This window comes from Vanellus vanellus, assembly GCF_965231255.1.
Source record: "Vanellus vanellus genome assembly, chromosome: 3".
NCBI classification, from domain to species: Eukaryota; Metazoa; Chordata; class Aves; order Charadriiformes; family Charadriidae; genus Vanellus; species Vanellus vanellus.
The window spans coordinates 110481874-110553962 of NC_138907.1; positions in this window are offsets into that span (position 1 = coordinate 110481874).

Here is a 72089-nt window from a genome sequence, read left to right on the forward strand (position 1 = left end):
TCAGGCCTGAGATAACAATATTCTAATTTTGTTGCCGGCCATTTAAGCAAAATTCTCTAGGCCCTACTCCGCATTCCTAATGGTTTTCCTCTCTCTCTTTGTCTAAGAGTCTGCAAAGTCCCTCACCAGAGCACAGGACTTCTCTTTTGGTCCCTGCAAACCTGCATGGGGCAGCCGAGAACTCCAATGAGTGTGAGTGTGTGAACGTGAAAGACTACAGAAAACACTTTTACTTCAATATTGAATTAAGCACTGCAAGAGAAACAGAGTTTATAATTAACTTGAAGTGGATTGTTCATTTTCATCTTGAATTCAAATATATTTCCATGAGCAGGGCAGCTGCAAGCTCAGGTCCACAGAGAATATCAAATTCAAATATTTTAAATGGAAGAGATGCGTTACATAGCATGAAGGGAGTGATTGTCATAAGGGAAGTTGTATGGCCTTCTGGTTAAAACTGGACTTATTCTGGGAGCTGCAATGAACTTTGAGCCCTGCCACAGAAGTTTGGTGCGACCTTGCCTGCGTCACCCCGTCTCCCTGTTCACCAGTTCATCATCTGCGACTCGAACACCTCCCTCACCCTTTTTACCATAGCAGCTTTTTAGAAAAGAGCCGTAGTCCTATAAGCGTTATTGGTCTTTGGTTGTTTTTGGTTGTTTTTTTTTTTTTCAAACTGAGACAAGAATAAACAACAATTTTTACTTTTATTTTTAAAATAAAGATTTCCCCCTCATGCACCTTTTTTTTCCTTTTTCTTTTGTATGTAACTACAGGGTGAGTGGGATGGCTCCTCTTTAATTGGACTTTGTAGAACTGCGTGTTTTACCCAATAAAATTTGTGAGGGAAGGGAAGGGGAAAAGAGATTGAAACTGTAGTTTAAATATTTTTGTTTATGCATTTAAGCAGCAGTTCAGCATGTTGAAATTGGGGGGGGGAGGGGTTGCCAATAGCATAAAAGAAAGAAAAAGAGAAAGATTGTGTGGATTAGTTTGGATAGTGATTTGAAGATACAAAATACATTAGGAAATACTTGTAGAATCTAAAATTGTTGGTTTATGTATTATCTAGGCTACTTGCAGGAGCGTTAACCTTCCTAAAGGTGAAGGGAGCCATGATGTCACTTTGAATACGACACAAGGATGAGGGAAAATGTCGAAATCCTTCTTAGCGGTTGGTTCAGCAACCTCTCTGCCGCAACGCCTCACAGCACAACTGAAGTGGAATAAACGCACCTTGGATAGCTTTCACTGGTTCCTCTGGCTGCATGCTACAGTAAAGCCAAAATTTGGGCTTCTGAGGCATATTCAGGATCCCAAGGGACCTTCAAACGCCCATAGAAAAATCCTGCTGCGGCTGCAATATTAGCGACTGCAATAAATCCACTTCCAGTGTATTTATGTGTGATGAATTTACACCTTTGTCATGTAAATAGACTGCATTCATTTGAAATGTCACCTGAGCGGGATGCACTAGTCCCAGGTAAAGCATACCTCACTGTTGGTGAGCTGCCCAATCCCATCTGTTAAAAAACAGAAAGAAAGAAAAAGAAAAGAAAAGAAAAGAAAAGAAAAGAAAAGAAAAGAAAAGAAAAGAAAAGAAAAGAAAAGAAAAGAAAAGAAAAGAAAAGAAAAGAAAAGAAAAGAAAAGAAAAGAAAAGAAAAGAAAAGAAAAGAAAAGAAAAGAAAAGAAAAGAAAAGAAAAGAAAAGAAAAGAAAAGAAAAGAAAAGAAAAGAAAAGAAAAGAAAACCACCACACCATCTTTCAGTGGCCTCTTTGGAGATCCGCAGAAGCATGTGGTGAACTTTAGATGTGAGCTTGAGTTTCCAGCATGTGTTTAAAGTTTAGGGCTTTGTCCAGCTGAAGCTGATGTTGAGTCAGGAAGATGAAACCTGGCCTTGAGTAAGCAAGTCAGGTTATGTTCCAGCATGATGTCAGGAGGGATAGAGTTAAAATCTGCATGTGAAAGAAGCCAGCAACCAAGCACAAGCTACACCCTAATGGTGTCAGGTCAGCATTTTGGATTTCAAGTTAAGATGTGGTTTCCCACACCCAGCACTGCCAAGCACCGCTGTTTTTATGGGAAAAACCGAGCCAGACGTCTTTCCTAGACTATTATAGAACTTGAAAAATATGTTTGCTAAATATATATATATGCGTATATATATAGAACTCTAAATATATAACCAAATCCCTAACTATATATATATATCATATGCAAACATATAGAGAGAGATATATATCTCTCTCTACAAGAAGTGGTAAACAACCTTGTGGTGCCCTGAGTCGGCATCTAATTTATCAGTGAGGAAAGATTCCTAAAGCAGGGAACCACCAGAAATGAACCTGAGGTTTCTGAAAGCATGTGTTTCTAAACACTGTTATCAGGTGGTAGAAAGCATCTAGAAATTACCTCATTCAGCATCTTGCATTTAACCAAGAGTTCAGAAGTTTCTGTCCGTAGCAGTCCAAGGAACTGGCCCTTCTTGAAAAACAAGCAACCACTTACAGTTGTGCAATCAAACACAACAAACAACTCAAAACATAATAATAGTATTTAAGTCCAAGTTCTACTGCGTTTTGCACTCCACGTAACCTTAAAATGGTCTTGTGGTTGAAGCAGCGGAGCGTAGCTCGGGGGGATGCAACATATTTCCTGCGTGACTTGGAGCAGCCAGGTATCCCTCTGCACCCTGCGTCTGAATAACGGGGGGGGCAGCGATGGTCTTCCACGTAATCTGTCTCGGTAGGGACTCTCTTTTCCTATTGTAGCGAGCAGTATAATGGGGCCTTCATCGTAATGAGGGACTCCTAACCCTCTTGTAACATACTGAGACCCTCTGTTCTAAAAATGGATCTTCCCTCTCGCAGGAAGTCATCTGACACTTTGCAATTGCTTTCTGAATTCTGAGCGGGGACGAGAAGTCAAAGAGCATAGATTTCTCACCAACCAAATATTCTTTAAGTTTCAGTTTAGAAAAGTCAAATAATATATTTGCAACCAAAATCATTGCATATTCTGAAATAATATTCCGAATCTTCTTCCTGTCAGTCTAAATAGATACTCTGAAGCAGAGAAAGGTCATTCTGAGTCAAGGTTTTTTTAAAAAAAAACAGTAAGGCAAAAAGCTTCCTTGTGAAATTTTGTTATGAAATATTTGCAAGATTTTATTTTGACTCTCCTCATCAGAAAATATAAACTTTTTTTGCCCACACATACATTTTTCTCCAGGGGAAAAAACATGGAAGTGTTCTAATGGGAAAAATGTTCACAAGCTTATTCAGAGCAATTCTAATACAGCAAAACTGTAGTTCCATAAAGTATAAGATGACGTACAGCAAGGCTCTCAAAGTGTAATGACAGTTTGGCAGTTTTAGAAAACTGAATAGCATTCTAGTAAGTACACCAAAATGTTTCTCTTTTGTTCGACTTCATATGACCTCCTGGAGTGTGATTTATTTATAACCTGTAAGAATATTTTTATTAGCTTTCTTCTCTATTATTGCCTATTGATACCCGAAGCAGCTGAATGCCAGTAATGCGCACCCTCTTGGCTAGCACAGAAGGGCTCCTGGAAATCGTGTTACTAAGAGAAAGCTTGCACATGGAACTGGGTCTTGATCGCTGAAGCCAGAGCTCCATCCACCTCACCTAGCTTTATCTTCTAAAAGTGATATGTCTAGACTAAATTACTTACTGGGGCTCCCTCTATAATTAATGAGCAGACACAGGTACTTACAAAGGGGTATTTGTCCCATCCAAAGACATATGTCAAAGGCAGCTGGGATAAACTATGCTCTAGTGATGCTGGTCTCCTTTGACCACAAAGCATGAAATTAGATGTCTAATTTCCACATGGTTAAAATTAGGGGAGATAAAAGTCCTCTTTGGTCCCCCAGTCTGTGTAAACACAAAACGTAAACCTTGAGGGAAGGAAAGTAAGAAGAGGCTATGCACTGCAGCGTTCCTGTGGGATGTTTCCCCTGTGACACATTTGTACCTATAGTGTCTGCGTTTTCTGCGCTCGTTACATCAGTACATTGAGGGTCTGTTGAAGGGATTGTGCACTGGGAGACCTGAAAGAGGTGCAAGTTGTTTCTACTGGGAAGGCAAATAATGATTTTCTGTGCACCACGCTATGACTATCCTATATGACTTCTACCATTCAAAAACTCTGTCCTTCAATGTATTTCTCCCACTCAGATAGCAGCTGACAGCATTTTTGCTCCCTACCTAGTGGTTTGATGGATTCTCCGAAAATGGACCCATGGCAGTACACTGGCAGTTTTGCAAGATCCACATATTCTGTCTGCATTCATTATAAACAGCTGGAGTGAAACACTTCCAATAAACTTGGGTTTTAATATAGCGGTGGTAAAGAATCACAGAAGAAGTGATTTTCTCTTAATGTTGAACAACTTATGTTCTTCCTACTTAGGAAAAGAGTATTCTTTATAGCCACTAATTAAGGCTTTCCAAATTAACTTGGGAGTCAGCCACACAAATCCCATTGCTTTCAACATTTTTAAAAAAAGAGTGTTTCAGGAAAGATCTCATATTTGTTACTCTCTTACCCGTTCCTCCTGGTCTCCAGTGTGAGCAATCACTTAGGGGGTTCACTTCATCAGATTCTACTTCAATTATAAATGGAGTTACTGCTAATTTCTTTCTGCTCATGCTCACAATGAATCAAATTCTCCAGGCAGATCTTTACTGTGGCTTTTTCTCAATCCATTTTCAGATTGACAGAGAAAATCTCCCAAGACCTTAGTCTTAACTCTGTTTTGTGGTAACAAAAACTGCTAGTCAACAGTGCTTCTTGTCAAGAGGAGAAACAATTCTTTCATTAGTTTTGATATGTCACCTTTAAGTTTTAGCTGAATGTCCATTTGCTCCTGTAACAAGCAGAAGTAAAAAGGCTCTCTCCCTGTGTTTACTCCTATTTTTCTTTTTCATTTTTATAGTGCTGTTCAAAACACTATTATCTGAGTGCTTTCCATGTCCAACATTAAAAATAATAGAGTACCTAGAGGATTTCTGTAGTTTCTCTCTTTTCAGGGTGAAATCTGTATTTTGAATAAACTTTCAGAATTTTTATTTTCTTAAGTTTTCTTAAACTGTGGTAGAATTTGAATTTGGGTGAAAGAAAACACTTTACATATTTTCTGTTATACTACAGACAAATAAAAAAAATAGAGAAAAATATGTTATGAATTTTAGGTAAAACAAAGTTACAAGGGTTTAAAATCAGAACATTATGATTACTCTTCTTCATTTTTAACTAGATACCTTTCCTTTTCTATATACCATTTTCTCAAGCCTTGACTGCCTGGTGTCATATGCAAAACTTTTTAACACTGAAAAATGTCGTCTACCTGGACTTGTGCAAAGCGTTGGACACTATCTCACATGATATCCTGTTCTCTTAATTAGAGAGACATGGATTTGACAAATGGACCACTCGCTGGATAAAGAACTGGCTGGACAGTCGCAGTCAAAGAGTTGCAGTCAATGACTCGATGTCCAAGTGGAGAGCAGTGACGAGTGGTGTTCCTCAGGGGTCGGTACTGGGACCTGTGCTGTTCAACATCTTTGTTGGCAACATGGACAGTGGGGTCGAGTGCACCCTCAGCAAGTTTGCCGATGACACCAAGCTCTTTGGCGAGGTAGACACGCTGGAGGGGAGGGATGCCATCCAGAGGGGCTTGGACAGGCTGGAGAGCTGGGCCCAAGCCAACCTCATGCAGTTCAACAAAGCCAAGTGCAAGGTCTTACATCTGGGTCGGGGCAATCCCAATCACAAATACAGGCTCGGCGGGGAATGGCTGGAGAGCAGCCCTGAGGAGAAGGACCTGGGGGTGCTGATTGACGAGAAGCTCAACATGAGCCAGCAGTGTGCGATCGCAGCCCAGAAGGCCAAACATATCCTGGGCTGCATCAGAAGTGTGGCCAGCAGGTCAAAGGAGGTGATTCTGCCCATCTACTCCACTCTTGTGAGACCCCACCTGGAGTACTGCATCCAGCTCTGGAGTCCCCAACATAAGAAGGACATGGACCTGCTGGAGCGTGTCCAGAGGAGAGCCACGAGGATGATCCGAGGGCTGGAGCACCTCTCCTATGAGGAGAGGCTGAGCAAGTTGGGGCTGTTCAGTCTGGAGAAGAGAAGGCTCTGGGGAGATCTTATTGTGGCCTTCCAGTGCCTAAAGGGGGCCTACAGGAGAGCTGGGGAAGGACTTTTTACTAGGGCATGTAGCGATAGGATGAGGGGGAATGGCTTTAAACTGGAAGAGAGTAGATTTAGATTAGATATCAGGAAGAAATTTTTCACTCTGAGGGTGGTGAGGCACTGGAACAGGTTGCACAGGGAAGTTGTGGATGTCCCCATTCCTGGAGGTGTTCAAGGCCAGATTGGATGGGGCTTTGAGCAACCTGGTCTAGTGGGAGCTGTCTCTGCCTATGGCAGGGCAGTTGGAACTCGATGATCTTCAAGGTCCCTTCCAACCTAAACCATTCTATGATTCTATATCTTGTCCAGGTTTCTACATACCATTATACCTGTTCCAACTACTTCAATTCAAATTTTTGATGTTTTACCTATTTGCTAGCCCAAGATGCACCACAAGGAGTAGAAGAAAAAGACAGAAAGAAGGAAAAGGGTTTCACTTCTCCCCATCCCACCCCATCTCTGTGCCTCAGCATCTTCCTCAGGTTTCTCTCTCCTGTTCCTTCCAATATAATGCTCAAGCTGTAAAATCTCCCAGGGACTTCCTCCGTCCATACTCTTCTGTTCCCCTTAAAATATTCCATGCCTGATCTTTGATTAGGGCTTCTTCATCCTCTGCTGTAATAATTACTACTGCTAAAATGGGTCCTGCAGGGCTTCTTTGCAGTGATTGCTACCTCTTTGCAATAAATAGAGTGGAAAGGTGTTTAAACCACTGGTTTCTTACTGTCTTTCTTATGTGGCTGAGAAATTAGCGCAAAAGAGTTTAGATTTTCTTCAGCAATGGGATATTTGGGACAGGTTGAAGAGTGAAGGCAGATTATTTTTACTGACAGAGTGAAACTATAAAGATAAATTAATGGAAAACACAACTAATAAAATGGTGAATATATGAATGAAAGATGACAAATTAAATAAAAGAGAATAATAATAAAGTAGTGACATATACAGCACTGAAAGAGACTGTGCTTGGTAGCCAAAGGACAAGAAATAAATCTCAGGAAGCAGACTAATACTCCAGTGTAAGGAACTGTACTGGTTTACTGGCTGAGGACCTGGACCTCTGGCATCCACAACAAATGATGACTCAGGAACTTGGCTTGCACAAGGGGAAGGTTATATGGAAGACAAGGAGAACGATTCATCGAAGTGACACACTATCTAATGAAAGAGCTACACAAATGCCTGCTTGTCAGTGGATAATTCCTGCAAACCTCCAAGGGCAGAATTTAGCCTCCTGGAATCCATTTTCTCCTGGAATTTGCACAGCAGTGCATGGGGAGTCTGCTCACATGAGTGCCTGATGGTACGTTGGTGTCTCAGATGCTAATATGATTGCTGTTTAATAGGCATCAATCCTTTCTTTGAGATTAATTGAGCGGATATAAGGATATATAGCTGATATCTTCCTGGGGAGCTGGCCAGTTGGCTACATTTACATCATTTCAGTGTTCCCTCCTCTAGTTTATGAGTTGACTTCATGAGAAATAATATATAAGTAGATTGATTTTCCTCAAAAAACAAACACAGCATCCATGACTTAATTTAACACAGCAGCCACTCTCAGGCCAACTTGTTTCTACAGTACCCCCAGTGCCAGTTTGGCCAGATGCTGTAGCAGGAGAAGCAGAGGCAGTGAGGGATCTAACTGGAAGCAAAGCTTTTCTCCTTCAGAACTCTCAGAGAAACATCTGCAATGTTTTAGAGATAACATGTAGCTTGCTCTTGACGCTGGCTATTCTAACAGGACCCTGAAAGTCTCTTTTGCAGCTGCAGTTAGTAAACGAATTGTCCAGTCTTTGGCTCAAGCCTATTGCCGTGCACTTCCCAGGCTCCTGCAAGGGCAGTACATGAGGGCACGGGAAAAACGAGATGGGAAATACTGCTGCTGTCCTGGCCCCCACCCACCGCAGCCCCGCTGCCAGCTTGGACACCATCCTCTTTCCTCTTGAAATGGTTATTCCACTGCCAGGAACAGGTATTATTACTGTTTTTCAGGTATCTACACCTCTGGCTTTTCAGTCTGTGAAATCTTTGGTTTGGAGGTGGCCTTTTCTTACTGTTATTATTAATAGAAAGGCAGTTGCAGGAGGGAAAAACAACTTGCAGCAACTCAGAGGTACCCTCTATAACCTAGAGAAGCCAGTTCAAAAAGCATGTGTACGTTGGCACTGATGTCCAACACATATTGCAAGGGCAGATGGGAAAAACCAACTTTGACTCCGCGCTGACATGCTGCAGAATGTTGGAAGGCTGTTTTCATAAACGGGAGGCTTCAAGCAGTAGCAACATCCACCTCCTTTCTCCATTTCCCTTGATTTTTTCCCAGACATCTGGCCATCGAAGCACATCTCATGAAATGGTAGATGTTTATATTCCTAAACATTTTGGAATACCAAAGTCTAATGACAGAGTAGCAATTAAATTGGCATGCGTACTGCTTGCAGCAGCAAGCTGCTTCTAATGGGGAGGCAAATTTATTAGGTCAGAGGTAAAATTAAGATTCTCTTTATATTGTTAAGGATTAAAAACTACTGTGCTAAGATAAAATAAGCTTATAAGTTGGTTGCTAGAAGGATGAAATCAATCATCCAAAAGTCAAAAATTCACAACTGGGGTTTTATTGCAGGCAGTTTGATTCATAGAGAAAAAAAAAAAAAAAACTATCAAGTTCACAAAAAAAAACCCAGAATTTGTTATCCTTATTTACAGTACTATACGTCTATGTCCCTTTTTAGTTATTTTGGCTATAGTGGCTCCCTAAAATAAGATGACAAATGAAAATGCTCTAGTTGTATCAGCAAACTTCTTCACAAAGTTGTAAAAGGTGATTTGTTTGCTTAAGGTGTTTTCCGTATGTCTTTTAAATTTTGGTAATATTTCTCTGGAAAAAGTTGAAGCTTAAAAGCCTTTCTCATTCTAAAATAAGGATTTCCACGTGGAGTTTATCAATGTAATTAAATTGGCATCATTTCCACTTACATGGAAAAGTGGTCAAACGTGCTTATTTTTCCATGTAAGCGAGTCTTTAAGATCCAGGACTTCTTGCAAATCTTTTCAGAGGAAATGGCTCCATCTGAAACAAGAAATTTTGCAGATGACTTTCACCATAGCCACCAACTCAGCTACTTGTGCTTGCAAAAATTCGGTCTGTAGCTATAATGAGGATTAATTGAATTATGTGGGGTAAGATTCATCTCAATTATCCCTTATCATTTAAAAGTTAGGTGTCTAGCCCAGCTAGTTGTTTAAGTGCTCTCTGCAGCCAAAGGAGAAAGATGGGCACTATTCCAGGTGGTGACTCATCCTGCTGTTCTGGCACACCTGTTTTAGGATGGGCTGAAACATCCTTTGGATTTGCATCTCTCCTCCAAGTACAGACAGAAACTGTCTGGTATACACCCGAGTTTAAAGTGAATAAACGTGAGTAGGAAAACTGCTACCTTAGATCTAAGTTTAGATAACTGGGCAAGTGCATCCTCCTGGCCACCACAAACTATATCTATAATATATAATGCACAAAAAAATTTTTGCAATAAGTATGTTCCCATAAATACAGTTGACTCAAAGTTTGTTGTTTTTCAAAACAAACAAAAAAAACCCTGAAGATATTCTGCATAAACACATTTTCCCATATTTTAGGTATTTAGATCTTCAAAGCACTGTTTTCTTTTCAGATTCTATAGGATTAAACTCTCAAAGGACAATGGACTTCCTGAAGCTTATCTTTGATTTTTCCATCTTTGAGCTACAACAGAGAAAAAAAAAAAACAAAACCAAAAACAACATCACACAAGACAGAAATTCTCCTTGGATATTTGTTCTACACTTTCAGAAATCTCGTCTTTGCCATGATCTATGCCATTCCACGTATTTGCAAGTGGTATGGAAAAGACAGCATATAGGGGTATAACTATATAAACTTACTTGGAATGGTCAAAAATAAAGCTGATTATAAACAGTTGCAGATGAATAATAACAAAACAGTTAACAAAACAAAACAAACAACAAAACAACAGTTGGTTAAATAACAAAATAGCAGATGAATACATGTATGTACTCAGGAGAAGGGAATAGCCCTCCTTGTAGAAATACAACGGCTGCAAATTAGCCTAGGACAGGGATGCACAAATCTCTGAAAGCATTGACTCGGTACTCAGCTGTGGCCAAAAAGGCAAATACAAACTTGGCCGTTTAAAGAAAGAGAAAACAGAAAACATCATTCTACTGCCTTATGCACTCTTTTGCCTAGGTCCGACACACCGTGTTGTCTCTCCAGTCATTCTCTTTTTCTGAAAGGATATTGGAGCAGTTGGAAAAGCAACAGAGATGACCAAAAGTATGCAGTGATTTCTATATGAGAAAAGGCTAGAAGGTGTAGGGAAAAGGTGGCTGGGAGACATATTATAGCTAAATAAAATTCTGACCTTAGGACGAATCTGACTGGTGAGCAGTGGGTACAAGAAACTAAGCGGCTCCCAGGTGGCAGTTTGAAAACAAAGGAAAGAAAAGCAAATGCACTGAGTTATGGAACTCACTGTGGCATGATGTCGCAGGGTTCAAAAGTACAAACAGAGGGGAAGAAGGCAAGAAAATGTCACAGAAGATAGATCTTTCATGGACTTCTTAAAGGTCTAAATATAGCTTCTAGCTCAAAAATTCCTGGACACGCAGATTCTCAAAATTTAATTTACTAAGAATTAGTCTACAGCTCCTCTTTTTTTAATACTCTTTCTTTTGTACTTCTGTATAGAGCATATTGGGCTGACTGGACCTTTCCCTGACCTATGTTGCAGTTCTTAATGGCTCACACATTCTCACAGGGTGTCTGAACACAAACCTCTTTCTGCAGGTCAATAGACACAGCTGATTTATATGATTACAGACCCAGTGAAACAACTAGCTTTAGATCATATTGAAAAGGAATACACAGAATTTTGAGTGTTTTTTTGGATTTCAAAACCAAAGGTTTGCAAGCAGTATCTGACGACTTCAGAAAAGGTCCACAGCAGTGATATTCTTTCCCTGGTGGCATTCCTAACCATGCAAGGAGGACACCAGAGAAGATCCAAGGCAAAAGGAGTGCCTGTTTTACAGATATGTCTTCCATAAAAAACGTCGGCTTATCATACACCGTCTCTTTCTCATACTGAAGAAGTCATTAACCTCATTTCTTAGTTTTTCAGCTTAAATGTCATGCACTATACCGCATTTGTAGCTTTTAGAAGCTTCATCTGGCATTCTTGGGCAAGATCTGTAGACACCACATGGGGGAATATAACTTTCAGCGCTTATATTTTTTATCTCCTGTCAGAAGTGATTATACTGAGTCAATCAAGCACAAACACAAGTACACACTCTCAGTGTCCCCAAAGCTGACACATTTTTAACTCAAGCCATTTCATCCTAAAGAGTAGCTATAGGGCATTGCTACTACCTGTTGTATCATTAATTCTTGAGTAGGAACTATTTCAATTCTGGGTCTGATGTGGGAGCTATATCCAGAGTATCTTCTCATTTTTTAATGCAAATGACCTCATGTTACTTATTGCTATTGATTTTTATCAGGGATAGTCCTAACAAGTAGGACCTGTGCAGCCCTAGAGGAAAGTCAGTCCATCCTTAAGGTAAAAAATATATTTGAATTTCAATGTTAACAAAACCAAATCAAATTTTATGGAAAGGATTTTTTTATGGAAGCAGCATGTGATCTGTCCGGCAAGCCTGCCTCCAAACATGCACTATGGACTTTTGTCAGGTTTATACTCAGTTTGAATTCTTTGGTATATTCAGCAAGAGTATTATACAAAAACAGTGCTCTTCTCATGGGTTCAAAATCTTCAGGGCAAAGTTGCACTATATCCAGAGCTGCATTTTACGAAAGCTGCATCATACCAAAAAAAGTCAAACAGAATTATATACTGGTATTTCATTTAAATGTTAAGAAGTCCTTTAGGCTAACTATATAAACACAGGGCTCCATTCATGTAGTTTTCATCTGTATGGACCACTCAAATATAGGCATCTCCCTTCTAATATAGAGGATGTATATGACAAATATGTTCTGGTTTTATGTCATCGAGTTATGGACTTCTGAAAAAGTCCCATATTACCACATTGTACATCTATGCATGTAATACAGGAAGTACACACACACATATATCAGTAATGGCATATGTGTGCATAAAAATGTCTATAACTACCCATATACAGTGATCCCAGGAATATACATGACTTCTTAAAAGATGTGAAAGAACGAAAGAAAGAAAGAAAGAAAGGAAGAAAGAAAGAAAGGAAGGAAGAAAGAAAGAGTAACAATTTCTGTAATGAGTTTTCTTTTCAAAGATTTATAAATTTTTCTAGCTCACAATAAGTTAGGAATAACAATAAGGGATATAGATAAGGATTCAGTTCTGCAGCTTGGAAATAGTTGGATAAAAAATGAAAGATGAGATTTATACTGCAGAGTCTAGAATGAGACAGGAAAAAAACTTTCCTCCAGCCTTACTTTTCAGAGGTAGATTTTCTGAGGGGGAAAAGAGGCACATGGTGAGAAAGTTTCCTCTCCCTCTGCTAGTGGAGGCCCATCTGGTGCCTCGTGGTGTGGCCACAGCCGAGAAAATGACTCTCCACCCAGACTGAGGCCATGTCTGTGAGGTATTCTCTACAGTGGACCCTCCTTAAGCCATCAACGTTCAAAGTACCTGCAGATCATTGGCTTGGTTCTTGTAAATGCTTAAGAAGTGCAGCCATACCTTTTATGACATCTGGTAGGCAAGCAGCCCTTCCTCCTTTGTGGCTGAGGCTGTAGCTTAAGACAATCTTGTACGCTTGCACGTGGTAATTTTGCTTCCATTGGTAGTCAGTTTATTCCACTTCCACTATGTACTTCCCTTAGATTAATTATGCAAGTAAGGATATAATCCTTCTGTATTACATATATATCTCCTCCAACAATAAATAATTTCTATTTCTATTTAATGGGTCAAAATCCCACAAGAACCCTTGTGAGTCTATGGATCTATATATCCATGTCTATCTCTACATCTATTTATCTCCACGTACAATAGTGCACATGCATATATATATGTATTCTTTCTATATATGGGCATACATATACGTGAGTGCATACAAATAAGCGTATTCACATTGAGTTCCAGATGTCTTGTGTGATTGCAGTGTATAAAAATAATAGGTGAACCTGCTCTGGCAGGGGTGTTGGACTAGATGATCTCCAGAGGTCCCTTCCAACCCTGACCATTCTGTGATTCAGTGATCATTTTTCAAAATCTCATACTGGGGTCGTCTCAAAATGAAATTTCCTTCCCACCCTAAAAGAAGACTGTTGTATTATGGTCAAGGCTATTTATTATGCAGTACTTCAGCTCAAGACTTGCTTATTCAGGAAAAGATTGACAAGTTCATCAAAATGAACATCCTTCATTCAAACTTTTCTAAAAAGTCAATCCACAATAAAATTTCAGCCTAGGAAATTAAATTAAATTAATTAACAATGTTTAAAACATATTGGTGGCTGGAATAAATGTAACCACAGTACCTACTCCAGCTTTAACTATAATTATTATTTATACAGGCTGTTTGTAAAACATCAAAGCATTTTCTGGAGATACAGGCTAAAGGTACTCTTGAAATGCCACCAAGTCTGTGGTGAACATAGCACCTGCTGTAAGAGCACACTGTGTAGCGCTACATGGGGATTTGTGTGCTTGTGTTTGTGGAGGATGTGTACGTATGTACATATGTACACACACACACATATGTACAATTTGGTTTAGTTATTAATATTACGTTCACATTTTCTATATGTGTGCAGCATAATTAGAATTGAAAGCCCCAATTACACTGCAGTGAAAGCCTGCTTATTAATTGACAATAGGCCTCAGCTAAGTAGCAACAAAAGAAGCGCTTTGTTTGGCAACCTTTGTTTAAAAGGTCCTTTGAAAACTCTTTAAGAATACTATGAATAGAGGTTGAACAAACCTTTAATCCTCTTCAGGTCACATATGTGTTGAAGTGAATAATAGTGTGAGGTCTTTTTCACCTTTTGAGTACTTTTAAGCCAGTAACCTAACTTGAAGTGAGATAAAGGCCTAAGAAAGCTTGAGAAAGTCTAACTTGTACATTTCTGGCTTATCTATTCTGTTGCAATAAGCCTAAAGATACATCTCATAGCAGGGAGATGTGTAAATACTCAATATTTTAATTCCATTCATAATTTTCTCGGTCCCTGCCAGTTATTTCCCTTTTATTCACTTCAAATGCATTTAGAACCTTAGAACATTTTTTTTTTTTCATTTAATGCTCCTGTTCTTTTGTGAGTATCAGTGTGAAAATCTTTCCTTCGTGCTACAGTCCCTTTTTCCTATTCAACACTAGACTGCACACGATAATTAAACCTTGGGGGCTTGGAGATTTTGGACTAAAGCTTAAAGAAATGCAGTAGTGAGGCCTCTTCTCCCTCGATCTTCCACCACTTGCTGTGGGGATTTTCTTTAGTTACACATGGCTTCACAGGTAAACAAGCTTGAAAAAAAAAAAAAAAAATCACAAGCAGGAATTGAATTAACACCTTAGCGTTGCTTATAATGAACCAGTTTGCTTAATTAGATGATTGAAAAAAATATGTTCTAAAACATGACAGGGCATAGACTGAAGTCTCTATTCAGGCAAATGCCCATAGAGTTACAGTGGGGCGTTTGCAATAGGAACCGCGTCCCAGCCAAGACTAAAATGGCAATGTGAAAATGCTGAGTTTCAGCCCAGATTAAGGAGGCTTTTTTTATCAAACATGAAAAAAATTATAGGGTCTTGCTTACACTTTTGTTTATGAATGAGCTCTTTAAGAATCTCCGCTACTTTGAAAATAAGCTTGTGAGCACATTTCCTGAGATATAGGCCTGTAAACACTGAGCAACGCATTTGCCTCCGAACTAGGTGAAAAACCCCACAAATAAACTCAATGACCAAAGGACAGAGAGGCGCTAGAGGTAGCACCCCAGCCAAGGGCCAGGCCACCGTGAGAGCTCCCCTGGCACCCCAGTAGGCTCTAGCCAGGCTGCCAGGGCAGGGGGGAGCCGCCCCAGGGTGCTCCCAGCACAGCCACTGGTCAGGTCCTGCTGGAAGGGCTGGAGAAAACTGGGATGGGTAAGGGGTTTGAGACTCCTCGGAGGAGGTAGAGATGGTGAAGAAGCAAGGATATGATGGGGTTTGAAAGCAGCCTCCAATACTTGGGTTGCTCAAGGCTCAAGTCATTTCTAAATGAAAGCGATCACGCGCAAATGCCTTGTCTTCTTCCTGGGATCCTCCCTCAGCCTTCCTGCTGGTCCCAGCCACATGGAGGCTTTTCAGACCAGAGAGAAAGGGCAACGTCCAAAAAAACAATCCTGTCTGACACAAATACTTGCAAGTCTTCTTGCCTTTTCTTTTTTTGCACTGTGTACGAAGACATACCATAATATGAAGGGCTTTTTAAGCACGCACGAGGCTGCACAGCTAACTACTGCTAACATCAATCATAAATTGTTTACTTTCTCAACACTGAAATCAATATAGCAGTAAAACACCAGCTGCTTCCAAAGACAAATGCATTGTTTAAATCAGAGCAAAATATTTACAAATAGGTTTCAATATTCAGGGTCTGAATTTTGCAGCATGTGTGCAAAATGTTTCTGTGCAGATCTATCAGCTGCGCATGCACTTGATCACTTATGCCAAGCAATCTGGGAAGCAAGTAATTGGCATTTCGCTGAGCTACTGCTCTGATCAGCTATAATCATTTCTGGAGCTCCATAAGAAAATCCTGCATATTTTTAGCTTCCCGGTAAAAGCAGTGTTTTGCATATATTACTTCAAAATTTCTTTTTCTTTTTCTGTTTCAGTACCCACCGCTTTACGGGGGGCCCGCATTCTTCTGCAGATGCTTATCTCTTAAGGTGTTTGTGTATACCACTGCCTGCCATCCTCTCTGTAGACCCAACCACCAGAACCATAAATTATTATCTCCAGTAAACGTAGAAGTTGTCTGCGGCCTTATCTGTGAACATTTAGTTTTAAAAGGGACAGTTGCTTAGCCGGGCTCTTCTCTTAAGGAAATTAACTTTTTATCTCAGAGACAGCTAATTTAGCTCTCACCACCTTTGCTTCCACTCCCAAGTACCTTCTTATCTTGGGTAATCAGGATGCAGGGATTCCCAGTCTATCCCTCTTTATAGCTCTCTTTCAGCCGTGTTCCTGTTTGAACTTCATACCCCTGGATAAAAGGGCTCGCACACCAGCTCAGGAAGCAGTTTTAAGTATGAGGTAAATATGCAAGTTACTTAACAGCCCATATATGAACTCAATTACATCCTTCATCTCTTAAGATATGAATAAAAAAGTTGGGCTTTGATCTTGAATTAAGCAATCCCTGCTTATAAATCAATGTACCATGGGATTTTATTAGTAGCGATAATTAGTGGTTAACATTGCAGTGAATACAAGGTTGGGAAGCTTTAAAAACCAGTGCCAGGTTGGGACGTATTTCTCACATATATTATCTGAATTACACAGAGGAAGCCTGGATTTTTAATCGGGGAGGTACAGTGGGGATATGCAAAAGCTATTTCATTAAATAGAATACATGAAAGTATTTAAAAAATAAAAGCGTACACCTGGGTCTTTTTTCATGACTTCATCCCTTTATTTTAGTTTAATTTAAAAAATAAATTTAAAATAAAAGGTATAGTGGTTGTGTACTAAAATCTTAAGGCATATGTGTACATTTAAAAAGAAATACAAGTAGGCATCAGAAGTTATTTTTACTGTAAACACTCTTCGTATGTTCCCATGTAGAATGTAATGTCTGCATAACAACTTCTCGAATGTCCAAATTCCCTCCTATTCTCATAGTGTGGAACAGATGTTGTCCTGCTTTTTATTACTTTAATTTATGAATCATACTTAGGCTGAATTATGAAATTAAAGTGATAGAAAATGTTACTTATGCTTGGATTCTACTTCTGTATCTTTAAAACATTTTCCCACTTTTTTGGAGTAATCATCTGGGTTATTTTCCCCTTAGTTGCAAGGTCAGATTTCCCACTTGTACGTTTAAATGCAGTCGATCTAAAAAAGTTCACATGTACAAAGAGCCAACTTTGAGCAAGAACTGTGCATCCTTACAGAAACTTGAGATCCATAAATTCAACCACGCTGGAGAGAGCTTTTTGTTTAAAACATTGAGCTAAACAAAATGCAATTAAGGCTAACAGGACAAAAAGCATCCCTCTTGAGATTCATAAATACACTCATGGGAGACTGCAAGTAAAGAGAAAAGACCAATATAATTCTAATTGTGTCTTGTCTAAGCCGACCATTTAAGCAGACAACTTTTCCCAAAATGAATTAGTTGGTCCAGTTCATGCTTTTTTTTCCCCATTCCTTAACCAAGTGAAGTAAATGGGAATTTTCTATAAGTGAATCAAGGCATTGGGTGCAGAACTTTTACTCTGCTTTGATGACAAATTGTGATCTGGGTTCTAACTGTATTAAGAAATACTTCAGCCTCTATATAAATCTCATAAAGTCATGGCAGTGCTTTAGGAGAGCACTGCTTCTTGCTTTACTTAAGCAAGATTAGAGAAATCTGAAAGATGCTAGCACAGTACGTGTACAAAACTATGGACATTATTACCGAAGTCATGTCCTTTGCAGATCTGCCTTCGCCTCTTTTCACGCTCTTAAATTTTTACATGTGAAATCCTCTGGGAAGTTCACACACTTTGCTATTTATTTCTTTGCTTAGTTGCCACTTAAATTATTTCACTTCAGCACATTACATCATATGTTATTTGATTCTTAAAAAGTGCTTTAATCATAACCCTAATAATCTCACATCCATCCAAACTAAATATATTCTGATTTTTAAATATATTAGTGCCACCGTGGGCCATAATAATGGTTCTTAGCAGTGAAATAACCCGAGAGGGGAACTTGACAGGAATAGAAATGTGGTTCCCTCAGGCTCAGATGGGAAGACGGAAGGGATCAACTATGAACTGGGCACGTGCTCTTGGGTGAGAGCCAGCATGCCTGCTGGAGAGCAGTTCCACCTGAGTAGCACTGTCCGGGCGTTTCCACTGAAGTGCTCTTTGGTCAGGAGAGGCCAAGTCAACAACACCCCAACTCACCATTTCCAGCTTTCACTGGCTGAGGTTCTGGCTCAAGGATGCAGTTCTCCAAAATACTGCTTTCCTGGAATGGGTTGATTTCTCTATGAAAAAGTAATGTAAAATTTCTTGGCTTCATCCAATATAGACTGGGAATAAACCATGTTTTGTACAAATGTTTCTTACCTCACTCCGCTCAGTAGCCCATATGAACCAGGTAGAGTAAGACATTAAGCTGGGGCACAAGAAACCCAGAATTACTCTCAGCTTTATCTCCAAGTTCTTATGCATATTTATGAGATTCACTTATTTTATCACCCCCTGCCTCTGTAGAGTAGAGGTGATGCTTATTGCTTCATGGGCTGCTGCGGCAATAAGATTCTGCAACGAATTTGAGATGCTCAGATGAAATAATATGAGCCAAGGATTTACCCTGGTAGATAAAGATTACAGAACTGACCACTCTTGATGGTAACCAAAAATAAATATTCCAGTCTGTTTCTCAGGATACATCTCCTGAGATTTGGGAGTGATCTATGGGTATAGAAGGCCATACGCCTTCTCATATGTCAGTGGAGCCTTACTCTCTTACATGGGCCATATGATACTTTCCAAATTGATCCATCCATATTCCTGACACTCCTCTCCACATCATAGTTCAGTTAAGATGTTAGGCAAGAAGATGTTTCACAAATTTCTGGATTTTTGTGCCAGGTAGATTAACGAATTTATGACTACAAATATTTGTGTCTTTGATCTGTACATGCCCAAATTACCATAATATGTAGAAACTCATTTACTATGCTTACTGGGAAAATATGAGGCTCTTCCTAAACAGAAGAACCTGCTTGAAAATCAGGGACACAACTGGAATATAATTCTTATTTTAACTGAAATACTGTCACACTTGCAACTGCGTAACTGTACTCATTACTTTGGGTTTCATGAGTATAGATCTGATATGACTTTAGTTTTAGGTTTGTGAAAACCGCAGCAAAATTTTTCCACCTACCTCCTGGATTTCTAAACTCATTTTCACCCCTGCAATAATGTATTATATCCTCAGGTTATATAGCACAAGAGAAGTCCAAGAATTGAATCATAACTCTGCATCTTCAGGGTTCCCAAATTTATGTTTCCTTTTCCTTTCTCCTCACTTTCTCCATTTAAGCCTCCTCTCCCATTTCCTGATGGCTCAGCATTTCCATTACACATTTATTAGGAAAATAAGTATCACTAGGAGAAATTTAGAGAGGAATGGAGATTCTTTTATTTCATCTGAATATAGTCAGTCTCTCACTTAACTCCAGCCATGATCTGCCAAGCTAACTATCATTTACCTAATTCAATCTGCAATGGGCTGGTGAGGTGTGAGGGTTGGGATCCAGACACGTGTTTCCCCACACTTATCAGACCATTACAACACGCAGGCGGATGGATTACAGAATACCCCAACTATTTTCAAAAAAAAATCAGGTCTTCTCTTGTACTGCTCTTTTGGCTTCTGCTTCAGGCAAATGAACTACTTTGAATGTTAAACTGCTTTTACTGCAGAAACACACATCACACATGGTGACCAACCAACACCAACAAAGTCTGCAGACGGAGGCAGGTTTGAGGAAACCTTGTTGACAGGGGACAACATGCAGGAATCCTGCCCGTCTGTGTAAAACATTGACTGCACATTTCATCATTCTCATTCAAGTCCCCATACAAGGCTTAATTCTCAAAATACCATCAGCATTTAGTTCCAATTGACTCACCTTCTGTAAAGGAAAGCCAAATCTTACATTTTATGCTAAAAGGCTCTAATCTCCCTAAAGAGGCAATGCATGTCTTCTGCAGACCTGATCACTCACCTGAGTTCCTGTGTACATGCAATTCCTACAGAAGCTGATGGTTGACCCAGAAACCCGGAGCTGGTACAAGGAAATCTGTGCTGTAACACATACACCCACACCCCCAACAAGTGTGTGCTACCAAAGTAACTCCTGCTGCACTTCTATTTCTCCTACCCTATCCTTCATCCCTCCCTGTCTGTAATTTTTGCTGAAGTAATTTGCTCACCAACACACAGTGAGGAAAATTGTCTCTGATCTCTCAAACCCACATATGTTCAATAAAACATGCGCAGGCACACCCAGTCACACACATGTGAAAAAGACAGGAGAAGCTCCGGCTGCAGACCCTTGCATTTCCAGGAAGGACATCAAAGTTAAGAGAAGCCTCTTTGATTTGGTAGGAGCATTCTTGGGAGGAAAAAAGGCAGAGGACAGGATCTGTCCTAGGAGGACTGGCCTCCAAAGGCTGAGCGCTTCTGAATGAGTCAGAATGAGAAAAAGGGTCAGATGAGGAGAGAGAAATACATTGTCAGAGATCTTCAAATATACAAAAGGTGAACTGACCACTGAAAAATCCATCAGCCTCTTCAGTTCTACATAGGCCCAGACTGCCTGAAACACAGCTTGCATATTCTCCTGGCATTTACACCAATTTACCATGAGTGATGGACATTTTGGCAGATGGGAGAGGGAAAGAATATTTCAAACTGTGATGCCATTTGGGACATATTTCACATCTGAGATACAAAGTACCTTGTTCAAAATACATTTTCCCGATTACCTTTAATCATTTCTTTTGCAGACTTTTCGTCCTCTCTGTTTAGTTTTTTGGGGGGTTGGTATTTTTTAATATGAAAAGAAAGGAACAGCAGCACTTCTGGGAAGAGCGGAGCAGAGATTTTAGGCTTAGATGAATACTCAGATTACAGGAGCACTTATTTCCACTGCTTATTATTTCCTCTGCGTACCACCATTTCCTCTCTAAGAACACAGCAAAATGTTCATTATTAGAGAAAAGGTTTTCATGGTCAGCACATCTCCACATGGGCTTGTGGGGCTACATCTTTTGTGGGTTTTAAGTTAGCTTTAATTTATACACACATTTGGCTTTGCTTCCTCAGCAAATGTATCTGAAATCCACATGCAGATCAGTGTAATTGTAAACTCTTTGCAATATGTCTGCATGTCTCTCCCTTTATATATGTAGTCATATGTATGTTCATGGACATACTGTCCACATCTTCTCTCAGAGAACATTATTCATGGCAGTACTTCATAATGAACCAAGAACTCTTCTGGTAAGCACAGGTGTACTCCCATTGGCAGTGAAAGGTTGCAAAACACGTACAGTGCTTCAATTTTCATAAGAATATGGTATGTTTTCAAGTTCTGAAAGGATCAAACCTTTCCTATTGCAGATAAAATTGAAAAGAAAAATCAGTTCAAAATGTATTCAAAGACCCTATTCTCCACTCCGGAGTGTAATTCCTTCAAATTCAGTAGACATGCAGTCTCTTGTATATGTGACAATCTGTTCCCTGTTCTGGATAGTATTTTATGCCACTGGTGCTTTGCAAGTCAAGTAATATACTTACACTACAAATAATTCCACTCTATGTAGTGAGTAGCACAGCTAATATCATAAATGATGGAAAAGGCGTAAAGAAATTGCCATGTTCTGGAACTGGGATTTTAATTAATTACAAAGCTTAGGTGGCTATGTAACACGTGTGCCCCTTTTGCATGTGTGCAGTTTTGTGGTTTAGTATTACAGGACTCAGTCACAGTAAATGAAAAAGTTGCATGTTCCCCATAGTAATGCACAAAAATAGTCTAAAATGGGAATCAGTGATAAGAAGTGATTACCTTTCATCACGTGTCCTTTTTCATTTTTAGTTTTCCACAATTGTCGTAGCTTATGCGAACAGTTTATTTCAATATCCCATACAGACAGTGTAACAGAAGGCTCACTTCTGCCATTTTTGCGTTGGAGAAAGTAATTTTCATTGATTTATTTTATTTACAACAGCATAAATTAAATAACCTTTAAAAGCTGGCAAAAGAGAAAACTGAAGATTTTCCTCCAATGTTCAGACTCATTTAGATTTCACCCAACCTTATCAAAGTGTTTTCTAGACTTACTTGAAAAATGGCAAGAAAAGCGAGAGGGCATTTATAGTAAGACAATTAATACATATTAACCATCTGCCTATGAAATCCCAAGGGAGAGGTCGTGCGAGACAGCAAGACGAGGTGAACAATAAGCCCCTTCATTAATGGTCGACTTATGTACTCCTGCAGGCCACAGTGTGAATGTGACGGCTCGGCAACCTGATTTCTGTTACCCCATACATAACAATCACAGAAAAATACACGGACCTACTTTCTGATAGTGCACGTTACTGATGGCTGGATGGCTGAAACTTAGTGATAGCAGCCAGGGTCAGATTTAGGAGTACCGTTGTGTTAGGCTTTGGATAACCTTCTAGTAAAAGTGTTGTCCCCCTACCAAAAGAAAATGTGTTAGAAGATTGATTAATTGTATTTTAATACAATGATGCAATGATCAGGTAAAAGTAATCTGTTAATGGCTTCAGATGGGCTGTTAGCACAATGTCTGAGCACAGTTTGGCTATCAGATTTGCTCTTAGATCCCTGTGATGGTTTACATAAACATTTCAGACACTTATCTTAGCTCATTTCATCTACAAATCGAGATAGGAACTTCAGTGTAATCATCTGGAAATTGCTGGCAGCTGTTTAGTCCGTGATGGCATTATTTGAACTGAGTTATCACTGGTCTCAGGCTTCATCTTAGTCATCGAGTACACAGGTCTAACATCACAAAACCCATGAAATAAGTCATCTTCTTTGGCAAAGAGGTCACATACTCAGAGGAGGTTTGAACTTCTCTCCTCTCAGGGTTGACTGTCACACAACTTAGTAAAACGGCAGGTCTGTCTCCCCACCGCTGGGGAGGTGTATAGGAATGATATCCTCATGCACAATTCGTTAAGTAGGATGTTTTCCAATTCAGTAGATACGTTTTGGTTTGGAAAGAAGTTATAATCTGACAAGACCAAAATCAACAATGACCACTGGAAGACAAAGCCGCTTTCCACGCTCCCTGACTCATGTGGACCTGGTGGGTCACAAATTTAGTTTCTGCCTATTCTGTAAGGAGAAGACATGACTGAAGCACAGTGGCTGCATCTTGCTAGTTCAGCAAGAGTGGATAACAATGGCAGTTAAGAAATTGTGGCATGGATTTCAGGTCAGGCTAGTAAAGCAAGCACACACTTAACTATCCAGGGTGTCCCAACGAAGCAGTAATTGTGCTGACCCGCCTTCTCTGCTGTGGCTCAGTCTGCTGGTGAAAGACCAGCCTAGGTCTGCCTGCCCCTGCTCTCTGTAGACCTTTGGCTATGGCGAAGAAGCACATTTAGTGGATAATTTCCTGCTGTACAGGAAGGAATTTACTTACAGTGTGGAGATACCTACGTGCTACTCATCTAAATCTAAAATAGCCACTCAAGGCTCATCTAATCATCGATGGAAAGAAACAGGCAACCCTGAAGGGTGATCACCATCATCTCCACAATAGGTGAGATGAATCACCCTTCAATTTATTGACTATAAGGACAACATAGCTGATTGGCACAAGTGTCTTCAGGTATTTAAAGCTGCTGCATAAATTTTACTGCTGGTGTGCCTTAAACCTCATTTCCCCGTCCCCCAGTTCTATTTGCAGTTACTGGTTGTAATTTATATAGCATTTTGAAGCCTATGGTACACTTTCTCGTATTCAGTTTGGCAAGAATAATATGGAAATTTCTTGAGTTAGAAAACAGCACTAGTCAACAGTTCAGTGATAGGGCAATTACACAAATAAACAGTCCTGCCTTCAGTCTCTAATGCAATCTTCTGTTTAGAGATATGCTAACGCCTCTGAATCAGTTTGTCCTGTTCTTCTATTAATAAACTTATCAGTAATATATCCACTAACTGATTTAGTTGGTATGCAGGATCTTAATTATGCAATGAGCCATGGCGGGACTGTGTTACAGTGAGATAATACACACCCCTGATGTGGTGTGAAACACCAAGTGGAACTAAGTAACCTCAAAAGCCTGAAAAGTATGTTGAGTTACAATATTGCATTGTGTGATCTTGGGCAGGGCATTGAAACAAGAAGAAAAAAAAAACTTTAAAGGAAATATTTAAAATTACAAAATCTATGTAAATAAGTTACTGAGTTGTTTTGTGGCTAACTCATGAGCTGTAATAACAGCTGTGTTCTGCTCAAAACTTTTTAGACATTGCGTTTCTTAGTGGTAATTTCAATGAATGAAAGGGGATTGAAGCATCATAAACTTCACTGATACTGGCTTGGAATATCAACTGTCCTTCCTTCCAGGTGAAAGATGTTTTTCTGTAGCTTCATCGCCCTTAATGAGATGCACAGCACATCATTCATACATTAAATGAAAAACAAACAAATCCCTAAATCTCAAAACCTCATGCAAAGTCTCTCCCCTCCCCTCCTCTCCCACAGGAAAGAAGAAAGGTAAGGAAAAAGCACATGCAAAAAAACCTGTTCTAGACATGGAACACAGATGATGAGAACAGAACTGGATCGAGTTGAATAACATTGAATCGAATCAAAACAAAGTGACCTCTGCATCCGAATGAGAACTAAACCTTTGGAACTGCTTCTTGTACTCCTGAGGCAATATGCTGATTTTATATATGAGCATCAAAGTACTTTTCAAAAAATAAATGATTTTTGCAAGGTCCCTTTGATTTATTATTTCTTCCATTTTACTTGTAATGGGCAGAGCCTGCAGAAACTCAACGTCACAGAGGAAGCCTGACATAGTGCCAGAGACTCTGGCTCCTAGACCTGGGAGGATAAGCTACAGGATCATTTAAACTCCTACTGTGCTGTTAGCAGAAAGCTTATTTCACTTTTTGCATTTTTTTTTTCTCTAATTTAATAGCTAGAGGTCACATGTTTAAACAAGTTCCTAATAGCTTCTGTTCTATCCATTTGCTATAAACTTCCCCATTCAAGTAGTTGCAGAAGTTAATGCCAGCTTTCCTACAAAATCTCCTACCTCTAGGGAGTAGGCATTATTATATCCTTAGTGGAAATGTGAAGATGCTGAGCAACTCTGACAAGGAATCCTGAAAGGTAACAGTTAGGGGAAAGAGAAATCTATTTTGACTTTTGTTGTCCAATTAACATTTTCATTTATTCTGCCATGATGTGCAGAATGCAGGAGTAGACCCCAAAAGAAACCGCTGATGTTCAGCATCGCGCTCAGCAAGGAAGGGGCAGCAAAGGGATGCCTTCCCGCTGAAGAAGAGGCTGACCCTTTGACCTTAGCTGTTCCCACTCACATACAGATATAGAAATGTAAGCTACTCAGCATGATGCCAGTTAATTTAAATTACCTAACATCCCAAAGGGCAGCTCCCTGCTGAGGAGCCTTTTCTTTTCTTTTTTTTTTTGACCTTCTAATACAGAGTAACTTTTCACAAGGATAAGTCAGATGGTCAGCTTGGGAAGTATTCAGTCTCTGTGGCCTTTGGAGGTTCGTGCAAAAGGTCACCTCAGACTACATTCTGCTGAATAAGGGGTTGGAAAATTGCTAAATTATACCGAATGGCCAGATCCTTAGTCCCCGTAAAATGATGTAGCTGCACCAATGTAGCCGTTTCACTCCTCCAACTGGGTTAAGCAATAAAAACTACATAACAGATTTCCCTTTTCATGACTGCAATTTATTTAATTACTCTTCATCTAAGCAACTAAGGAACTGTCAGCCCACTGAAGTTGTACCAGTTGCCCGGTGTGACAGCACTGAATCCGGCCCTTTGGGTCACAGGGTGGAGCAGGACCTTTGGGGCCCTGGGAGGTGCATCCCGCTGGGCTGCCCACCAGCACCACAGCGTCTTCTCTGCTCTGTGACCCCTCCATGGCAAACTGCTGCCTGGCAGATTAAAGGGCCTCAAAACCCAGGAACACACTGCAAGTGTAGAAATTATGGTCACCATTACAAGAAATATTAGATGGGAAAAGTTACAGAGGTTGCGTGCTCAGGGACGACCTGACAGATCTGTTTGAATGGTATATAAATAATGAAAGCAATACAAACTAAAGAGCTTGTGACAAGTTATATTTGCCCATGGGATTTTTTCCTAGGTTTCATTGTGTCTACAATGTGAGAAATAATAATGCTTTCCTCGTGTAGTTAAAAGTAAATTGATCAATTAGCAAATCAAACATCCCATGTGCACTGGAGACCTTCGTTTAGGTTTCTAGATCCTCTCAGCTCTGGGCTTTACACCTCTTTTCTTTATTTTTGCTGTTTACTGGCACTTCTGTTTATGCCCTGCTTCCACTGAACCTGCATGCCAGACACTGAGCAGATCAGCTTTGCCTGAAGAGCTGACCTCCATTTCTTGGTTCTCAGCAACCTGTGGGTCTCCCTGCTTGACATTAATTTGCTGAAACATGATGGCTTATTCTTTGTAAGTCATTTGTCTAGCTTCAAACTCTAAGCTGGTGTTGTTGGAGGGCTTTTCAAAGTGGGTCATCCCCCCCCAAGGACCTCCTTTGCTGCTGCTGGGTGCCTCGGTCAGCCCTGGCGCAGCCTGAGCCCTGGGGAAGCTGCCTGACACCTCCTACAAGTTGCTTTTCTCCCACTGAATTCTCCAAGGGAGCCAGTGTTCATTTCAGCTGATGTACAGAGAAGGACTTAACTTGTTTTTCTAAAGTTTATCTGGTTTAAAACATTATTTTCTTTGTCTAAGAAAAGGTCTCTCTCCTTTTCAGTTAAATTGCGCAACAGTCCTATATTGTCTTAGTGGGGCCTCCAGAAGGTGTTAGTTAGCATTTGGATTTCCTGAACAAACAAATGCCGAGGGGCTTCACTCAGACAACAACACTATCTCTTTTCTTAAGGATCCATGCAGTGATTTCCACTTACTGGGCTGGTGGGAACCTAAAGTAAGAGTTATGTATGTACAATGTATAAAACGTATATAAATTTCTGCTTGAAAGAGACCTTTCTTCCAGTATCATATTATGCCTGTGAACAAATCTGCTAAAATCATATTCTGATTACTCAGATGAACACATTTTTTCCTGGCAATTATATCTTAAATCATAACTATCTACTTTTGGACTTAGTAAAGAAGATATGCAGTCAGTAGCAAGGTGAAAAAGGGGGAGTTCATAAGAAGACCATGAGCTCTGGGCCAGTATACCCCATTTCAAATTCTGTGTAAGAATGTGCCAGAAAATTCTCCTTCTGTCACTTGTAAAGAATTTATAGGGCTCAGAAGCAAATAAAGCATGTGTTTTTACCTCTGCTCATGACCTCCTATCAACTGATATTTATCAGTCCAGTCATGTCCATCCTCACCCCCTTGTCCTCCCACACTGTATCCCATATGGAGGCTTTCAAAAGCTTCTTGCCTTGAAAGGACCAGGCACAGCTGACGAGGAAAGGTTGGCCCTGGGGCATTCACAGGAGAAACTGAAGAGCCATGCCTCATAACGATATGGATTTCATATGAATTATCAGTATACTCTGAATATATCTGCTGCTAAAGGTCTTCCCTCTGAGAAGGGACTTCTGGTCTCCCAACCATGGGAGGTCTGCGCTGGCTCTGCCCTTGGCTGTCCCCATTGAGACTGGACCAACTGTGTTTCCACCACGTCACTTGACCCAGACCGCTTCTGGTTGCCATTTGGCACCCATCTGTTTCCTCAGTTCAAAGTGCTTGAAGTAAGGTGAAGACTGCGTTACAGCCCCCAGGGCAATAATCTATGTAACCACAGCCAGTCTCTTCTCAGAAGGAATGAGCTGGTTTCATCCTAAATATAGCTCAAGAGAAGCATGAATCAATAGACATGGAGCACGGATGGTCAGCGGACCAGTACCCATGGGGAAAAAACACAAGGAAGGAAATTATTTGCCCCTGGTATTCATACCTGTGCATTTCCTCTGCTCAAAGAGCCTCTATTTGATCAGCCCCAGGTGGCCCAGCAGTTTGCAGTAAGAATTATTTATTGAGGTTCAGCTGGGGATGGGCAGAAGTAAAAACATTAAATTACTCCAGCATGAACAAAAGAAGTAGGTAGCTGTGGTCAGGGATTACAGCAACTCCCACACACTGTGGGTCTGCACAGAGGGGGCCCTCTAACACCCACTCACCAGTGGGTTACACCACCTTGCTACAGCAATTTACATCCTATATCAGAGCCCTAAGTTGGCTCTGAAGTAGAGTTAAAGTTGAGTTCAAAGCAACCCAGCTGCTTCCAGGAGCTGCTGTGCATGGGGCAGGACTGGCAGGGGAAATAGTGATTTCTCTTTGAAGTCCTGCTGCTAGATGGATGTTGATTGTCTCATGTTACTGTAAGCATCAAGTAACTTAAAAGCGAGCTCTCAGTTTACTCAGCAGAGGACAACAGGCAACGGAAAAATATTTGTCAAGGATGCTAATGACTTCTGTGTAAGGGCCACATGTCTAGAAAGCAAAAGAACTGCAAATAAAATTGATTTCTAGAAATCATTTTCCAAGAAAACAGTGAGATTCACTGACACTGGGTACCAATCAGATTATTGGCGAGACAAACAACACAATACCTACGCGAATTAATTTCTCACTAAGTGGAATATAAACCATTTGGGGTTTAGGTTCCATGGACACAATTTTTAATCTGGTATGTATATATACATATTTATATATTTATACTTTTATACATTTATATATTTATACTTTTATGTATTATATAGACAGTATGTTATACAAATTATATATTATTACTTTACTAGGGTACCCCTGAAAATGTAATAAATTAATAGAGAGAAAAGATTTGACAAGCACCAGGCATGGGCTTTTAACCAGATTTCCTCATATTTTCCTCTTGATCATTGGAGTGCAGCAATACATTGCAGCAAACAACCCAGGGTATACTCTAGAGTGAATAGTTTGGGACCTAAGTTCTGCAGTTCAGCTATGGCCCTAGCAATTTCAGAAAACCTCATCACTCCATGAACTATTTTGTGATATGTTTGACAGCTGGGAAATAAGAGAGATTGTGCAAGGAAGTCTGAGGTTGATCACATGATTGATAAGATTCTTATCTGCTTTCGCTTCTGAGACTGGATGGTACCACTTGCCCATAAATTAGCTTCACTTTATCAACATGCGTCACTCTAATATGGTTCAAAAACTTTACTGGAGGTTCAGTTCTCTTATCTCTGTCTCTGAGGCTTCTGAGACTGGCCAGAAGTACACACCGTAGTGTGGTAAGATATGCAGTATAGAATCACAGAATCATTTAGGTTGGAAAAGACCTTTAAGATCATCGAGTCCAACCATAAACCCAACACTGCCAAGTCCACCACTAGGCCATGTCCCTAAGTGCTACTTCTACCCGTCTTTTAAATACCTCCAGGGACGGTGACTCAAGCACTTCCCTGGGCAGCCTGTTTCAGTGCTTGATGTATGTAAAGGTATATAATTTATTACATATTATGAGTGTGCCTGCAACTACAATTACACCATACAAACAACTTTGCTCATAATATGCACCAGCCTTTGTAAGTAGCCTGAAAATATGTTTAACTTGATATCATGGTGTATGACATTCATTGTAAGGGTCTTTGCTTTCACAAATGTCATTTGCTGGCAAAGCTCGTCTATGCATCCTGATTATATATTGGTCATACAAAATATTTGACAAGAAATAGCCTTTTTTTCCTCTCAGTCTTGCTAAAGAGGAGAACTGTTAGCATATACACTGAGTTTATAGAAGCAATGACAAAAATTTGATTTCTCTGGAAAGATCTGTCTCTAATGTCATCACTTTAAACAAAAAGTGAGTCTCTCTGTATGCCATCCTTTCACACTGCAAACCTAACTATTTATTGTACTCCACCTTTTATATCTTGCTAAGCAAATCCTCTGCTGCAGAAAGGTCCCAAAGAAATCAATAGATACCTGCAAATCAATACTCTTCTTGAACAGAAAGAGATTACTCCAAAATTTTATATAAATAGAAAATCATACTGAATATCTGAACTATCCTTAGAGGATTTTTTTGATTACCACTCTATAGCATTCTACACATGCATTTGGCAGTGGTATAATGTAGTTGCATAGTATTATGAAATAAGGGTACTATAAGGATCAGTATAAAACAGAATTGAACTAAATCAGAAAACAAAGTTTTACATGAGGGACCAGCTGTATGTAATTTGGGCTTGCAAAAAAAAAATTATCATCAGTAAAGAATAATTCTGAATTAGAAACACAATCGTAATTACAAAGGTCAGCAAAAAATTAAACCTTGTTGTAGCAATACATTTTTTCATTCTAAATCAAGGACTGGCAGTTTGGATGTAAAATCATGTGCATAAACACCAGGAGGTTACTTTTCTCTTTAAAATAGACTATTTTTGTTGCAAAATAGTGTGCTTAATTGAATTATACTGGTAATTTACTTGACTGCAGAGGGATGCTTTTTCTCTTGTTTTAAGTGCTTTGAGACTAGTGATGATATCTACTGAGTGAATTTAGCCATGGTGCTTTCCGTATCTTGAAATACAAAGTTTCTGAGGTAACCCATGATCTTTATTAATTCTGATCCTTATCATGCTGGATAGAAACTCTTCCCAGTATATTTGAACTTCCCAAGGACATACACTTACTATCCATGGAAAATCTCAGGCTTTCATCTAGAAAAATTCCATCCCCATGTGATATTTAAGCGGCTAGCTGCTGGAGGCTTACAGCATTGTTTCTCTCTAATAAGCAAGCATTCATCAGCCAAAGGTGCAGTTTGTCTTCTGAGAATGATGTAGGAGCAAATATAGCCCCAAATGATGACTCATTCCACTGGAACGGCCTCTGAAGACTGCTATGAAGAAATACACTTAATATTGCTATAGAACAGCTTAAATCTAATTGAAAGAGTTTTCACTACCTTTCATTGAAGTTCCACTATTTTTTTTACAGATGCAGGTGGCTGAAATAACAGTATTTTCCAAATCTAAAGTATTGACTCAGATCTTCACCTCAGGCAGGAAAAAAAGTATTTGTACTTCCCTGGGATTTTAAACTATCCGGCAGGAGAAATGGATGTGTATGTGTAAATATGTGCATGCAAGAGAGAAAAAATCAAGCTGCAAAACTCAGCTCAGGAATAGCCTGCAGAGGAGTCACCAAGATATCCTGATTATTTACAACATTGCCCCCAAGAAGGACCCTGAGTCTTTGGAGGGTTCTGGCCGAAAACAGGTTTGATACCATTGGCAAGGAAATGGCCTCTAGTTGTCTGAAACTGTACGTTTTTGGAGAAAACAAGACCACGTACATTTTTGTTGAGAGAGTAATGTCAACGTTTTCCTCCAACTTGAATAACCTGCAAGACCCTCAAACTTCTGGCCAACTACTCAGGCCACCAATGGAAACAGCTTTGCGCGGGGTTTCCCTCTTCATTTGCATGCCCTGGGCACGCGTATCTGCTCTGTGTGTGTGTTGAACACACACTGACCTGCCGGACACTTGTGGTTGGAACACGGTGGTAACTGAATGTTGGTCTTGACACTTTTCACCGTGTAACTGCTTGTCTAATAATGTTACCTAAAATCTCATTTGAGGAATTTTGAAAAGCAAAGCACAGAATGCTTCAAATAGTACCACAGATAGGGGTTTTCTTTAAATCTGGGCACAGCAGTGATGATTTTTGTTCATTTTTTATGGAGTTTGGTATTAATATTTATATGCGATTATGACAGTAATAGCCTCTAATGAGGTGTCTGTAACAGCAATAACAACAACTACTGTTACTACTACCATTTAAAAAAAAAAACTTTTTCAGCATTTCCCCTTGTGCTCTATGCTTGAATGAAGATTAAGACAGATGAATGATAAATCAAATCTGCAATTTACACAGGGAAATAAGGAATTACAGAGGAATATCACGTATATCACGGAATCACGGAGTTTCAGAGTTGGAAGGGACCTCTAGAGATCATCTAGTCCAACTCCCCTGCCAAAGCAGGATTGCCCAGAGCACATTACTCAGGACTGCATCCAGGCGGGTCTTGAAAATCTCCAGAGAAGGGGACTCCACAACCTCCCTGGGCAGCCTGTGCCAGTGCTCTGGCACCCTCACCGTAAAGAAGTGTTTCTGTGTATTTGAACGAACTTCCTGTGTTCTACACTTGTGCCCATTACCCCTCGTCCTGCCTCTGGGAACCATTGAAAAGAGCCTGGCTCCATCCTCCTTCAACCCACCCTTTAGATACTTGTATGCCATAATAAAGTCTCCCCTCAGCCTTCTCTTCTCCAGGCTAAAGAGTCCCAGCTCTCTCAGCCTTTCCTCATAAGGGAGATGCTCCAATCCCGCAGTCATCTTAGTTGTCCTTTGCTGGACTCGCTCCAGCAGTTCTCTGTCCCTCTTGAACTGGGGAGCCCAAAACTGGACACAGTATTCCAGTTGTGCCCTCACCAGTGCAGAGTAGAGGGGGAGAATGACCTCCCTTGACCTACTGGCCACACTCTTCCCTATGCAGCCCAGGATTCCATTGGCCTTTTTGGCAACAAGGGCACATTGCTGGGCCATGGATAATTTACTGTCTACCACGATCCCCAGATCCTTCTCCTCAGAGCTACTTCCCAGCAGGTCCGCCCCTAACCTATACTGGTGCTTTACATTCTTCCTCCCCAGGTGCAGGACCTTGGACTTGCTTTTGTTGAACCTCATTAGGTTCTTCTCTGCCCAGCTCTCCAGCCTGTCCAGGTCACGCTGGATGGCAGCACGGCCCTCTGGGGTGTCAGCCACCCCACCCAGTTTGGGATCATCAGCAAACTTGCTGAGGACACACTCTGTCCCCTCATCTAGGTCATTAATGAATATATTAAACAAGATTGGACCAAGTATTGACCCCTGGGGGACACCACTGGTTACAGACCTCCAACTAGACTCTGTGCCGCTGATCACAACCCTCTGAGTTCTGTTACGCAGCCAACTCTCAATCCACCTCGCTGTCACCTCATCTAGCCCATGCTTCCTCAGCTTCCTAATGCGGATGTCATGGGAGACAGTATCAAAAGCCTTGCTAAAGTCAAGGTAGATGACATCTATGACTCTCCCCAATATATGTGATATATATAAAAACATACACATACACACAAGCATATACACACACATGTACTAACATACATATAATCTCAATAGTTCTTCACAAATCAAAAGTCATTGAAGATGAGTCTTTGCTGACTTCAGGTGATTTCAGCTGAAGCTGTTAAACTCTGCTGGACACCCACCTCCACTCCCAGGGAGCAACGCATAGGAACCACTGCCCATGTTTCCTGAGCACTGGCCATAGGATTGGCTACATCCCATAAGGTCAAGGTACCCAACAGTGAGGTCTTGCCCACCTGGAATGATTAAAAATTACTTACCTAAATCCAGGCTGAACTCCCCTGACAGCCAGCTAAGACAGGCAGATATCCCTGCACGTTCACTAACCCCACCTATCTGAGGTACCTACTTAAGTGTAAGATGAATCATTCTTTTCTGATATTTATTTCCATTTCTTTCTCAGGTGAGCTGATGAAATATCTAATTTTTAGAAATCTAGTCCCTGAATCAGAACTGAGACCCGGTATGAGGTGCCTAGATGCCCCACGTACTGCTTCGAGGCAGCCCGGTGTGGGGTCCCAGCCCTGGGTGCCTCAGGGGCTGCCAGCAGTCAATCTGTCTGGCAAAAAGACTATTTCTGTTTTATTACAGTAGGCAGTCATTAGAAAAAAAACTACAAAACCAGGCCCAGATGTATGCACTGAAAATGAGGAATCCCACTCTTCCCTTGGGTAGCGCTCGAGATCATTATGGCTGGACTCTAACCGTGGCCTTATAAAAAGGAAATACCCTTTTGTCACTGTCCTCTGCCAGCACGACTCTTGTCATTCAGCTGGAAAGGACAATGAAGTGCAATTTATAGAAGATCCTGTGACACAGAAGAAATGCAATACTCAGCAGAAGATGAACCTAAAGGGTTGACTTCAGTTCAACACATTTATTGAGAGAACTTATGTTTCCAAACACATTTTTAATGGAATTTCCATTTTGTGACAACAATGAATAAAATAATGAAAATATCACATAGAAGCAATTCCCATGGGAGGGAACTTTCAGTTTTTAGCAGCTCTCATTTCTACAGCGTATCTATCCTATGAAGATCTGGGCTAATCTAGGCATTTCCCCAAAGCTTGGAAGATTCATAAGATTTACAGCAATATTCTTCGTAAGAGATATTTTTTTGTCAGAATCCATACTCTTTTAAATAATGTGCCATCCGACTGTCCAGCTTCTAGTAGTCACTCAATCTTAGTAAAAAAAAAACCACATAGTTTTTATTTGGATTACGATTCCATAGTTCCACAATACATGATGACATCTTAAAAACATGGTTGGAAAGGAAACTCTGGAAGCTATACTCTGTATTACATACGCTATCCTCATTTAATTCTATAACCTTTTCAATTGTCCTTAAAATCTTGTGGAAAGACGAGTTCGTTTCAAGCAAGGACAGCCCTATTTTCTTTTTATAAAGCAAGGTCTAGAGTCCAGTCATATTAATTTTGAATGCCAGCTTGGTATAAAGCTTACAAGTTCTCACAGGTTATTCAGCATTCCAGGAAACTGATCCAGGCCCAAATTGGAAACACATTATGTAACTGTATCTGGCAAGAGAAGAAATTAGATTTATTGATTAGGGGTTTTTATCAAACAATACCTCACACGGAAGTGTGAAGCTGTCTATGGGGCATGCCTGATTGCAATCACGGACCATTACAAAGGAATAAACTGGCTTAAGAACATTAAAGCATTTACAGCATATACTGAGCAGCGTTAAAATAAAGGATGTCATAAATTGTGTGCTGCAGCGCTTTTCAAACAGCCAGTCACCTCTGCTGTGAACCTTACTGTATTTTAATTGTCTGAACTGTGCTGTTATCACGGTCTCCTTCTTTAAGAGCAAACTCAAGTTTAGCCCGAGGTTATTGGAATGTTCGATAATTTTTTAACACGCTTAGCATTGCCTCAGCTTAGATAACCTACAGTCTGCCTGACCAGAAAATTCTAAAAAAACCTGCACGTTTGTCTAATGAGGGGTTTTCAGCAGCCATTCTGTGCTGAAACTTGCTTTCCATTAGCACACAAAGCGGGAACGGACCCTGGCTAATTACTGCTCAGCTGCTGTTTATGAAACCCACTTTACTGGATTTTGTTGAATAAGTCGTTCAGAAGCATACACCTTCTCCTCCTTTCATCCCATTGCCATTCAGTCAGGTGGCAGCCATGCTGTTGGATTGCACGTATGCCTATTCCCAGCTCCAGGTGGAAATTTTTATTTTCTTAGGCAATTTTATTCCTCTAGTGCATTCAGGCATTTCTGTATGAAAGATCTCAGCAATACTCCAAAAGCATTAACATGTTAAAAAAAGGTGTAAAAAATGGCTATTTATACAAACACCTACAAGCAGGAGAACGATGATTGTCCCTCTTCAGTAAAAAAAGGTCAGCTGGCAATGAGTCCCCCTCTGCCGCAACTCAAGGCTGAGCCCAGTGCCTACGGGCAGCTCTAACCGTACTTCAGCCAGTTCGGGTTTTGACAGTTATAAATCCGATTTATCAGAGATGTCAGGTTCTTGGAGGAGTTCACCAGCGCCACAGCCACCACAGTTAGGGAAAAATGAGCTTGAGTGTGCCTGGCCATGGTGCAGTCACACCTCCCCTGCGGACACAGCCTGGCTTCAAGCACCCTAATGGTCTGCAGCACATGAGCTTGCACGAGCTCATGATTTTATGGAACATATACTGCTCTCAGTTGCCTTGGAGTATTTATGCCACAATTGATTCAATACTGTTGTGTTGTGTTGCAGTTTGTAAGCTCTCCTTGGGTGTGTTGCCCGGCTGCGCCAAGAAAGACAACTTTCCAGCCTTATAATGCTTTCCTCTCAATGAGGTTTTGGGTTAAACATTGTAGCTGGCATTTCAAAAGCACTTACTTTTACTGCCTCAAGATTCCAGTGTGCACGTTGTAAGATATACACCGTTTACCACTATTTACAGGTAACTGGATTGTTTCTATTGATAGGAGACCTAAGCAAATAATAATACAAGAATATAAAGAAATATTTTTATATATCACTATATAATAATTATATTCACAGTAAAAATAAAAAAATTATACTCATTAATAATAACAATAGTACATTTCTTCAAGAAGGCATGTCTGACATCTATATTTTAAAACCCAGTGTACTGCATTAGGAAGTTGAGTAGTCATTTGTTTATTCATGGGATGAAGGCTTAGAAAACACCACAGCTGTTAAAAAGGAGTAACAATCTATTCAGTTACTGAAAAATAAATACAATGCAAACAAAATGCAGATGAATATTTGCATCTAATTAAAACTATCAGCTGAAATTATACAGATGCATTAGTGTAAATCTGGAATAATTCTGTGTATACTTTGGTAGAGGCAGAATGCAGAATTGCTGTAGTTTCCATGAAAGCTTCTATGCCACTACTGGTCTTTACTTTTATAAGGAAAAAAATTAATATGATTGTATGCTCTTGACTGAGTACCAAAACTAAAATTGTTGAAATGAGTTATGAGATTTCATTTTGGAGCCAAGAGATTAAACACGGTTACTTATCAGTCACCCAGCAGCTTATTTAGTTTGTCACTCATCTGCACTGAACTCAGTAGTCCAAAATCAATATACTGCAGCTGCAGAATAAATACAATATATGCCCTTGGAAAAGGAAAGCATGGGGTATGTAAAATGATGGGTATGATGATCAAAGTAAAAATGAACAATAGATTTTTATTTTCTTCTTTCCCATCCAGATTCTAATAGAGAGGAGTTAGCACTGTAAAATGGAAAGTGTTTTCACCTACAGATGTCCATTCTTCATTTCTCTTACTACTTCTGCAAATATAAAAAATAGATGATGGAAACTCTTGGTTTTCTAAGAAAACTGTTCTTAGTTCTGTCCCAGTAGGGATATTGTATGAGTGCATACACTTCTGCACATATTTTATTACTTCCTTACACGCACATATGTACAGACAGGCATATACCCACAGAGACACATTCTCTATGTACATTGAAAATGAAAGAAAAAAAAAAAGTATAGGTATAAATTAAATTTCTGTACGCTTATTTGACTGATAAAAATACCAATTCTTCATAGCGAGCTTTTGTTAGATGAAATAAAAGTTTAATTAAATGAAAGTATGCAAAGAAGTACTCATATCCAAAATGCCTTATGAAGATTATCTAATTAATCCCTACAACTTCTCCAGGTCCCTTTGTAATTTTTCTCTATTAAGATGCTATTTACTCCCACTTCTAGCTAATTAATGTGGATGCAAAATAAGAACAGACCAGTCCCTCTGGCCACAGCACATCTACCTGCTACAACTCATTTTTCTGCAATCTATCATCATTCTTTATTTATAGACCTGAGGTGGTTTTAAATCCACAAGACTTTGGGTCGTTTTATGAAAGGTATTTAGATAACTAAAGATGCAGATAGGTGAGACTTTGAAAAGACCTTTGTCTGAGGTCACAACCTGCTTTATAAATACATAAAAATGCAACATGTGAAGACAGTCTCTGTTCCAAAGAGCTCTAAGTCTCAGCTGACAAAATCTTATCACCTACTGTTTTTTTACAATTTAACATGTTTTTGCCTGTTGTGTGTTCCTGTCACATATTTGCAGAACCATCTCTTCTTTCTCTCACCTCCCTTTGCCAATGTAAGTTCATCCAGATAACTGCCTGCCCTTCTGCTTTCTGTGCTAGTCTTTAACATCTGAACACTCTCAAGTGACTGTCCTGCTATGATGCCAGATCAATTAAATTCTTGCAAAGCTTCATGGCGATGCTCTGTCCTGTACAATTACCTATGTGCAAACCTTTTCTTTTCCTCCTCTACAGTAATGTGCAATAAGGAATCATTGCACATTACAAAGACTACTAAAATAAAAAAGAAGGAATGCTGTATAGTCAGCATAAAAAGTGTTGGTCAAGAAGAGAATAATTGAAAACGGCCAATGAAAAAGCTGTAAAAAAAGCTGTGCCTGTATCTACACTGACTTTTACAACTGTCATGGTCACGCAGACCCATCCTTTTGCACCTACATGATAGCCTACAATATGAGCGAAAGCCAACTCTACCACAAAACTTATATCTCTGGTGAAATTCCGAAGCACAAACATTCTAGGAAACTGCCTATGGAGCTGCTTTTTACTCCAATGATAGAAAAACAGTTCCACCTTAATTCTCAGACATAAAAAAAAAATACTGAAAGACCAGACCTTTTCCAAGGGACAGCCAAACATGTGAATCAAACTTAAAAGCAAGAAATAACAAAAGCATACTGAAGTTCTCCATGCTAGATTGCTGTGGGAAGACAGGGTTTTGCAGAAGAGAGGAGGTTAAAACCCCAAATCATGTTAAAAAATAACTCCTGGAGCTCCATCCGGCTTTTTCTCCCACCATTACTTCTCCCTGCTTGCCCCTGCTCCCCAGCCATAGCTTGTTTCCATTGGAGTGATTTCTCTGCAGCTCACACCACAGAGATGTCTCCTTCAAAGAGGTTGCAGAGAGGCCATCACACAAAAATGAGTGTAGTTTCAGGCTTCATTAACCTTTTGTGGATTTACTACTGATGGCCTGGTAGGCACTCTGCTTACTAGCCCACTTCATTTATCAAATGCTATACTGGCTAACACAATGAAATATGTCACCAGGTGCACCTCTTTCAGAAAAATTCACCCTAGGATAGAAGAATGAATAAAAGGTAGAACAGATGTGAGTGATTCAGTAATCTTAGGAAAATATTTTATGGGAATTTTGATTCCTAAGAAAAGAAAGCTTTTTTCAGCTTTATGGGACCCTTCTGCTTCTTTCTTCCTACTCTAGAAAGACGGTAGTGTCCAAACCAACAGATGTTCTTCCCCTCTACTCTGCTCTAGTGAGACCTCACCTGGAGTACTGCGTCCAGCTCTGGAGCCCCCAACATAGGAATGATAGATGTTGGATAAAGTCCAGAGGAGGGCCACAAAGATGATCCGAGGGCTGGAGCACCTCTCCTATGAGGAGAGGCTGAAAGAGTTGGAGTTGTTCAGCCTGGAGAAGAGAAGGCTCCAGGGAAACCTTATTGCAGCCTTCCAGTACCTAAAGGTGGCCTACAGGAGAACTAGGGAAGGACTTTTTACAAGGGAGTGTAGTGACAGGACGAGGGGGAATGGCTTCAAACTGGAAGAGGGCAGGTTTAGATTAAACATTAGGAAGAAATTTTTCACTCTGAGGGTGGTGAGGCACTGGAACAGGTTGCACAGGGAAGTTGTGGATGCCCCATTCCTGGAGGTGTTCAAGGCCAGATTGGATGGGGCTTTGAGTAGCTTGGTCTAGTGGGAGGTGTCCCTGCCTAAGGCAGGGGGGTTAGAAGTAGGTGATCTTCAAGGTTCCTTCCAACCTAAACCATTCTATGATTCTATGCGACCTTAGGTGGACTATATGGAAAATATGTAAAGAAAAGCAGGTGTTTCTGGAACAAATATCATGTGAGTAGGCCCAGAGTTTCTCCACCTCTCCCCATCAGTTAGAGGAACTGGGATGTCTTGCCACATAGAATTGTCTTGTGCTTGTTGCTTGCAGCAAACTCAGCCTCACTTCATTGCTCTGGACCATTCCTTCCCTCCAGTCTGCTGGAAGAGTTTTTGCAGGCTGTCAGCAGGAAAAAAAAAAAAAAACACCACAACTTCAGCTGCTTCCTAATGCTTAATTAACAAGGGACAGAGAATCAGGCCTCAGCACTTCTAGTTTGAGTGGGTGACCTGCCCAGTCACAGACGGTGGTCGCTGGAATGCAGAGATGCTCCATCTGGATGTATCTCATAATAACGCAGCTTCAGCCAGCTATCGGAAGTGCAGCCAAACACATGCTTATGTCAAAAATAGAAATTTGTCTGAGCAGTGTGTTGGCACCGCTTTGACAGGTATATGATTTATAAACTATTCCTCGAGGGGAAAAGGAAGGCAAATTGTTTAAACAAAAGTGTCGGTACTTTCATCACCCTCTTCCTTGGGCAGCGTTTTCTGACCCGTGGCTGCGTTCCAGAGCCCTCCGATACTGAAGGGCTGCCGAGAAGCTCCTGCCTCTGAACGAAGTTGGGGGCTGCGTTCCTGGAAGTTAAATTATAACCATAACTTTGAAGAGAACTGAAAACCCCTGGGCTGATAAAATGATATGCAATAACAAAAAGGGAAAGACACAGCTACATTTTGGCTTGAGCTTCCCAGACTTGGTGTGCTCACCCGCCATTAGCAGGGGCTGCATGTATCACCAGTGCAAGTGGGCACCAGCAGCCCTGAACATCCTCTCAAGGAGAAGGAGAAGGAGAAGGAGGAGGAAGAGGAAGAGAAGGAGGAGGTAGACCCTTGCCTGCTCTTCCCATACGCTTTCCCCTGCCTGCCTACCACAGCCACCTGGGATCTTCACCCTTCAGGAACATGCTTCTGCAGCGGGGTCAGGAACTGCCCTCCCATTTGCTACAGATTGAGTTGGCTTATTTTTCATTTGAGGGCCTTCACTGGATGGACACATAGCAGCTGGGCTAAAATGACCATAAGAACTTCCTTTGAACTCAGCGGATGAGACCTGGGAGCTGGAAGACATCGTACACCTCCAAAAAGAGCAGTCAGACTTTTCTCAGCAGCCCTGAGACCTGGCAGGCAGGCAGCACGTCACAGGCCCTGGCAAAATTCCTGCTTGGCCTTAGGACTCTCGGTTTTGGATGCCGCCTGAAGAGTGTCTCTAGTGTGGCGCTTGAACCTTTTTTATTTTTTCCTTTTTCTTCTCCTCTTTCACATCTCTTTGGTGCCTTCCCAGCACCAGAAGGCAATGCCTTAGCAGCGAGAGGAGGGATGGAGCTGGTGGCTCCGTGCTGACCATCCTGCTGCTCCCCTGGGCAGGCGGGCAGGCAGCTGTGGGCGATGGGCAAGGCAAAGCCCCGCATGGTCTTGCGAAAGCTTAGGCTGTGCTAATAGTGTGCAAATGGGGCTTCCCTGGAGAATTGGAATTACCCTGAGTGAGCCTGTCTTTCACCTCTTTCTACAGCCAGTTGGAACTTGAAAAAAAACCCCAAACTGCAGTGGAGCTTCGGGACACTCTTTCTCAAGGCAAAATGGATACCTTGGAGATAAGCAACATAATGTTTTGTTTCACCAGCAAACACATCTAAACGGCAGCACATTCTAAAACATTGACTTCTATTGTCAAGGTTGCCTACTGTAATTCCAATTGCCATCAAAGAGCTTTTGACATTTTATCTCAGTCAATAGAGATAAACATTTTGTGCCGATTAACTCAATTAAAATGTTGTGCATTACAATAACAATTAACAGCTCCAGTCTCTGCAAAATCCTGTTTACGAAAGCAATTTGTGCTAATCTGTGACTATTCTGAGGCTTGAATCTTGTCACCTTGTGCTGCACTGCCCTCTTTGGCCTCTTTTACAGTGAAAAGCTAGGTTGTTTTAGTAAATATAATCAACTTGGCATACCCTCTGTTTCAAACATGCAGCTGGAGACATCCATAGAAGACTAAGGGATACAGTGCACAATTTTCCAAAGCGCAGAAGAGATTTAGAAGACTTAGATCAAGACTTAGACTCCTAGATGACTTGGCTGTGTTGGCAAATCACTTCCTTACTCACAGAACTCCATTTAACCTTAGCAGCAATTGTGTCTCTTGGTCCACCAGCTGCTTGAAAAGCCTCCAGTCATATTTAACGCTATGTCACGTGCCTGTCACCCTTGGCTCCAGGATTATTTGTGACAAGCAACATGATATAAGGCAAAACTAACTTACTCTACCCTGAGTTTCACATAGGAGAGGAATACTTAATGGATTCTAGTCCAGCCAGATTTTTATAAATTACATAAACCCAATACAAGGACTTTCACTTAAGGGCAAAATCTTTAATAATCTATAACTTCATTGACTATGATATGAGCCTTGATTAAGAAAGAGCTGTGATATACGGAAGTCTCTGCGGCTACATTTGACTTTAATGGAGTAGATGGCTGTATTCATAAAACCCAACCAGTCGCTACCAGTCATTGGCCCTTCATTCCGCTGTCTGCTCCGAAGGGATAGACCATGTGGTCATGCCAATGGCCGCTCAACCTCAGTGGTCCGAGTGAACCAAAGGGGCCTACCAGTTTAAAGGTGTTTTAACCTACAATCTATATGATTTTGATTGAAAGTCCTGTGTGTGATTTGTGAACACAATCTACCACACGCAGGACATAATTTCTTTTTATTTTTTTCGCATGGGGAAAGTAAAAAACTCCAAACAAAACCTCTGAAAAATGTAAAGGTGATAAACCTGGTGGGAAGAGGTGTGACTTGCCAAGAGTAAATCAGATCAAATTAATATAAAAGAAGCTTAAGTCTTCCATGCAGTTTAAATACACTTTTTAAAACTATGGGCTAGTTAACACATTTTTGTATGTAAGTATATAATGAACAGCAGGAAATTGCAAATTACAGCTGAATAGGCAGTAGTTGTTAGTAACACCAGCAGTTAGTAACAGAAAGTTTAAAACCAAGTGACTTGAATATTGTCCCTTTGCCTTTATTTTCACGATTTAGTAGCATAGTCAAACATGCACTGCTCCAAAACATCTGAAGTATAATCCAGACATATTTAATTCAGTTGGATTCATCTTTAAACAACTTCATTTCCATCTTCTAAATGGATTACCATACATATAATTTAGCACATGGTACTTTACTCTGTGCTATCTCATCTATATCTATGGCAGTTTTTTTTTTACTGGAAAACAAACAAACAAAACCTCCATAAAGCCTTTTTTTTTTTTTTTTCACTTGCAATGTCCTCAAAGCCCTTCGCACCATGCTGCCGTGGCAAGTCCTTTATAGTTACCACAGTATCACCACATTATTTTCTACATCCCGTGTAGCTGGAAGGGGAACTAATTCACATTGGCTGCAGATCCACAGGCTCACATGTGCTTAGCATTAATGTAAAATCAAGGACACATAAAACCATATCGTATTAAACAGTTATAACATGCAGTCCATTTCCAATGTTAATTGACACTAGATGGGCCTAACTTAGATTGTATTAAAAAAAATAAAATGTATCTGTATAAATAATGTGGAAGACATATCTGAGCGTATATTTGGACATACACATGCTGGCAGAGCTTTACACAGCTATTCGAATACATGCGCATATATGAGTATATACCTGCATACATACAAAGTGAGGTTATAGAGTGTTACTAAAAATTCCCTAACCAACTGCCTTGTCAAGCGTTTTGCCGAAATCTGCTCTTATACAATAAGAAAACCCAAAAGAGGGAGGGGTTTAAGGGAGGAAAGTTGGAAAAGTAGTTAAGGACAGTTCTGAATGAAGGAATGCCTCAGGCTATGAGATTCATTTGTCTTTGTACTAATGGGTTTATGGCTTTCTTTTTAAACAGCCAGCTGGGGCCGGGGAAGGGGTGGGTAGGTAAGGAGGAATTGCTAATCCCGGCTCCTACCCCCCATCTGCCGCCAGCCAGCTCGGGCGCTGGCCGAGCAGGCGCTGCCTGCATCCGCTGCCTGCTCCCCCTGCCTGCTTTCCCTGCCTGCCCCTCCTGCCTGCTCCCCCTGCCTGCCCTCCTGCCTGCTCCCCCTGCCTCCGCTGCCTGCTCCCCCTGCCTGCCTTCACTGCCTGCCCCTCCTGCCTGCTCTCCCAGCCCGTCCCCCTTCCTGCCTGTGCTGCTTGCTCCCCCTGCCTGCCTTCACTGCCTGCCTCCGCTGCCTGCTCCCCCTGCCTGCTCCCCTGCCTGCCTCCGCTGCCCGCTCCCCCTGCCTGCCTCCGCTGCCTGCCCCCTGCTGCTGCTTTCCCTGCCTACCCCTTCTGCCTGCTCCCCCTGCCTGCCTTCACTGCCTGCCCCTCCTGCCCGCCCCCCTTCCTGCCTGTGCTGCCTGCTCTCCCTGCCTGCTCTCCCTGCCTGCCCGCACACCCCGACAATGCCCAGCACCAAGCCACCGGCCGCGGGACAGCCATAGGTCAGAGTTCTGCAGGACAACAGATGCCATGTGGAGAAGAGCATCTATCTTCTGATTTGTGGTTGAGGGAGAAACATTTGAAATGCTAATGTCTGCCAGGTCATGGGCAAGGCGGCGCACCCGGGCTTCAGCAGAGTTACCCTGGCTCTACACTGCAGCTTTAGCCTCTGATTTTTATGATGTTTTCCTTCCCTACATTCGCAGAGGGCCAAAGTGACCCCATTTTAGCATTGCTCTGCCTATGTAGGCTCTATGCATAGGGCCTTGCTGATCTGCATGAAAGTGCCCGGGTATGGAAGGGAAACAGCAAGACATCTTATCTTTGAAGAGATCTCGAGGCCCTTTGAGTTTACTGTTGTTGCAGTCATTATTGTTTAGCATATCCTTGAAGGTTTGGTCTGAGGGACAGCTGGTGGGAATGCAATTTAGCTTGTTAAAATGCAGCAATTATTTAAATATACACCAAGCAGGAAAGCAGAGGCAGGGTGAGTTTCCTCTGTTAAAGTGTTACAATATGGGTCTTTTGGGGGGGGGGGGGGGGGGAAACAAAAAGCCATAGGAAAAGAAATTCAAGCACTTTCAGGCCTGGAAGCAAATTTTTGTATTGTTGTCTCCAGTTGTTCAGTTACAGCTTAAATCTAGTTTATTCTTAAAAGTTTTGTGTGTGAGAATGAAGTGAAAGAGAAACCACCCCTCTGTTTGTCGGGGGGGGTGACTGGAAAAAACCTCCAGGGTAAACATAGATGCTCCTGGAATAGCTCTTATTCACCTGGGGAGGTCTCTTGCTGGTATAAACCTGATGTTTACCAGCACGGCTTGCCAGTACTATGTACTTGCAAACACTATTGCAAAAGGAGCAAATGACATCCAGCACACATGGAGTGACCTTTTTAGTTAAGAATTAGAAACAAGGATGCCACAAGCAGCAGGAGTATCACCGCGGATGAGTGCAGAGCGTGGTGCAAGGCAGTTATAGTCCGGTGATTTCTAATCCCAAAGTCACACTCGATTGGCAAAGCCCAATACAAGTACCCCAGCAAAAATTTTTGGCTGTGACTTGTGCAGGGCTGGGGTGGAGACTTCTGCACCTCTGCCTGTGACCCTGCGGCTGTGGCAATAAGCCAGGACCGTGGCCACCGTCTCCCGAGTTTATCAGCTGGAGGAGACTGGGACTGGCAGGAGAGAATCTGCAGGGGACGGGAGAGCAGCCGGGGGTGGGGGTGGGGGGGTGAGCAGGGGGAAATGTGAAAGCTGCTGTTTTTCTGAATGGAGTCCCATAGGCACGGTGGAAAACACGGTGCTCGGCCTCGCGCAGTCACACCCCTCGCACTCAAAGGGTACATGGAAACGATTTCTTTCCCGCGTGCAATCTGCCTGCTCTAGCGGGATTAGAAAATGTGTGGAAGGGCTGCCGTGGCGCAGAAAGGCCAACGCCTCCTACCAGTGCCTCGCCGGAGCCTGCGCGCCGCCCTCGCGTGCTCGCCAGCTCGGGTGCGATCCCTCCCCAAACCCTTCCCGAAGGCCAGCAGCTCTGCCCCGGCTTCCTTTCGCTGGCCGGGAGCCAAATGCCGCAATTTGGTTCAAAGTATCAAGGAAGACCTCCTATGGGGCCGGTTACCGAAACCCAGAAATATCACATTGTTGAGGGGAGAGGGCTCGCTGCTACCAGATCGGCAGCGTATATCTGCTAACGCTGCACATTTCTGTGCATCAGGCATCATTGACATTTTATCCGCTGGTTTGTGATAACTCTTTCAATGCCACAGGCTTGCCACAATTGCCTCACTAACACCTCCTCTCAAAAAATCAAGTGCGAAAGCAAAGGCCTGCTTGTTAGAGACAGTTGATCCCTTTCCAGTGCTTGTGGCACCTCTCCCCCGTACAGCGTTGCAATCTATCGCTTTCCAATGGCAGTCTGGTTAAATTACGTCCCAAAGGCCTCGCCAAGAAGGGGTTAATGCTCCAGCAGCCTTGCTCGGTGGATCAAATTCTTGCAAGAGCTGGCTCTCCTTGCTTTGTTCTTTAGCGGGATGCATTCAGCAGGAGCAGCATTAACACTGTGGGATCTGTTGTCCTCCTTCCACCCGCGCCCTCGCTCTCCTCCCTGCCTTCCAAGGCAGCAGGGCTTCAGCGCGCTCCCTGTTTGCCTTTTGGCCGGGCAGGAACAATCTCAGTCTTTCTTTCACGTTGTCCCAGCAGCAGCTCCAACATCAGTAGACTCTGCCCCTGCGGGGCCCCCATCGGGGACAGCAGCAGCCACCGCCACTTCTGTGCCATCAGGCAGGACAGGGAGAATGCGCCTGGCCTCGGCACAGGGGAGGGAAGGCTGCGCTTGGCAAGAAATCCGAACAGATGCCACTTAGCTGGCTCGGAAATGGCTCTTCAGTTGCTTGCAGATCGCCCAGGCGGTCTGTCCAAGCATCCAGAGCTCAGCCCAAATCGCTTTCATACCAACGGCTTTGCCTTTTGGGGTCTGTTACACACTATTGGCATCTTTATCTAAATCCTTATTCAAATATTACATGAAAATGCTCCCGTCCTCTGGCGCTGGGTCCTACAGGCAGGGAATGACCTCCAAAGCTGTGCCACCGAGCTCTGCCAGCCCCAGACCTGGATGGTCACGTGCAGCTCCTCACTGAGACTGTGCTGGCACCCACTCTAGCTTCTTGACACTTAAATTTGCTATTAAAACCACAACCAGATGTTCCCATGTTTATGGTAGTCAAAAGTTTTCTAATGTCTATCACTCAGAACATATTGCCTTGAATGGAAATCTCCCCGTCTTATAGTATGTCCTTAAAAATGCAGGCGTTAATGGTACCTTTGCACCCATGCAGGACGTAGGATGCAGTCTGTGGAGCAGCTATGGCTGAGCTGAGCTGTAGCTGGGAGTGGAAGGTATCTGGGATATGCCCGGAGGCTTCAGGGGTGGTGGCACACGGCCGGGGTCCTGGAGGGGCTCTGCTGGGGTGGTCACCAATGGAGCACGGAGGTTAACGCTCTCAAAAGCAATACTTTAAAAACTTGAGATGCATTCAAATAACCATCCGGACAACCATGTGGGAGTGTTGCAAAGGAAAGTGGTTAAGGACATCAAAGCACATGGAGGTTTGCAGGGTTGAGGACATTTAGGGAGCCTGCTCTGAGAAAACAGACTGCTGGGCAATTTTCACGTCTATGCCCCCAGTGTAACAAAATTTGCCTTGAACCCCCAGGCAAAAGGCAGTAGTGTTGGCCCCTCAAATGGCTCACAGCCTCCCAGCTAAGCAACATGGGCTGTCCTCAGAGGAACAGAAGAAAGCAGGTGCACCACCATAACACCTCACACAGGGGACAGTCCTGCTGCCCTTCCCTCACCTGCTGCTCACCTCCACTACTTCAGGAGGGCAGGAGTCTGTCCTCTCTTGGGCCTTCTCAGTCTTCAAGAGCCTGTTCAAACTCGCTGGTATCAACCCCCAAAGTGTTTTAAACTGCCTCCTCTGTTCTCCATCAGGCAGGGGACAGATGTGGAGGTTGGCAGCACTTTGACTCTGTCCTGAATGAAGCCCTGAAGACAATATCTTGGGGAGGGACCCTGAGGCATGAGTTCAAAAGTCACACATCTAAAATGTCTTCTAGCAGCAAAACCCATTTGAAAGACATGGGACGATATCACAATTGTGTCATCAACATTCAAGTGTCCAAACCCGTTTCCTTTGAGTGCTGTGGCATCCTTCCTATTAACATTAATTTTCCATGAGCAGTCTTGTAGGCATGTTTATAGTCAAAACCAATTTACAGGTTGGTCAGTTTTAAGCAAATATTTGAGAGTGTTACCTTGATGTGCATTCTGAAGTCAAAATAAAATTGTTTGTCCCATGTGAGCCTGACAGAAGGAGTTCATAGTGGCAAAGATGAGCAGTGTATACACGTCCGTGACCTCCGTGACCAGCCAGGCCCTCTATCTCTGGTACCAGCCACAAACGGCTTATGCAGAAGCTGAAGGTTATGAAGAACCAGCTGTAGAATTATCTGACAAATAATTCATGGGCCTGAGCAAGTTTAATGACACACATCTCATCTGTGTTTAAATTCACATCTGAATAAAGCTAAAGCATTACGACTGGATTCAGGTGGAAAACAACAATTCCACTTTAACAGGAATTTCCAAGGTTTCAGACAATAACCTAAACATTTTCACAGCTTTCAGGAAAAAGACACGGTGGTGTTAGAGTGGCTCTCTAAATCACTGTCTTCACTAGTCATAGGTGCATTTTTCAACAAAAACCCTCTTAAGGGGGAAAAAGAAGGAGCTCTTATGTTTCAGATAAACCAGGATCTTTCTTTAGAGTCTCAGAAGGATCTAAACACACCAGCGTAAACATCTAATTTTTCACACCTTCCTGTAACAAGCAGCCCAAGGCCTCCTTCAGGCCCATCAGCGGAATATGCCTTGTAGTCTCAGGGATGATCCACTCTGCCCCCCAGAAGGATGTGGCAGAAGCTCGGAGGGGTCAGTCACCACACCATACCTTTGTTTTGTTGTTTGCCTCTTTGCGTTACAGCTTTGTCTCTATTGGCTCTGCAGTGTTTTTACCTCCTTTTTCATCAATTGCCCTTGATGAATTTAAGATTTGCGATCATACAGACTACCGATTTAGAACAAATAACCCTTTCATTTAGTTAATACCAGCAGCATAGCTATAAAGCTGTAATAGTTTACGACTTTCAGGACATAACCTGCAACCACAGACAATACAAATTGTATTACACTGTGTTTTATTGCTCTTTGAGGCCCACTAAGAGGCTCAGTGCTGTTTCATAGTCCGGAGTAGCAGCTCTTTATTCTTTTTAACACACAGCTGAAAAATACTTTAATTCTGTTACAAAACGGTGTGCTTGCTTTTTGCGAGTCTGCCCTCAAAGCTGTGTGTAGCTCACTTACTGTCCAATGCAAACAGCACTTTCCATACAATTAAAGCAGAGTACGCATGCACAGAGAGAAATGCCGCCTTCTGCATGCACCGCTCCCTGCACAAAGAGGGGCTCCATTTTGAAAAAAAAAAAAAAAAAAAAAAACAACCAACCAACAAAAACCAAACCAAAACCAAACAAGCCACACTGATAATCATTTGCAAAAGCACGACATCCGAGAAGGGAAAAAAGCTCAGGAATTGCAATTCCTCCCTAAAACGCCCCTCGTTTATCCGGGCTGTGTATTCAGATGCTGGAGGAATCCTAAACGCTGCTGGCGCAGCTTCTCAGTGCTGCCTCTTCTGCTCTTGGCCTAAGAGTGGGCGCGGAGAGGAACAGAAAGGAGTAGCCATGTTTTCTTTAAATGGAGGGCCTAAATAAAAAATGAAGGTAATAGAGCCCCAGGAATTGCAAAGGACCAGAGGGAGCGAGCGAGCACGAACCAGCCCGGCCTTTTAAAACACGGAAAGGCCGCGTACTTTTTTTCTCCGCTGCACCTGCTGCCTGCGCCGCAGCCTTGTATTATTGAAGAGGGCTGCAGGCCGATCTGCATATCAAATAGCTGATTTGTAGATGAGGTCATTCATTTTGTGGTCGTATGTTTGCTGTGGTGGGGATGGGCTGTTGCCTAGCAGTAGGCCACAAAGTCCCAGCAGGTTTCTTGAGTCAGCAGCCATCCTCCTGCTCCCCTCACCGCTCCCCGTTCCCTCGCTGCCGATTCAAATCCAGTCCTGACCTTAATAAATAAATAAAACCCCGAAATGTTCGACTCGACTTCTAAGTTCAAAGCGCGGGTGATGTGCCGTGAATTGACAGCTCCCTTTGACGATTCATTGGTTTGGTGACTCGATAAGCAAAATTACGGATCCAGAACCCCTCGGTACCACGTGAAGGGAGGGACGACAGATAGCGCCGGGCTGCAAAAACACCCTGAGAGGGGCTGGGGCTGCCGGGGTGCCTGCATGCGCTGGTAAAACATGGAAGAGGGGATTAAAAGATCAGCACCACATTTATTTTAGTATTTGAACACGTCAGAAGCGGTTTTGTAAAATTTAAGCTAGTTTTGGTGTATGACTCTCAGGGAATCAATTATGCCTTTCCTGTTAATTTTGACAGCCACTTCACAGTGGGCAACGCTCATTTGAAACACTTTTTAAGAGCTATTTTCTTCTTTCAAAAGCAGCTAAAGCTACTTACTTGTTAAGTACAGCGCATCAAGCTGGTGAAAACAGAAAAAGAAATCAGTCACCGTTTCAAATTAAAAAGAGGAAAAAAAAAAAAACCAGGGCAAAGAAGATGAAAACACTGGAGTACAAAGCTGCCTTTAGAAACTGCAATACATATATGTTGTCACCAATCGGTGTCTGATAAGTTGGCAGAAACTGCAGTTTAAGTGCTTTTATTTTAGGAGTGATCTGCTGACAAAAGACACATGTGCAAACCATGCCATTTAGATGAAGGAGTCATATTCACTTTTTGCAAAGTACAATTTATTTATTTTTTCCAGATTATAATGTTTTCTAGGAAGAAAGGAGTACAAAGACCCCTCAGCCCTAAAACAAAACCAAACATCTCAGCACAAATTGGAGCCTTGATAGCTCAAAGCAAAAGCCTCACAAACATCTATTAGAAGCAGGAAATGTCTAATGGAAAACTTACAAACATCTGATACATGAAAGGGAAGGCACAAAACAGGAAAGCAGAGGCATGAACAGCTAATTGCTGTAGATTCCTCACAACATTCGCTGAAACCCAGCAAGACACATCAGCCAGCTCCACAGCACTGGGGTACACAACCACCATTAAAGTATTAGGAAGAACACTTAGCAAACGAGCACATTATAAAAAAAAAATGCTAATACTTTGGACAAAATGAAGTTGATTCTGCCTGTGACTGTGTTTGCAAGGATGCTTTGAAGGTGGCCAGAAGCATCCTGCCATGCTGCTTCTCAGCTAATCTCTGTTATGAAAGCTTCCAAAGAGAATAATTTTAAAAAGAACGCTTACTATTCACACTGAAACCTAGGTATACAAGCAAGCTCCGTATCTTGCCAGCTATTGCGTATATATCCAAACTTGCAACTGAAACTTGCATTTAGTTTTGCTAAGCTTTGGTCCATCTAAGGAAAATGTGAAGTTTTGAGCAGCAGCAAAGCATTATGCTGGAGCATGGACATGCAGCAAATACGCAGCACCTATTCTTGCCCCTTGTAAATGCCTGCTGCTTGTCTGATTTGAATAAAGTTATGCCTGCTACTGTCAGAACTGAATTTGGCTCATGGTCTTCATGCAAATTGCCACTTGCCTGAATGTGTGCACCATATTAAGAATGCAAATATGTTTGGACTAGATGATTGTTCCTTTATTTGCTGTACACCCTAATTCACAAGGAGCTGAATCAGGGTAGATTTGGTGCGTGCAACAAGGCAGACTCAGACAAAAATACACGAAGCTGTTTGCAAATAAGTTAATTATGTCAATAGATCTGATCTTAACAGCCACCCTTTCTGATGTTATGTGTATGGTTTCTTGGACATAGCCAACAGAAAAAAAAAAAGAAAACACATTTTAAAAAAAAAAAAGTCATTCTTCAGGATGTGAAACGAAGTGACTTTTTCCACACATACCCCAAACAAGGTTACATCCAGGATTCCAGAATTTCCTATCTCTGATGCTTTGAGCTCAGAAGGCCAGAACGTACCATTTTATCTTTGTCTGAATTTGAACCCACAGACGTTCCGTGAAGTTAATCGCTTGTGTTTGTCTATTGGAAAGGCATCCAACGCTGAGCTGAAGACATCTGGAAATCTAAAAAACAATCCCTCCTTTATAATTTGTTCAAATGAGTGATAACCATGCCCATTAAAAATGTATATCCTATTTCTCATTTGAATTTCTATGATATACTTTTTCATTCCTTCTCACTTCCAGCTGTTATTCTGGAACTTTGCCAACCTTCTGTGAGGCACTTGGAAAAAAATGTAAGAATTAACATCTGAGAAAAGAGAAATAAAAACCCCCAACAAAGTGGCATTTCTGGATTTCAGAAATAAAACGAAACTTTAACTACAAAATTAATTCGGTGAGATTGCAAATTTTTGTTTTGCTTTCAATTTCTCTTGTGCATGTTTTGCAACATATTTTAAATTATTTAGAAGGGAAGGCCCTGAAAATTAATGATACCCCCATTTCTAAAGGAAAAACAAAACCAAACCGAGGAAACAAACAAAATCTTTTTGGGCCATATTTTCAGAATGCGCTGTTCTTTCCTGTGGGAAAATTCACACATTCCTTACACCGAGATATTAAGTTTGAACTTTCAGTCGTTTAATTAGTTCCCAATTCAACAAAGCGTTTAAGCATGTTTTCGAAGCACAAAGCACTTAAGCACATTCTTATTCGGTCCCTGAATAGGGGCGGAGATGCTGAATCACACTGGAAGCTCTCACGGCGGAGCCCAGGGCAGCCTGGTAGGCCACAAAGCCTGCAGGGTTCTCTCTGGTTTTATTCCCCAGCAAGAAGGGGTATGGTAGTGATTACATCACGCCAAGAATTAAAGCCAGGCCCAGTTTGAAAACGCGGAACTTTTTTTTTTGCCATCCTATATTCACATTGCGAATTTATAATACGAAATGGAAAACACACGGCTGCCATGAGGGGGGGGAAAAAAAAAAAAAAAGACAACTCCGTTGGGGATTTATATTTGCTCATTTTTGACTAGTATAAATTTGAATTTGTGTACAAATAGTAAATAATAATAATCTGATAGAACCCTACGTTATAACTGTGCAACTAGACTTTCGCTGTGTTTTGGATATATGGCATATGAAAATGTAGGTAAACATAATTACGTACACAACCAGACAGAAAAGTACACGATTTAGGCTTCTAAAATCTTCAGCTGTGAGGTACCTGAGGGATATATGCCCACACAAATATACACACTCACTCACGTGCACACAGCACACAGGTGAATTGCCACAGTGTCTTGGAGAATCAAGTAAAAAGATAACGCTACATATCAAACAGAAACCACAAATAAATTTTTGGTTAAATTAACAATAAGATTATCTTATCAGTAATATTTTCTACCCATCTTTTACATTTAAGTTTATACCAAAAAATCTATTATTTAAAACGACCTTTTCCCTTTTTCCTTTCCAGGGTGTTCAGTAGTATTTTAAACTTTACATTGCATGCTAAAATAGTAATATTGCCATTTCTGATTATTCCAGATGAGATTCGGGTCTAAAATAAGCCTGTTTGAAATTTAAACATTTGGCCTTTTGCTTCCAAGGCTCCCTGTGATATCAGTGAGGAATGTAGGCTTGAGCCCATTTCTGGGTAGCCTTTTCAACAAATACCTTTAGCAATGCTAGAGGTAGCAGTCAGTTCTCTATAGAGATAAGTACTTAGCAAATGAAGAAAGCAGAGAATTAATGGGATTCCTAAGAATTTGGGACCTGCCTCCTTGCCACAATGCCACACTGGTTTGCGCTGATGTAACCCCAGAATAACAAAATGTTCAACTGGGCTGCTTAGTTTTACGTTCACTTTCCACGTAGCAATTCTTTAATTGCATTCCTTTGTCTTGTCTCTGTGTAAAGCTTCACGGATTGCAAATCTGATTGACTTTCTACATATTGTTTCCAGTTCTGCAGAGCCAAATTCTGAAAAAAATAGATTCTACCCATCACATCAGGTAATGTTCAGATTGAGCAAAAATATCAGGAAGTCAGTAAACATTGCTTTATATTTTCTATTTCACTTAAAAATAATTTTATACAGTGGCATTAAATATATATGTACAGAAGCAGCGTTTGCAGCTTAAAAAAGGGATTTCTAATGCAACCCAACTGAAGAAGTCAATTTACCCAGATTGAAATTCTCTGTTGCATTTTAATAAGATGGCAAAACATTTTTTTTAAAACGAAAAATGTTTCAAAAGGTTGAGAAATTCTACTGCCAAATGGCTTTAAGCAGGGGAAAAAAAGGAATCCCTGTACGTTTCGTCTATGTAGGGCTGGTAAAGCCTGAGGAAGGGGGAATTGTGCTTACGCAGAGGAAGACGCCCATCATGCGTTTGCTAGCGTGGAAATGTCAGCCATTTTTCTGCACACTCTCCCCATTCGCAGGCTGGAGCTGCCCTCGCTCCACCATCTCAGCCCAGCTGCTCCTCTCCTCGCCCCGAGAGTGCCTCCACTCACGCAAACATCCTCTGCCTTACTACAGGCGGATCGGGAAATGTTTTCTTTAGAAGGGAAATAAATGAGGAATAGGGGGGAGGGAAAAAAAAAAAAAAAGAATAATCATATTTTCCAAACAAGACAAAGAAATGTGAGGCTCGTCCTGCCTGCCTTGCTTGAGAGAGCTGCTCTGCATTCAGGGGTTAGCCCGGGTGGAGAATGATGCTGTTGTCTCACAAAGGACTCATGTTGAGCTGAATCTTTGATTACAGGACAAGTGCCTGCATTAGGCCCCTCATTGCGCTCGCATTCTGCTCCTGCCATTTGTACAAAATTTCTGAGTGATCTCTTTGTGAATGTGGACCCCAACGGAATCAAAGACGAGCTCCTTTCCCTCTGCCCCCCCTTATTTTTCCATGAGCACCCCGTTTCTCATTCCTTGCTCCTCCTCTCTCTCATCCCCCTCTCCCTCTCTCCTTTCAGACCCTCCACCAGGTTAGGAAAAGGGACTGTTAATGGATCTAAAAAAAAAAAAGCTAATGAATGGTAAACCCTGGAAACAGAGGTACAGGTGGCTTTTGGCGTCTTTTAAACTTCCCTCTCAAATTCTGTCATGTTTCCTACACAAATGGTGCATAACCTCGTGCTTTTCTTAATAGGATTTATGCTTGTCGGCGCTCCTTATACCCTGCCATGCTCGACAGAGGACTCCAGAGCTGCCGCTGTAACCATGGCCACTCCTAATTCTCAACTCTTGGCAAATTTCTCCCGGTGTAAAAGGCAACGTCAGCAAAAGATGCACCAGCAGATGCACAAACACGATAGCCCTGCGCCTCTCTTGAGCAAATGGCCGTGCGCCTAAAACCTACCGAATTTGTAGGCATTGTCTGAGAACGCCCTTTTGGCAAAATCACCTAACTCTCATCGTCTGCGAGGTGGAAAAACAAAGCAAATATATAATCAACCCACATTAAAACCCGGCTTCAGTCAAATGTCACGCAGGCTTCACGCAGGCTCTGGAAGCTGGATTTTTTATGCATCTGCCCAAATTGAAAAGGTTATTTCGCTGTCTTCAGGATGACTCTTGAGCTGAAGGCAGAGCGGAGGGTTGCTGCCCTGAAAGAAGGGGAGTTGCTAGGAGATAAGTCCAAGATTTCAGACAGCATTGGTCGGAGTTATCTCTAATTGACAGCTGCTTACCCTAAGGGTCTAATTCTAACCTTGAGACCAAAACCATAATGAGAGGGCAGCTTTCCTTCACCCCTGTTTTCTAGCCAGGGCAAGGAGATTACTGCAGGCCTGTTCTTCTCTGGTTTTTGTTATGCATCTTTTCGTGGGGCAGCCCTGTGAGACTCGGAGCCTGCTGTGCTTTCTGAGGCTATAGTTTGCATCAGTGAGCCCTGTCTGATTCATACCACCTGAATAAACTTGCTCTTACAGTTAAGATGGTCTCACTTTTTTTTTTCCCCTTTTTTTTTGAAAGGGGGAAGGGTGCAAAGAAATTCTCTTAAGCATAAAATGATTTAAAGGCTTATTTTTTTAAGCAGATATTTTGGTGTATGGTCTGTGGTTAACCCTTTTTCAGGGGGCCTTAGACTGTCACTGTTGGTTTTAAATCAAGTCCGTGCTGTTAGCCAGTTGCTGTTATTTAGGACTCAAACCTAAACAAAGAGAAACATTCAAAGAAAAGCAATTATCAGAGCCAGGAAAATAAAGTGGAGTGGGTGGGGGTGGTTCTCTTTTTTTAAACTGACTAGACTTGTTAGGTTATTGATTTATGAAGAAAATCTCTTGGAAAACTTTGACTTCTATTTTGATCAGAACTTTCCTATAAACAGTGGAAGAGTATACCAGAGCCCTACTTCAAATTTTGTTCTTAGTTTTACTGATGTAAATCTGGCCGCCACCTTCTGAGCTCACTGGAGCTACTCTGGATTTATACTAGGGTGACTGAAAGCATAATTTGGCTGTACATTTCCTGGGGGACAATTAAGGATAGGGAATGCAGTCATGTTTAGAAACCCAGGGAAAAAAGAAAAAGAAAAAGAAAAAGAAAAAGAAAAAGAAAAAGAAAAAGAAAAAGAAAAAGAAAAAGAAAAAGAAAAAGAAAAAGAAAGAAAAAGAAAAAGAAAAAGAAAAAGAAAAAGAAAAAGAAAAAGAAAAAGAAAAAGAAAAAGAAAAAGAAAAAGAAAAAGAAAAAGAAAAAGAAAAAGAAAAAGAAAAAGAAAAAGAAAAAGAAAAAGAAAAAGAAAAAGAAAAAGAAAAAGAAGAAAAAGGAAAGAAATTTCAATAATCGTTTTTAGAAAATAATCCCATGAATGCTCTCAGACACTTTCACATCCAACAACAAAAATTAAATTACTTGTTCTGAAAAACTTTTAAGCAGGGAAGGTCAATTAAAAATTTATATCTTAAGCTTCATCCAACAATCTGCATCCTCTGGAGCGCTCATCCATTCAAGGGAGAACGCAAGCCGGCACCAGTTCATAAATGGGAGGTCGCTGTGGGAGTCGCCTCTGACAGACACTGTGAGGCTGAAACCCCCGTGACTGAAGCCATTTCCCATCACTCTGTGTAAGAGCAGGTAACCAAGTGGGGAGCAGAAAGGAACCACAGCTCCACAGTATCTTCCCTGGCAGGGGGAGAGGAGAGTCCCATCCCCTTCATCCTTAGGCTCAAACGCCCGCCAGTTTTGGCTCATGTTTTGGGTATGTAAATCCCTACCCTTGAGAAATGCGCTGAGACTACCAACTCACTCCACAAAGACTGACTGCTAGCGCTGATGTTTTCAAAGTTAGCAGTGTGATCGTTTCGACTGCGTTATGGTATTCTTATTCTGGAAGCAGAGTCCACTGGGCAAATTAATTTCTGAAGGAATAGCTGAATGCCTGCCTGGCAATGTGGATAATGAGTGTATCGCCAGTGAGTCAGACGGGAGTCAGCAAGGGAGGCTGGACAGTGATAAAACAGCATAGAAGGGAGCTCAGACCTTGGCATCACTCTCATCTCTGCTCTTGAGGGAGTGTATAAAAAAGACAGCATCCAAAGCCCTTAGAAAAATAGCCTTTAATGAGGCCCACAGAATGGGTTCTGTGGAGGCAGGAGGAATTTGAAAGCGCAGAGACAACCAGCCTAGTAGTGCAAACGTGTATATCCATAGCTGCTGGAAACCAGTGAATCTCGTCTTCAGCTTCGTTTTTTGCTGTTTAAACTATTAGCTATATTTTCCTAATATACTGAGTCCTCTTATGTACTGCATATGACTCCTGCTTCTGGAAGTGAGAGAATTTTGTATCACTTAAATGGAATTTATATATCCTTAAGGCTTCAAATAAAACTAAAAATATGGTTCAGTGGCATATTTCTAATAATATCTATTTCTATAGCAATTTCACTAATCTTTTAATAAGTTGCATGTATTTGAAAACTAATGTTTGTACTAGTGTCTGATGTGCTATTCAAATTTGAGCAGAAACTGCTGCAAGAATACTCACAAGAGGTGTTCTGTTGCTCCGCACAACAACTCTCTTCTCTTAGCACCGTCTTGGTAAAGTTACCTAAAATATTTGTTTCTCCATCTGGAACAATGAGAATAATGAAAATGAACTGCTCCCATGAAAAACTGTGATCTTCACAGCAGAAAGCAAAAAAAGAAACGGCACAGAAAAAGAAACATGATCTTCACAGCTTCCAGAACTGTGATATAAAATTAGGAGAACTATCATGCAATTTCACAGGGACATAAAGGGGCGTAAGGCACCAAAGCTCTCTGCATGCGTTGCTGTAATAGAACTCTGCACCTGAGTCAGGAAATCTTCCTTAATTTTTATTTTGCTGTGCACTTCACTTTCCCCACGTCCCCAGTGGCCATTTCAGCCTAAACCACGACACCAGGACAGCCGGTCAACCTTGGGGAAAGAGATAAGATGCTCCATGAATCAGGCTTGTAAAAGCTCCTGACCTCAGGAATAAGAGGAGGGAACTGAAAATCTCAGGAGTCTGGGACCAAATCCTCGTTCCCTGAGTCACCGGTGTGCAGGCGTTTTCACCAAGCTGGTGCCTGGACTGGGTTGTACTTAGAGGTTTTGGTACTGGTGAGATACCCCTGCGCAGCCCCTCATTTGTAAGCTTCTGATGGTCTCGTAATTATTTTTCGTGGGTCTCTAAAAAAGATTTCAAAACCAGCAACTGTATTTACAAGATGAAACATAAGAGCAGTCAGAGAGGGTTTGATTCTGCCTCCAGTGAAGCCACTGAGGCTACTACAAGGCTCCCAGTTTACAGCTATGGAGGTACCCTGTGTACCACAGTTTCAGGATGTGACCATCTGTTGCAATAGCTGGTCACTGATGCAAGATTTTTTCATTTATTATAAAGGAAGATACATACTTTAACAAACTCCCGGGAATAAATCTGTGCATGTTCAAATCAGAACACATATCTGTTTTTATACATGGCATCAAGCTATCACATGAGTAAAAATTTCCCCTTCTACAAGTTTTCAGATATGTAGCATCTTCACCTATTCCCTCCAAAGCCATTTCTACCTGACTAGATATTTTACAAAGCAGAACAAAATAAAGAAGTTTACAACTCCTCGCACCAGGACCAGTATCCCTTCAATAATTAGCAAAACCAGATCTGACCACAGGACACAATGATGTTGCTCTCATCTTCAATAGTGACTAAAATCTTTGAACACAATTTTCCTTACGTGGTATTCTAAAACTCTTTCTCTGAACACAGACAATTGTTTTGTTCTATCAGTCACTGAGAAACAGTTTATGCCCTTCACAGTATTCCATATATTGTTATATTTACTTCCCTCCCCCCCCCAGTTCCTAGAAGTCCTCCTTGATGTACAGCACTGTGTTTTGAAAATCAACATTTTGCTTCCTGCTGGAGCCAGTAGATATGCCAGCCAGTATTAGCTGGTTTCTAATTTTTTCTCTTTGTGCTTAGAGGGGGAAAAAAAAAAAAAAAAGTAAAAAAAATTTGCTGACTTTAGATCTTAGCCTATCAGATGAAGACTTACTGGTGCATTAGAGGCCTATTCAAAACAGGGCTTTTCTTGCAACAGGAGCCCCTAACAATTGGTAATGAGGACAGATTCCGAATTGTTTGTGAGCAGCTGCTTAGTAGGTAAGAGCTTGTTTGGATTCAATTGAACAGTGTTTTTAGAAGCAGTTACTGACCCCTGACCCTTCCTACAGACTGGGTTGATGGGATTAGGGAAAGCTAGCGTTCAGCTTACACTTGGCTATAACAAGCTGGCAAGAGATAACATACTTTTTAATTATCAAGTTACACCTCTGCCAAAGTTTGTCTGCGAATTTACCGAATGGGTCAATGAACTATAAGAAATCAAACTCAGCTGTGGGATAAGAGTTACATAAGAAAACAGTCTTGGGGGAGACATAATTAATACATTTATGCAATTTTCTTTTTTTTTTCTTTGCAAATATTTCCAATTTTCAAATGTTATTCTACACGCCTCTTGTACGTGTTATAAAGGCACGTGTTGTATGTGGTACTTAAGCCAGTGCACCTTATAAGGTAAAAAAAGACCTGAATTGCTTCTAAGAGTTGCCCAAAAGGTGGTCAAGGAAAGAAAATCCTTGCAATACATAAAATTTAAGTTGAGACAACAGAGTAACATTAAACTTTGAAGCTTGATTTGTTCTACCACTCTGAGACTGGAGTAATATAAAAATACTCACTATTGGCTAGAAGCCAGTTTGCCTGGCAGTCTACAACCATAATAAAAGGAGACAATTGTGGTTTTATTTACCTGGAACAATTGAAGATAATTTCTGACATAATAATAACAAATTCTTCAAAGGCCCCAGGGATTTTATGTCTTAATTTTAATTAATTAAAACTAAACCAAAATTATAAAGCTTAATTATTTTGAATGATTCTTTCTCTGTTTTCTTCCAAGGCTGAAGTGTGAAAAATTCTCCAGTTCAAGTTACTTAAAGCCTGTAGCTTTCTGATAGAGCATTCAGTTCTGGGAAATTCTTGGTATAATAACCACAAAATTTATGCACACCCAGGCCGATCCTTTAATGGATTACAGAATGTATTGATAAAGCATAGTTAGCAATACCGCTTGGCACGCAGTACAGATAGGCTGAAAGCCACAGCCTGTGTTGGAAGCTCAGGTGGATTTGCCAAGGGGGCTTGGAGCACTGGAGATGTTCTCTCCATTGCTGAAGAGCACCTCAGACCCAGCAAGTTTCTCAGAAACACTTGGGATTTTTCACGGTAATTCTTTCAAATCTGTTTTATATCAAGGAATGAGGGTCTCAAGCCCAGGTTTCATTACTAGTTACACCAAATTTCTCATCTCAGCTTGTGCATGTTTCATCATCTGTTTGAAACGGAGAGGACGTCTAGGAGGGAAGAACAACTTTGGTCTGGGAGAGACACCCCACATCCTTGAGTCAGACCTTTATCCTGGGAGCTACCACGTACCACCATTTCATGAAGTGTCCAGCTGCCCTTGCAGAAATAGCTGTACATTTTCTTTCCTCTACCCCTATCAGAATTTGGCTTCTGAATGTCAGTGCTCTAACAGTCAGAGGCCTTCTAATTTGCATCCTAAAGCAATTAATGGCTAGTCTATACCCATTAGTTCCTTTGCCAGTAACGTCTTTTATTTTGAACAGTGCCTTCTCTTCCCTGCTGTTTACATCCCTGATGTGTATACATGGCAATCACTTCTTGCCTCAAACTTTGTTTTGCTAGGGTAAATAAGACAAAATTTTAGGCTCCTTTGACACAGCTACTTCTCGGTCTTCCTGATTTTCCTATAAGCCAGTTTTAGCCTGTTTCTATTTAAATTTTGCTTTCATAATGTGAGTGTCTGCACTGTATGCACTGTTTTGGAGGACACCTCATAAGTATCTGCTGCTGTGTAAGTGCTTCTACCTCTACATCTCAAGATTACACCTCCTAAGCTGCCTCCCTGCTGGTCTCCCAGGTCCTCCTCCCCTTGGTTGTTTAAAAGTGGTCTCCCAGTTTATAAAAGCAATGTAGCTATTGAATTTTGCGCTATTGAATTTCATCCTATTTCTATTACTTGGGTCTTCAAGGTCACTTGGTTTTTCCTGCGTAATAATCTAATAGTGTATTAACAGTGCAAGTGGAGGGCACAGAAGGAAAGTGTAGCAACAGAGGAGGTGTGTGCAGAGCCCAGCTTTAGTCTATCAAGGTTAGTCTTCCCAGGCTGCCTCTGTAGCCAAGGGAAGGAGAATAACTTATCTAGACGTCGAGTTGGAGCAAGAGCCTCATTACCTCGTATGAGTTGTGCTTGGTGGAGTTCATCCGTCATTTGCCATAGGAAGATGCTGGAGAAATTAGTTCCACTGGAGTTAAGTCAGTCTTCGTGTCTTTTTAATGTCTCTTTAATTTACTTTAATTACCAGTATGTGCGTATTGTTTGTTTCTTAGTCGTTCTGGAAATATTAAACAGGATTAATCCACACACACCCTTTAGGTAATTCTGCAGTAGCTTTCCTCTAGTCCCATGCTTCATCCCTCAGGCCAGTGTAGGTAACCTTGTAGGCAGCGCCTTGTGTACCACGCTGTCCCTCTGCCCATCCCAGCCTCTTCAGCAAACTCCATTTTTTGCAGTAGTACTGTAGTAATTGCTGTGTGAGGTTCACATTACCTGTTTAAAAAAAAGCCCCAAACAGTTGTCAGTATCTAGTGTGGCATAATTTTTCTATGACAAAACCATATTACATGGTCTTTGAAGTCTTCAGGACTAATTTCATTGAAATTTGCACTGTTGGGGTCAGGCTAAAGCATCCTGTAGGTACTAGGGTGACTGTTCTTAATGCAGACGTTGCATTTGTGTATTCCCGTTATGAGGACTGCCACCAGGTTGATAGGTTTATTCCAGCCAGTTGCTATGGGAATTTGGGTTTCACGCACCCATTCTTCCAAATTTGTGAGCCTGTGGGTTATCTGAGTAACCTCAATTTGAATTTAATAAACTATTTGTGTATAATGTTCACTTTGCTTGCAGATGTCTCCTTTTTTATTTGCTTCCCAGTGTGTAATCCCATGTTCAAAAACATGAGTCGTATTGAAATTGAAATAATGTTTAGGTTTTTTTTGCCAAATATGAACTGACCCAAACCAAGTGTGGAGCTTTCATGTGTATCTCATCCTCACTGTGAAGTCTTTCAAGTTCTGCCTTTTTCTTCATCTAAGCACATACTGACGAAAACTTTAACTATTTAGTCTGATTTCCTTTATGAGGTCAGATTCAGTTTGACTTTTAGCAAGTCCCGCTTTCGCCAAGTCTCACTTTAGACCTGCATTTCTTGACTTCGAAGTCATAGTTTTCTTTGGTGATCAGTCCTTTTTTCCACTCCTTGTAGGTTCCCTACTTATGCGTAATGTCATTTTCAAGATGGTTATTCTTCCAGTTAGGTCTGGAAAGTTCTCGTACAACATTTTTTTTCTCCTTGCCTGGCATACAGATTCCAGATAGCTTTAGCAGGTTCGACACGGAGACACTCCAGGCTGCCTCCAAAATCAAATCCCTGAGTTCCTTAGTTCAGTCGGCCTCCCTAAATAGTTACCTTGGGTTGCATCCAAACTCAGCAGCTTGTGCGCCCGGCGCAGAGCCTGCAGTCGCAGTTGCTTGATCCCGAGATAGGGCACGGTGTCAGAGTGAGGTGGTGCCTCTCCCTCCTGACTCATGTGCCCAGATTTCCTTCTCATCCAAATCAAAGTTCAGCGAGGAAAGGGAGCAGGCGTGTGCCAAGGTTTTGCCCTCGTACACTTGGGAGATGGCCAAAGCCTATTTCCAGATTGGGGAGCTCAGAAGTACTCCCGGCTGTCGTTAGTTTAGATGAAGTTCTGTCTTTTTGTAATGAGGAACTTTAATGACTTTTAACTGCATTCTTTTTTTGAGTTAAAAGAAATTAAATGCCGCACACTGAAGGCACTGCTAGTTAACAACAATACTTCTTCAGACAGATGTATCAAAATGTTTGAGCTGATAGTGATGTTTTTCCTCACAACAGGATAATTCTCTGTTGTATGTATATTTTCAATGACAGCCCAATCATCTTTATTAGTGTCCAGATTTGATTCTGGCATCAATAACAGACTCCTATCTATTTCCAAGTATTCCCAGAATTTATTTTGTCCTATCTCCCACAGGTGATTTTACCCAGACAAGAATTGTTTCTTTTTATTGTCTCTTGTTTCTTTACACATTATGGATATACATTTCCGGACAACCTCTTTTATCTTGATGTTACCTTTTGTTGAGCATAATATGTCCACCACTACAGTCATCATTACTGAAGTTTTATTCAGTGCTTCAAAATTCCAAGTTCCTCCATGCTGTTCCCCAGGTTTCTCCATCAGAGTAAGAGCATCTTACCAACTGCACCTAATTCTACATCTAAATTGGACTCAGCACAGGTATTCTACCAACTGTATCCAGCTGCTCGTAGTGATATTAACCTTCCCCTTGACTAAAGGAGTTAAGACCTCTAGCATTTTGTAGGTAACGTGAAGGAAATGGTGCTCCGGCACCTCATGAAGCTGATTCTCAGTCTGAATTCTTTTACTGCTGTGAGGTGTTGAGAGTCTGCAGGAACACCTATTGACAAATAATTCTGTCCATCTTCTAAGGCCAGCCATGGCTTAATGAAGAACTAAATTTTACATCAGATCGACAGATATATTTCTTATCAAATACACGGTGTTATACCTTTCAATTACAGTGCGGATCTCTACATTCCTCTGTGTAACCAGGAATGAAGGAGTGTGAAGTATTAGCTAAGGGGAGTCTGTATGACCTGTATTTTGCATGCACACACAGAATGTGTATATTACAAAGATGATGAAGAAGAAATGAGATTGATAAATGACACAGAACATTGGAGAAAAAGCCATCCTGTCTCCAAGGCAAGGGCATACATATTTTTTCCTCCACATTCAGTAATACTTTACTGTAGCATTGCACTACCAGACACGGGCTTTGGGCTTCTGAGATGAGTTTTACTGGTGGACTTAAACCACTTAGTGTTAATTTAACAGCCAAAGGGAATTCTAGCTGTTAGTAAAAAAACAGACTCTACTAATATGGTGAAACCATTTGTTACTGTAGGAAACAAAACAAAACCTAACAAGTCAAAATTTAAGCAATGTCTATAAAACTGAAATAAGTGAAGATTTCTGCAGTAGTACAGTTTCTGTGATTCCAGGTTTGCTTTATGCAGTTTTGTGTAATTTAAAATGCTTTTGTCAATTCTACTTCTCTATATTGATATACATACAAAAACACACACACATACATAAACTTATATACATATTAGGGGAAACTTTAGTGGCACCATCCCTACTCATTCCTGGGTCAGTGCTAACATGCACTCTCCAAAACACATGTTTTAATTCAGTTAAATTGTAGAAAGGAATTAATTTTGGTGTGTCTTTTTAGCTTTATACACATGCATGTACACATCAGTATGTAAGTGAGAGAGGGAAAGAAAGACTGCTGAAAGCACAGTGTGTAAGTGGTCCAGCATTAATGCTCCAGATTAAAATAACCAGGAAGAGTCCTGTGACTGCTAATTAAAATGGATATGTAATTTCCCAAAATACTTGCTAATAAATTAATATTAATTACCAAAGAAGGTTTCAGGCTGGAGAGTTGGGCAGAGAGAAACCTTTTGAAATTCAACAAGGGCAAGTGTAGTGTACTGCACCCGGGGAGGAATAACCCCATGCAGCAGTACAGGTTGGGGGCTGACCTCCTGGAGAGCAGCTTTGTGGAAAGGGACCTGGGAGCCCTGGTGGACAACAGGATGACCATGAGCCAGCAAAGTGCCCTGGTGCCCAAGAAGACCAATGGCATCCTGGGGTGCATCAAGAAGAGTGTGGCCATCAGGTCGAGGGAGGTCATCCTTCCCCTCTACTCTGCCCTGGTGAGGCCACATCTGGAGTACTGTGTCCAGTTCTGGGCTCCCCAGTTCAAGAAGGACAGGGAACTGCTGGAGAGGGTCCAGCAAAGGGCTACGAAGAAGATTAGGGGATTGGAAGATCTCTCTTATGAGGAAAGGCTGAGGGACTTGGGTCTTTTTAGTCTAGAGAAAAGAAGACTGAGGGGGGATCTTATTAATGCTTACAAATACTTAAAGGGTGGGTGCCAGGGGGATGGGAACAGTCTTATTTCGGTGGTGCCCAGTGATAGGACAAGAAGTAATGGGCGCAAACTTGAACATAGGAAGTCCCATCTTAACATGGGGAGGAACTTCTTTAGTTTGAGGGTGGCAGAGCACTGTCACAGGCTGCCCAGAGAGGTGGTGGAGTCTCCCACTCTGGAGACATTCAAAACCCGCCTGGACGCTGTCCTGTGCAACCTGCTGTAGGTGACCCTGCTCTGGCGGGGAGGTTGGACTAGATGATCTCCAGAGGTCCCTTCCAACCCCGACCATTCTGTGATTCTGTGATTTTGTTTCCACAGGAAAGACGTAGCAGCATATTAAAATTGTCTTAAGTTCATTATGATCTCTTTCAAGACAAATTAAGACTGTATACAATTTTATATATTATAGGAATGTCTTTTGGTTTTTTGTTGGCTTTTTTTTTCCCACTGTTCAGCCATATGGATTTAAGATAAAGTAGTCATATTCATAGAAAACATAACTCCTATCTATAAAAGATATGAAAGAATTATAAAATAACTCTTAAGCTATGTGGTGACATAGCAACGTATTTTGGAAATTTACAGGTCTATTCATAAAGGATATTTTATTAGACGCATAGCTTTTTTGGAAAAAAAAATGGTTTTGGAGGTACTAAAATTACCCATGAAGTTCAGTCATTCATTTAAATTTGTGTAAATGTAAATTTCTACTACAATTTAAAAACACTAAAATAAATTTAAATAATTTGGGGGGTTATCTAACACTAAAGAAGTTTATCTATACATTTCATTTAATTTAAAAATGTATTTATTTTTCTCTTACCGTTATTCTTTTTTTCTTAGGTGATTGGGCAAAAAATATGTGAGAGGTTGTGTTAAGCTTTTCATATGTGCCAGCAAATGGAAAAAAAAAAAATCTAGTTACTTGTACCACTGTATTTACAGCTTGGTAAAAAACGGCCAAAGACCATGTAGAAATCTTCTGGAGATTTTGTGTTAGTGCAGAATGTGGATTCTAGTTATTTTTACATGTCTGTGAGTCTCAGACTGGTCCCTCTCCACAAGATCACATTAGTATGTGCCTCACTTAAATAATGTGTATACTACAATGGGCCTGTTCATTTGCCAAAAATTAAGCATATAGTTTTATTTTTTTCCTGAATCCAGGTTAGCTTGTGAATAATAGTATCTTCCATACTTATTTACAATTTTTGAGTCTGTAGCTGAAAACTTTTTAACTGTACGTGGCTCAAAGCCTCTGTAAGATGATATACTTCCGGACAAATGATATAAACCTGGGAGCTGAGAAGTGATATTTTCTTGTGCTGATGGTATAGTGTGAGGCATCTTGTGGTACAATATAACACAATAGAAACAGTGTGAGTTAGTTACATGTATATTTTTTGCACATGCACTCCCTCTGAGGCCTGTTCATCAGACTGCACACTTAGCTATCTAGAGGAAGTTTACAGTATCCTCATTTAGAGCCCAAATCTTCACAGGTAGCGCCTACTGAAAGTTGTTTACTTCTTGCAGTATTTTACATCTGCCACTAATGCAGTGGGGAGGCTGAAAACCGAACAGTATTAGTAACAGTGAAAGAAAGCTTTTAGCCAAGCTCCCTACGTGGTGATGGATGTTGTTTATCATATTTTACTTGTTGCTTTAAACTTCCCCTGTCAGAATGAATCTATGATATAGGGGAAGAGGGACCAGATAACACACAATGTGATTTTTTTCTAATAGTAAGTTCCTCTAATCAAAAAATATTGGAAAAAAAAAGAACAAATAAGACATGTCTATTTGCCAAAACCTGCCCTGGTTGTACTTAGGTATCCTGGAGAATATTTTGCCTTTTGTATAATATAAAGCAAGCTGCACATTAATATCAAGGGTTAAACCAGAAATCTTTTAACAATCTCATATAAAAATCAGTTGTTGATTATTTTGATTAACTTTATTTCTTATTTGAAATTTTTTTTCTCATGACAAAGTTGTTGTACACAATCAAAACACTGCTACAACTGCTGCTCTGCCAAAACCATTCCTCGTTTTTCTTTTAAGTTATTTATGTGTCTCCAACTCTTGGTTTTACCAAGCAGTGTGAATTAGCACAGTGATAAATGACAGAAAAATCTGCCAATTTGTGGTTGGTTTTTAAGCTAAACTAAAAGGCTGGTATTTGCAATAACAAATGCTTCAAAGAAAAGTAAAAATCCTTACAGATCTAAGAAAGTATTTCTTGTACCAGCCCCAAAATATTTTAAAAGCTATTTAGAAATTAGTATAGATACATTTCAAAACAAAATTTAATTTTTTTAGAACACACTTTTAACAATTTCACAATGTAAAGTTTTAAAATTCAGTGCTTGTCCTCTTTCATTTTTTTTCGGCTTTCTTTCCTAAAACATGTTACAAATTTCAATTGTTCTTTTCTGAATATTTTGGGTCGATTTGAGCTGGCATATGTGAGTGAAGCAAAGATTTTTATTCAGCTATTTCTCCCACAACAACTGACATATGAGTATTGATAACCAAGAACTAATCCCTCAGCTTCAAAACTTGAGATGAACCTGAACAGCACATTTTAGTATTCTTTGATGTCTGAGTGTTTTTTTATTTTTCACTTTTTGTGTGTTCCTTCATTTTCTCATTCTGATTCAGACTAGAAACATTCCTGGAGTAGAGATGCTCTGAGTATGTGTTAGTGCTTTAGTTTAGATCAGGAAAATACTTTTGAAGTATATCTCCCAGTAGTCCCTGCTCTGGTTCACAGCGTGCAGGGGTTTCTGAGTGCCAAGCTGAATTCATTTCGCATGAAATTAAACTGGAAAATGTGCTCCAGAGGCACACCTACTACACTCCAGCCATGAATAAGTATTCAGGCTATGGGACCAGAGTAGAGCTAGTCTAATAGTAAATAAAAAGCTCTTAAAATCCAGATGTTAAATCCAGAGAACCATATATTGCTGTCCACAGTCTGCTCCTCGTGGTCCATTCTGCTTGTTAAGGCACACATAGACCCCATACGATACCGTTTGTATTGAACCAGTGAGAAAATATCATGGCAGAAATTTTAGTCATATTGTAATCAATAGCAAAATACCTATTCATGTCAGTTGTTTCTCTATCTAAAAGCTCTTTTCATCATATATGCTGCTATTGTTGCAGAAAGAAGAGTAGATAAGCAACGTTGACCTTTGCAGTCAAATTCAGTATGAACTTGGGAATTTTTGTGCTGTTCCCATTGAATAAACTTTAAACAGATACATATTACTGTTTTCCAGTGCTAGTGTATTGTGCCTAAGCCTATTCCAAAGTAAAACACAGGATTATTTACAATAACGGTTCAAACCCATTTTCTTAGCAAAGCTAATATAGGTCAAGCAATTCTTGATACTGGTTAAACATTTGCCTTAGAGTGATGATCTACCGAGATCTGTTTACTAAGTTCTTGCACACAAGGATTTGGGAGTGTGAGATACAGATTTAAAAAATCCACATTTATTCCTACCTATATAATCCTACATAATTAAACATTGCCCACTTGTTATTTGTCCCATAGAAGGCCATCAAAGGTTTTGCATTTGATGTTTGTGTGAGCAGAAATAGGCAGTGAATTAAATACCTATTTCCTAGCTATGGAAAGAGACTTGGCAAGGAAGAAAACAGCTTTCTCAGTTTCAGCAACCAAATAGATCTTGAAATATCTATTTTTAGATTTAATAGATCCTGTAGTTTAAACCATGCCTGTAACACCAGTCCTACCTACTCAGATTTACCAAATGGTTCACCCAATAGTCTACTAGAAGCGATTTTATTTACACTTTATGTTACTCAATGAAACTACTTTAGCATTTTTGAAGCATTCTCTTCTTATTTAAAATCTGTTTTTGTTTTTAAAGGTGTAACAAAGCATCTTTCAGTCCAGCAGATCTCTCTTCCCTCTGTACATATCTAGTCACGTCCTTGCAATTTAGAACCAAAAATACATTTTCACTGCAGGTAATTTTCACTCCTGCCCGTCCTGCTGAACTAATACAGCTAAGAGAGAGTGAGTTGAGTCCTACTTGTTCTTATGCGGAAATCACAGAATTCCTGTTAGAGGTCCAACCTGCTATACCTGTGTAAACCTGCGAAGGGTAATGGGGTTGCACAAGTGTCAGTAAAGGCATAATAGGTTTAATCAAGCATAACAGAAAGTAAATTGCTCTGCAAAATCCTCATTACTAGAGATGAAGTGCATTCATCTGTCTCAACTCTTAAGCCATAAGGTGTCCAGGCAAAGGCAGTTCCTACGACGATGCTTCTCTGATTTCAAATGAAGCCTCCAGGTGACAGAGTACAAACAAGTAATGATTGTATGATAATAACCTGAACTGACTACTAGACAGAGTATTTGCTCAACACAACTGTTTACGTGCAAACTCACTACATGTATTGTAGAAATTGCACTGAAAGAAAATCAGTGAGGACAGCAACTCTATTGCTTTTAGTTACATATCCAAATAGTGTTGAATTATGTAGGCAGGTTCTTATTCAAGTATGCAGAGTTAATAGTCAGCGCTTTTTTCCCCCAACAACATAATGCTTTATGTTACAAAAAATAAACTATCAGCTCATATTAAAACATTTTTTAAAAGCTATTAAAATATCATTGCTGGGTCACCAATATCTCAGGCTGGGTCTAGGAGAGTGTGAATAAAGATTGGCTTAAACAAACTAAATCTCTCTCTTCATCACTTCCCTAGAATAGTGTAAATAACAGATTAACGGTATATTTGGAGAGATGAGCCACGGTAGACAGTGACATTATATTATGACGTACCATGACAATGTAACAGGGTCTGAAGAATAATAATCTGAGAGCAGGGATATAAGCTCTTGTTTATGGAGAAACCATATGTTGCATTTTGTTAAGATTAGTAGCAATTATGTCAGAATTTGGCCTCTTGGCATCCTTGATGCACTAAAACCAAAAGTCTGTATAGTTTGTTAGAGTTTAAGGTCTGAAGGACCACTGCAGTCATCTCTTCCAACAACCACAATGCAGGCAACAAGGACTGCCCTGAATTTGCCTGGTTTTGCCTTCCAGACATGGTATTTGGTTAGCCTTTCCTTTCTCAACATCATTGAAGTTTTGCTCCCCACAAAGATGTTTCTGGACTAAACACATCTAATGCTTCTCTTGGGTTAACTACATTTCTTTGGTCAACTAAGCAGATTGAGCTCTTTGAGGTTTCACTATAAGTCATAAAGTAGTGTTGATGCTGTGATGGTCTCACCATATAACTGAAGAAATGTTCATAAAGGGAAGCAGTATCCACTATTGGACCAATTTACATGGCATAAAAAAGCAGATGAGCTTTCCAATCTTTTATATCATTCTAACAACACTTCTTCAAAACTTTCCCATTTCATGAATTATTGACACAGTTTTCCCCACCTATGGCTCCAAAGCTGAATAATCCTAATGGATATTCCCCAGTTTTATCAAAGGACTGTGCTAACATTTTTGGTCAGCGTGTTAGTTCCAGAGGTCATGTCCAGCTGGTTGTCCTTGGTATCTCCCAAGTTCTTTCTGATTTATTCTTACATAAATGAATTGCACTTAAGTAGCTAAACTGGCCTCTTTTCTTCTTTTTTTCTGCTTTGCTACCCTTATTTTGATGACATTTGCAAACTTCATTAGTAATGATTTTTAAAGTTATTGCACAGACTGTGTTGACAAATGTTTTAAGCAGTGCAGATCTCCCAGAAGAAACATAATTGCTTAATGATAATTCTTCATGTAAGATTACAATTTAAGACTGATCAATAGGTTGTTTCCAATCTATATGGTGCGTGCCAACTCAATTTTATATAATTCTGAATTTATTGGCAAATAAAATGTCATGCAGTACCAATCCTGGACATGTCTATTCTATCAGCCTTTTTTACCTCTCTAAACCACACTTCCTGTCTGATCTGAAAAAGTCATCAAGTGAGTTTGATTGCATCTGCTTCCCATCTTTATTGGAGTTAGTTGTATTTCCTTGCTTTAATTCTTTATGAATCAATCCCTATAGCAGATTTTCCATTATTTTGCCAAAGATCAATGCTGGATTGACAGACCTGTAATTACCTGGATCTGCTCATTTATCCTTTTTGAAATATTCACACATCACTGGGTTTGTTCCAAGCATCTGGATTACTGTTTCAAAAGTTATTTTAAAATAATTGTAGTGTCCTAGAGAAGGCTGGGTCAACTCTTTCAGGACTTTTGAATGCAAGCTATACAGATTTATTGATGCTAAATTCACAACTTTCATAGCAGGCAACAGTGGTTTTAG